Consider the following 70,092-nt stretch of genomic DNA (forward strand, 5'->3'; position numbering starts at 1 on the left):
ATCATACAAGCCAAAAAATCTTGTACCATAACAATTAAAGCATAATCAGGACAGGAGTGATTTATTTTCAGCAGAACATCAAGTAAACATCAACCAACACACTAAGTTAATGTTGTCATTTTGTGTTTTGTTGGGTTTGTAGTTTTGATTGAGTTTATTGACATATTTGTTGGATTTTACAATGAGATAAGCTTATGGAACTTAGGCCTTATTGTGTTTGTACATATTTAAGTTATACTACAATTAACATATTTTAAGTCCAACAGAAGTAGTATATTGGAATTTATCGATATTTGAAAAGATTTTAAGTAAAACAAGACTATTTCAATTATTCACATTTGAGACACAAAGGGTTGAGCAGACTAGTAGATAAAGGGACAAAATAGAAACACATCAACAGTGACATGACCAATAGTCAGAATGATGCAGAAATAAAACAAGGTGATTCACAAAATGCTGGAATAATTAGGGAATGGTAAATAGTTTTCATTCAAAAGTAATCTATTAAGGGCCTTCCGTGCCAGGAACTGTCCTGGGGACTCCTGGCCAAGAAGGAGGGAAAGAAGGAAAAGTGGAAATAATATATGAAGTTGAGTATGGCCTTGGGTCCTTCAAAACATTCTGTCCAAAGGGAAAGATTTGGTCTAGTAGGTAATAATGACCAAGCACTAATGAGGCTCACATAGACTGCCTCATTTAAGGCTCACAAAAACCATATGGGGTAGACAATAAACTCCCTCCATTTTACTGATGAGGACAGAGGAGCACATAGGATAAACACAGCTACATAGCTAGGTGTCTTTAGGAAATTACACATGTGAGTCAGGGAAACCTTTCAAAGTAGATGTGATTTCATTTGGGTCTTTAATAATGACTAACTCACTAGTCAGAACAAAGGGGAAAGGCATTCTTGTCAGAATGAATAGTTTGTGCAAAGATACAGGAGCATGGAAAGGCATAGCTTCTCTAAGGAATGGCACAAAGGTGCCGACTGGCCCAGCTGAGAACATGGCCAGAGTCAGCTGCTTTGAAGGGGTTCAGGCCCATTCCTCAACTCTGGTAATGGATCAAACCATGTCACTGGACCAATCCTTTCCACGCTAGTAGAAAAATAGTGTTTCCTGATGGCTCAACTTTTCCAACCAGGGCTACCACATACCATTGCATAGGTTGTGCACTGCACAATAAAGAACCCCATCTAAGTGGCACTATTCACATATCAGACATCATAGATAAGTACATTCATTATGACAATTTCCTGGAAGGGGGAGTAAAGTTTCTCATTCTAACAAAGTCTGTATTTCACAACAATTTTCTGACAAATAGATGTATCCTGAGGAAGAGTATCTTTTTCTAAATCACATAAATTTGCCCTATAGGCTGGTGGTGGTAAGCTAGCTCTTACGGTTTCTTTCCCTTTAATTGCAAAGGAACCTAGATTCCAACCATGCCCTGCAGTTTTATTTGGCCTTTTCATGGCTCAAATGCATCTGCTTCAAAAAGTTAACACACTCTCTGTCCTCCTGTCCCATGTGATTTCATCTTGCCTAACTCACCCACCCCTCTTCTTCCTAGATCTGAATCTACCAACACTGTTTTTTTTTTTTTTTAATCACAACAGATCACTCTTTATGGTTAATCTCATTTTTCCAAAATTGAAACGCAGCTCTAGGGCTGTCCATTGTACAAACATGTCAGACCCCGTGATCCAAGAAGTCCTCCAACCAGAAACTGGATTTATGGAGCCATCCCTATTCTGTCGTATCTCTCTGGAATGGTTCCAGAAGCCTTCTAAACATCAATTCTTAAAACTATGAACTTCTATCTTGCTCACATAGTCACTCTGAGTCACGGTTGGCTCCAGCTCCTTCAAAAGGAGCCTGGGGTCAACGCTGACTGTAGTTAAGTCGTCACCATAGCAGGCACCACTGCAGAATTAACTCCAAGGAGCTCGTGGCCTCACCCTCAAAATTGTCCTAATCCTGTTCTGTAAGAAACTTCTAGTAAAACCTAGAAAAACACTGTGCAAAAAGGATTCAAAGCTAGTTCAGACGAGTGCCTAGCTCTGCAGAGAAAAGAGGCAGGGGCGGGAGCAGGCAGTGAGCTGTTCTCTGCAACACTGTCTTTTTAACAAAGTCTCAAACCAGGATGGCAAAACTGTAACGTGTTCAGCCCGGTTGGTTAGTTAGTAAGGGGTATGTTCTACTATCTTCTGCTCTTTGAATGGCTGAAATATACCGTAATTAACACTTAAAAAAAATTTCGAGGACTTTTTTTATGCACTTTGGCTGAAGGTCATATTCTAATTATTCATCAGAGAAGCTTTAGGGCATTCTTTGATGAACCCAAAGTAATCAAGTTCTGACCTGGCCGAACCTGTCTCCAAGGTACAGTGATCACCAACGTAGCTGCTGGTGGGACTTGGAAGGTGTCCCACCTCCCCTGTGTCGGTGCTGTCGTGGCAAAGGGGCAGTGCCCAGGCTCCGGGGACGTACAGATGACCCACGGGGTGTGGCTGGGGCCCTCCACCGGTGCCTTTGCTACCCCCACCCCCCATCCCCGTGGCTAAAGACCTCCACCAGTGTCTGCTTCTTTCCCTTCCAGAAAGGAGGCGGGTGTGAAATGATGTATCCACTCTGCCACCTAGCCTCCAGCCCCATCACTACAACACAGCTGCCTTGAGCCATCCTGCACAGACCTCAATGTCGCTGAACTTCCCTCATCTGGGGAGGGACCTGAGCGACTGGGTACTTTATTTCCTAAAGGTCACCATACCTTAGTTTCAGGCTGAGATGAAGTGGCAGGACTAATATGCCTGCCGTGTGCTGGCCTCCGGAAAAGGGACTGGTGTCAATCTCATAGGATCTTTAAAATAGAGTAATTACTCACAGTAGGGAGTGGTTTAGGCAAGTCTGTCTGTCTAAGACAGTGAGGAGAGTAACGCAAAGGAAAGAATGAAGACAAGACCCTCCAGCTGACAGTTTTCCTTTCCAGCCGGGAGGAACCAATGATACTTTTGTTTTGTTTTGTTTTGTTTTCATATGAAATTTTTTGTCAAATTGGTTTCCAAACGACACCCAGGGCTCATCCCAACAGGTGCCCTCCTCAATGCCCATCACCCACCCCCCCCCTCCCACCCCCCATCAACCCTCAGTTTCTTCTGTTTTTAAGAGTCTCTTATGGTTTGGCTCCTTCCCTCTCTTTTTTTTTCCTTCCCCTCCCCCATTGTCTTCTTCTTTTTTTTTTTTTTAAATATGAAATTTATTGTCAAATTGGTTTCCAGGAACCAATGATACTTTATGTCTTATTAAAAGTCCAGCTTTCCCAACCATGTTAGCAGCTTCCACCGTGGCCTTGAAAACCACTTAGAAACTCACAGAAAATGATCAGAGGAAAAGATTCAAGCTTCATAAAACACAAATGTTAGGTGCCCTTTGAAAAGTTGTCCATATAAACACATAAATCTATGTTGTACTTCTTGGAGCCAGGTTTTGATAAGCAGTGAGTCTTTTAAAGGAATGGGGAGGAGTGAGCTCCAGGGGGATAAGACACAAGTGGATGATATTTAACTTCTTACTTCTCCAAGAAAAATGTGGTTGAAAGACATCAAAACTTGGACATGCCACGGTGGGAAGCTAATGGCAAGGAAAGCAAGTCAGCAAGAAAGGAGGGAAGGGAACCTGGCCTCTGACATTTGCATCTGGCAGGAATAAATGAGCCCCTCCCAACTAAAGTCATTGATGCAAATGATTTTTTTTTTTTTTTTTTGCTCCAAAAGCAATCTTCTAAAGGTGACTGTGAATAGATGTAGGTCTTCAGAGTGGAGGGGAAGGGGTAACAGAATCAAGAAAAGCTCATCGGGATGCCCCACAATCCAACATCATGCACCAGCCCTTCCCTTCCGCTGTCATATGTAAGTATGGAAGCAGACCCATCTGGCCAGTCCCGCCTTTGGACCTAACCACTACAGACAGCCCCAGGCTCCTGAGAATTCTTTCTCTGGAGCTCTCTAAAGAAGCCTACCTGAGGTTCCTGGGAGAGCAACTTAAACTCTTTTGAAGCCGAGACCCGTGATGATCACTTAATGTTAACAGAATCACTTAATGTTTACAGTGTATCCACTCTCCATGGCCCCTCTGTGCCCTACCCCAAGGACCAGCCCCAGCCACCTCCTTCTCCTCCTCCTCCTCTCCACAGGCTTTTCGTCCTCTCCATGAATCATTCCCCTCTTCCTTCTACCTGTCCTCACACATTTTCTTTTCCAGCCACTGGAAGTCGGCTAGACAAAAAGACGTGTCACCGGAGGCCGTCTCTCTCGGAATAGAGGGTGGCTGGAAGCAGCAACTCATGTTTCTCTGGAAAGAGCGCCACAGTTTCCCTGTTCATCTTAAATGCTACCAGTGTGCTTGGAGGATCTTTGCTGCGAGCTGGTGCAGACAGAGGAGCAGGGGTCAGAACGCACACCGCACCGCTGGGCCACCCTTCTAGTCTGAACTTGACACAAAAGGGAAAATAACACATGATCTCCCCAGTTCCTCAAATATTTCAACCAAATTTTTGGATATTAATTTTCCCCCTAACTTCCCAAGTCCCCAGATGGAGGGGGAAATGCAATGCAAACAGGTCTTGTAGTTGGAGGGTTTTTTTGTTTGCTTGTTTGGGATTTTTTTTTTTAACCTTGACACACAACTCCTCCCCCTCCTCCCAGCTAATACCCACACCCCCTCTGGCAATTCAAACAAAAGCACAACTTTAAACTTTAGCCTTGTTTTAAAATGTGCCTTTCAGCTAATAGATAATCAAGAAGAAAGATCAGGATCTGGGAAAGTTAATAGCATACCATGAGATGCTCCTGAACCACACCAGCAAAAGAAATCTTTTCTTAAGAGCAGTCCTAGGCAAAGAATTCTTATCACAGATAAGGGTGCAGTCTAGTGGCAAACTTCATGAAATGCAGCCCCTTTTCCAAAGGAAAGCGAGAGCACTTGGAAAGAGCTGAAGGAAATGTAAAAGGGATGAGTCCAACCCAGGACCGTCCTCTCAGATGGGGCAGCAATGACCGGCTGTGCGTTTTTCTCTGATCTGGTTGCGAAGTCTGCAGCCCAGCCGTGTCAATTTCAGAAGCAAAGTTGAAATCGCCACCTTCCTTCTTGGAAGAATTTAGCTTTCTTTCATTTTACTAAGGAAGGAAGGGATCCAGTAGTGTCTGAATAGATTGCCTGAGGTTGCAGATAGAATAGTAATATTCCTGGTCAGGATCTCTTCAGAGCAGGTCCTACGGCTGTCAGCTCACAGTCCTGAGATGTGCCTGTGCATGGCAGTTAACCTTATAACAAGGTGTTCCTCTGGTCCGTCCGTCACCCATCCCCTCCGGAGATGTGGCCCTATCCCATAGAAATGCCCCCTGTGAAAGAACGTGGAGGGAAAGTATCTCTCCAATCTGCCTTCTTCCATCTGAAAACTCCACACCAGGACACATTAGATCACCAGCAAGATTTTCAGACTTAGCATCTTCTGGAAAGTGCCAGTCTCTGTAACTCACTGCTCCCCACAATGCCGTTGTATGAATGTCCCTTCCTGCACGTACACACAGCACAGATACCCACAAGCATGTGTGCACGTGCATGCATACACATACACACACACACACACACACACACAGCTTCCCTGGGCCAACAATGGAGCTGAAGGAAAGTGGCCACCTCTTGATCATATGACCAAAGACAGTCAGTCTACCAGCAAGAGAAATGCTCTTAATTAAATCCCCTTGCCCAGACTTTTAAGGGGGGAAATCCAGTTTTTCTTTTCTTTTTCTTTCTTTTTCATTCAGCTCACTACCCTCTCAGCTGGCCATCCTACACTAACACTCCCCCATCAAACACACACTCAAACACACACACACACACACACACACACACACACACACAGTAACTTAAACACTAGCAGACAGCCATTTCCCAAAGCCTGGGAAGAATTTCTTGGGCACTGTATATATCCACTTGGCTAATAAGAAAATGCTTCTCCAGGCAGCCGGAGCCTTGGCTAGTTGAGGGGTGGGAGGGAGGGGGAGACCGGGTTACTCTTCATTGTGTCCACCACCTCCTTGAATTCTCTCTTCCACTCGCCCCCCCCCCCACCTCCTCCCCCTGTAGGCAGCCCAGCCCTGTCCCCCATGCCCCTTTCTTACATTCCGGGGGGAGGAGGGCACTGTTCCGGGAGCTCAGGGGAGCCCCCGTGTGTCTAGAAGGCCTCTCCCCACCCCCACCCCGTGTGAGTTTGTACTGCAAAGCTCCTTGGCACCCTCGCCTGGGTTGGGTGTTGGGGAGCTCAAATAGCAGCTACAAACTGGCTGGCAGCCAGGGGCCGTCTATTTAAAAGCGCCTGCTCCACCGGAGCCCGTAGTCTCTTTGGAAACTTCTGCTGGGGGAAAGAGCTAGGAAAGAGCTGCAAATCGGTGTAGGGTTTTTTCTCCTTTTTTGCTCCTTTTAATTCCCCCCTCCTCCGTTTGCACCCTTCTCCGAGCTTCACGCGGAACCTGCGAATTTCGAAGAGGTGGTGGCAGAGTGGGAGCAAAGAGGTGTTAGGGTTTTGGATTGGGGGCTTTTTTTCTTTTAATTTCTTGATTTCAACATTTTCCCCCCACCCTCGCGGCCACAGCCGCCGCCTCTTACCTGTTCCGCGGCAGCCGCGCGCCGCAGGCAGCTGAAGGGTAGAGAGGAGCAGGGTATACTTCAGATTTTAAACAAAATTTTTGAAGGCAGACCCATTTTTCTCCCCCACCCCCACCCCCCTTCTCCTCCACAGCCTCCGAGCGCATTATTCCGGTGGTTGTTTTGGGGTGAACAATTTTTGGCTTTTTCCTCCCTGTAATTCTGACCGGGTCCCGCCGAGCGCGGGGGGGGGGTGTTGTTTCTCCGGCCTCCACTCCCTCCGCGTGCACCTGGCGCAGCTCTTCTCCCCCCAACCTGTTGCAAGTCCTTTAATCCTTGCATTTGGGACTTGATCGTGGGCGCCTCAGCCCTCCATCTCTCCCTACATTTTGCAATTGTCTGGGGGAGGGCACCTGCTCTACCTGCCAGAAAAAAAAAAATTTTTTTTTAATTTCTCCGGGCGCCCCCCTGGCCCCTTTCTCCCTACACTCTCGCTCTCGTGCCCCGCCCCAAGGTAAAGGGGAAGACACGGAGAAGATGGTGCTCACCGCGGTCCTCCTGCTGCTGGCCTCCTGTGCGGGGCTGGCCCAGGGCCTGGGCTCCTTCGTGCACTGCGAGCCCTGCGACGAGAAAGCCCTCTCCATGTGCCCCCCCAGCCCCCTGGGCTGCGAGCTGGTCAAAGAGCCGGGCTGCGGTTGCTGCACTACTTGCGCCCTGGCCGAGGGGCAGTCGTGCGGCGTCTACACTGAGCGCTGCGCCCAGGGGCTGCGCTGCCTCCCCCGGCAGGACGAGGAGAAGCCGCTGCACGCCCTGCTGCACGGCCGCGGGGTTTGCCTCAACGAAAAGAGCTACCGCGAGCAAGCCAAGATCGGTGAGCGCGCTCGGTGTGCCAGTCAGTTACACGGCGCACGGCCGGGGGACACGGGACAAGCTGGCCCCGCGCGCTTGGCCCAGCAAGTGGCTTAGAGCCGGGGTGTAGCCGGGGAGGAGGGTGGGGAGGGTCCGGGCACCTCGGAATTGGAGCCTGGCCGATCCAGCTACCCCAGGCTGCTTTCTAGCCGAGCTTCTCTCGCGGTTTTCGCTCCTTCTCCTCGCCCCTACCCCCACCCTTCTCACCCTCCCCCTTCTTCCCGAATACTGACTCTGAGCTGCTGTTCAGTCTCCCGGTCCAAACCGCCGGGTACTCAATCTCCAATCTGAGAGGGTGCATGTTACATTATCGATTCCCTCCTCCATCCCCCACCCCCACCCAATACGGTTTTTTCTGGACTTGATAAAGAAAATCTCTTTTGTTAAAATATTGCTTTGACTGGGGACCTGGAGAGAGAGGCGTTACGGGTCTGCTGTGGTAATTCCACCTTTGTGCCTCCCAGTCCCTGCCCTCCCCCCCCCCCTCCCCAGTCCGTCCTGACATTTCTATCCTCTACGCCTGCACACACTCGCGCGCACACACAACGCTCGCACGCTTGGAAGCTAACGTCTTTAGGGTGGGGGCTTTGATGCCCCTCCCACGTGCACACCATTGCTCTTGACTTGATTTGACTGTTTGTGGTAGATGGTGAAACATAGTACAATGCAAAATACCTTCTTTCCTCCTGGGAAAGGAAAAATTACAATAGCTCGCTCCGCGGCGGTGGGGGGGGGGGGGCGGGCGGGGGGCGGGGAGGAACGGGTAAGGTTTAGGTTCCTGTGCTGAGTATTCGTCCCCGAATCTAATTCCTTTTTCCCCGCCCAAATTCCGATTTCACCTAGGAAGAAAGGTGGGTAGAGGGACAAGAAGGGATGGAAAACTCAGACATCACAACTTGCCCGCCAGTGCTAATCTCCCCACCACCACCACCACCTCAATCTTTCAAATCGGATCGCAAGTGGGTGTGGTGTAAATGCAAGAGGGGCCCTGGAAACGCAGAATGCAAAATCAAGTGGGCGGAGACGGAAAAGCCGCGCTCAGGGAGCCTCGCCTCCGCCTCCAGTAGCCCCGCCCCCTGGTTGCCCCGCCCCCAAATTCTCTGTGTCTGGAGTCTAGGGTTTAAAAGGTTGACAGAGCTACTTGTTCAATCAGTTCAGTCAGAACAGTTCTGCCTCCTTATCCCCAGCCCCCACCACCAGACGGGGTTTCCGTTTGGACTTAGACCTGATTTTACTTTTTTTTTAAAGTCCAGTGAATTGGACACAAAAATCTGGGTTCTGAAACATCAACCTGGTTATTCTCTCCAAAAGGGGTTAAGACTTGGCTAAATAATTTTTTTTTCTGTGTAATTTCTTACTGAGACCATGCCCTTCCCTCCTATCTCGTCCATTAGGGCACCCAACATGAGTTTTCCTAACTGCAAACTACAGACATTATCATACAGGAAAGGAGTCCGCTCCTGAGAAGCGGCAGGAGAACTTTCCCGGGTTCTTCCTGGATCCCCGCAAACTTTGCAGGTTTCGCCTGTCGCCCGCGGCTGCCCCTCCACTTTGCGAGAGGCTGTCGTTCTCCGGATTGCAGCCTGCAAAAAGGAACAGAGGGCAACACGCAGGCCCCGGAGGCCCTAGAGGCCCGTTTGTGAAGTTATTTTTATTAGGAGCCACTTTCCAAGGCGGTCCTGGCCGCCTTCATCTTGGGGGATGTGGATTTGGAAAATCTTAGCACGGGGGAAGAAAAGGTATGAATCGATTTCCTGGCTTGGAAGCCAGCGCTCTGGGTAAAAATCCGGTCACATCGAAAGTATGCAAGGTATCACTCAGCCGCATTCTGGGCCCGCTTTTATTTGCCCAACCGTGTGGTTGGTGTGATGCGGTTGGTGTGAAAGTTGTGCGCGCAGGGCGCGCGCACACGCGCGCGCAATTGCTGGAAGAGCAAATTGGCTCATCAGCCAACTTTCCAGTTCAACGTAATACGCGCGCGCGCGCGCGCGCACACACACACACACACACACACACACACACACACACACACACACACACACTGGCTTTTGTCCCAAGCAAGATGCCCTTTAGAATTCTCTGCAGCCCATTCCTCAACCCCCACCCAAAAGGTGCCTCTCGGCGAACACGTAGCACCCTCCACGCCCCACCCTAGACTTTGCGACTCCACCCCGCCTTCGGCAGGTGCCTGACCCACCTCAGTTTCCGAACGGCTACAGGAGCTGACCCCCTTCCTTCCGGAAGATAGTACGCTAGTGGGCGCTCCTGGCTAGCGCCTTTCAACTCGAAAATCGCTGAGTGGGTCCCCAAAAAGTTGGAGATAGGACAGAGACGGTTCATAAAAAGATGGAAAAGAACAGAGAGCGGGAGGAGAGTGTCGGCTCCTTTGGCCAAAAATCTTGTTCCCCAACACCCCACCGCCATGTCCCCCTCCCAAAATCAGCAATGAGAACTTGGATTTGCCTCTCCCTCCTGCGGTTGCCATACAGATATAGATTATGCGCGCACACACACACACACACATACACACACACCCATAAATCAAAAGATACATGCGCATGTAAAGAAAGATACAGATATAGATACATATATATTTTTTTTCACCAAAAGAAAAAGTGCATCTCTAGAATCCGAAATGGAGAGCTGAGGAGAGCGAGGTGGCAGGCAGCCAAAGCTGCTGGGAGGAAGAGCCGAGGGCGGGCGGGCGGAGACTGGTGTTTTGCTGGGCGCGTTGCTGGGCAACCGGAGAGCCGAGTCCGCCCGCGAACTGGGTGCTGGGAGCGCGCCGGGCCCTACATTTTATTTTGGCCAGTTCTGGGGCAAAGATAGATACAGAAACAGAGGGCAGTGTGTGTGAAGGCTGGAGGGAGGCGGGAGACGAGCTATTTATTGAGCCAGGCTCAATAAATATCGGTGAGCTGGGTCGAGTCAAGGAAGCACCGGGCTTTTGCTTGGGCATTGTTTGGAGAAGGAGCCCTGTGGCTTTCTGGGAGGGAGGGCAGCCCACATATTTGCCCGGGTCTGGGAGATCTTTCTTGAGCCTGTGGGACATTAAGCTTGGGATACAGGGAGAAATGGGTTTTGAGTTTCAGTTCTGTCATTGAGAAATAAGAGAGGACAGAAAGTATGCTCTGGGAAAGAAAAAATAAAATTACCTAAATAAAAATAAATTCGACCTTTGCTGCTTTGAGGGGTTTGGCCTCCATCACCCTGGCTTCCACTCCAAACCTGGTCCGAATGCCATGTTGAAATCAAGTTCCAGAGTTAGGTTTATTGGCCAAATTTGTGTCTGGGTTGAACAAGATCATGGAAAACTGAAGGAGCCAGATTCCTTTCCCACCCGCATCCCCTCCCTTTGAAACAAGTCTTTGAGAGGCTGGCTATGCCCTGAGACAACCAAAATGGGAGTCAGGAAGACAGGAGATGGTGCTTTTAACTGGACTTTTCTTACCTCCCGCCACCTGTTTCTGCTGTGTCAGCTCACACTGGAAGAGTATGGACAGTTGGCCACTGTGAGAGCTCATTTTCTTTCCATATTTTTTTTTCTCTCTTCTTACCGCTCCTTCCCACTCCGCCCCCACCCCCAGCCCCTAGCTCCCGGCAATCCCTGAGGGCTTCCCTGAGGGCTCCAGTTTTAAGTCCACGCAGCTGCGAATTAGCCTGGGGCTTGGGTGGTTGGTTTTGAGCAGCAAGTGGGCTTAAAGCTGCAGAGGGAGGACTGGGCTGACCTAGGAGGCAGAGGTCACCTCGAGGGTTCCAGCAAAGGGCAGGAGAGCAGGATTCCCAGCAGAAGTCCGGGTCCCCTTAATGGGGGATGGGGGAAAGGGAGATAGGGGGAGGTGGCTAGCGGGGTAAAGAAGGTCATTTTTGTCTAAAGTTTTTGCTTTGTACCTGAGCAATGCCTTTGCAACCTTGGGCTATTGAATGTGTAAGAACGTAGAACTTGAGAAAAGGGATCTGCACACTCCGAGCCCACTGCATCCAGAAACTGGAAGAATGCCATAAACAGAGCAGGTACCAGTGAGGGACCAACACGGGGTACAAGTGAAGAGGGCCGGAGAATGGACTCGGTGAGAGACAAGGAGGCAGTTCAGAGGGGTTTTGTTAGGGTTTTTGTTTTGCGTTTTGCAGTTGGTCTAAAAGTTGCAGTCCCCAGAGACCATCCTTAAATTGCCATCTGGATATGTTTTCCAAAACAATAAGATTTGTTACCTATTTGCAAAAACTAATAAGCAAATCTACAAGGAGGCCAGTTCTAAGCTTCTCCTCCCCACTGCCCCATATACAGAGGTTCCTCCACTTTTGTTTCCTGTTCCATTTCTTTTCATGATTTCTGTTATGATGTCCTTTTTTTTTCTTTTCTTTTTTGTTTAATATAAATCCAGAGAGACAAAGTGGCTCTTCCTGTCTGGCCACTCGGCTTAGCTCGGTCCCAGTGTGCCCCCAGGAATTGTCTGGGTATTGGCCAAAGAGTGCTGATGCTGGAAGGAACCCACAGATCCCAGCAATCAAAGCAATGGTTTTACAGATGAGACGCTGAGGCTGAAGGTGTTGAGTCACTTGCCCAAAATTAGGCGCGGAGTTGGCAGCAGAGTCGGGTGGATAGAACTCAGTCTTACAGTCCTGTTGATTCTATACTCCATTCTGCCATTCCGGGCTCTTCACTAGTCCCTGGGGCCTGGCCCAAGCTGCAGCGAGGCTGTGGCAAGTACAGCCCAATGGTGGGGGGTGTGAAGGTGAATGGAGGGCTCAGAACTTGGGGGTGCTCTGTTTTATGGGAAGTGAAGTAGCCCCAAAGCGGAGAATGCAACACCCCTTTTATTTGCAATCCCACTCGGTCGCATTCCTTTCTCTACCTGGTCTTGGGAACAAGGCTGGCTTAGGACAGTGGTTTGGTGAGGGACAGGCAGGGGCAAGGAGAGTGGAAAGGGGCAGTGCTGAGCCCAGACTTCGGATCCATGTACCAAACCTCATTTCCTGAACTGCAGGGCGCTCTCCGGGCGCGGGAAGCCAGGCAGGCAGGCCCTCGCTTCCCCTTGGCTGTGCCTTGGCCCACAGGGTCCAAGGAGAATGTGGCCAGAAGCAGCCGGCTTCCTGTGGCCACCAGCCTCCGCCAGCACAGGCCTTTTGTGGAGTCAGGCAAGCAGGATGGGGAGACCAGAGCTGGCAAGCTGTGCGGGGCAGGATGGGAGGAGGGAGAGAAAACCACAAGCCACAAGAGTTGATAAGGAGGAGAACAAGTCACCAGATTTTGAGCGTATACAAGTATGTCAGACGATCTTTCCCAATGAGAAGAGAGAGAGAGAGAGAGGCCTCCTGATTACAGCTGGGGGCCTCAGATTGATCTGAGGAGTTGCCAAAGGCCATGCTAATACATCCTGGAGCTGTGGCATCCTGTCCCATGTCTCTTGGGGGATTGATTCTTGAGGACCAGACGGATAAGTTAAAGCCCTCTTCCCGGTAGGTTACACCTGCCAGGTGCACCCTAGGGGACTTTTAATACAAATAGGTTACCTCATTTTCCATCCCTCAACCTCAACCATCAGATGTGGGCCTTCCCTTGCTAAATCCTGAAGCTGAATTTGCACTCAAAACCTGGGCTCCTTTGACCTTTGCTGGTTTGCAACGATGTCTTGCAACGATGCTCCAGTTATCCCAAACCATTCAGATTGTTCCATCCCAGCTGAACTGAGCGTATATGTTCCACAGTCTGTTTGTCACCCACTGAAGATGACTGTCCTTCCAGACCCTTTAGGACAACACTGGCCAATTGAAATATAATACAAGCCACCCATGTCAGTTCAAATTTTCTACTAACCACATTTTTTAAAAAGGCAAAAGAAATGGGCGAAATTAATTTTAACCATATATTTTAATTCAGTATGTCCAAAATATTATCATTTCAACATACACCCAAACAGTTATAATGAGGGATTTTACGTTCCTTCTTTCACATTAAATCTTTGAAATCTGAGGTGCAGTTGACATCTACAGCCCATCTCAGTTGGGACACTACATTTTCACTGGAAATACTTGATCTGTAGTTTTAAGTTTCATAAAAGTTACAGTTGAAAAACTGGATTCACATACCCGAGTTGTTCCAAACATGCTCAAAAATTGTCCAATAACAGTATTCGTTTGTATATTTAAATTAATGTAGGGGTAAGGGCGCCTCGGTGACTCAGTCGGTTAGGCGTCTGACTTCAGCTCAGGTCATGATCTCACGGCTTGTGAGTTCGAGCCCCATATTGGACTCGGTGCTGACAGCTCGGAGCCTGGAGCCTGCTTCGGATTCTGTGTCTCCCTCTCTCTCTCTGCCCCTCCCCTGCTCACGCTATGTCTCTTGCTCTCAAAAACAAAAATTAAAAAAATTTTTAATTTAATTTAAATGAAATACATTCTTGAATTCAGCCCCACTAGCCACATTTCAACCTTCAGTAGCCACATGTGGCTAGCGGCCCTGTAACTGGACAGCGTAGAGGCCACCACAAGCCCCTCCCCAACCTGAGGAAGGAAATAACGTCCCTACTCTCCTCCGGCATCCAAGGAGTCCAAAAGGAAGAGTCTTGAGTCTGGATTGCCAGACACAACAGGACTCTTCTCTGACCCCTAGCCACTCTATTCGTAGGGGGACCAGAGAGAATTCTCGCTGTCTGTTTGCTCCCTGCCACCCCCTTCTGGCCATCCAGGACCATTTTGAGGGAATGTTGCTGCCTAATTGTAAGGTTCTGAATGGACTGTGATGAGTCATGAGTGGAAGTGTAGCCAGGTCAGAGAAATGGCCAAGTGTCTCCTCCCCGCCTCCCCCCTTTTCCATTCAGAGGCTGCTTTCCACCTGGCCCCTCCTCTCCCTTCTGGTTTGGGATGTCTGTAGGGAACAGACATTTCTACTGAGCATTCTCCACCTTCGCCAGCTCCAGAGAAACCTGGCAAGGGATCTTGACGTTGTGCGTAAGTGTGTATTTCTTCTTTTTTTTTAAATTTTTTTAAATCTTTATTTGTTTTTGAAAGAGAGACAGAGCGTGAGCAGGGGAGGAGCAGAGAGAGGGGGAGACACAGAATCCGAAGCAGGCTCCAGGCCCCGAGCTGTCAGCACAGAGCCCGACGCGGGGTTCAAACTCATGAACCATGAGATCGTGACCTGAGCTGAAGTCGGACGCTCAACTAACTGAGCCACCCAGGCGCCCCAAGGCTCAGTGTGCATAAGTGTGTGTTTCTTATATGTAAAGTTACTGCCAGCTGCCTTCCAGGGATCAAGAAATGTGTACCGGAGCTGCAGCCCTGAATCCTCCTTGGGCCATAGAGGAAGTAAAATGAGGGGCGTTTTTTCTTTACCTCTGATCCCAGGACGGTGGAAGGTGTGTGAGGGAGACCTTGGCCTTTCATTCTGGGGAGTGTTACCAACTTGACACCAGCCACATCTGTGCCATCTAGGCAACCTCGGTGCAATTAGGAATTGCAATTAGGAATTAGGAATGCAATTAGACAAGGGGAAACTTCTGGAGGGAGTTCTCGAGGTAGGGACTGGTTCCTCTTACCTGGGCTTGGTGATCAGACTTTCTGGCAGTCTGACTCTTGTTCTGACTGCTTACCCGCTATGCTAGATGCTGTCTTTATTTCTCTGCTTAGGAGAGAGATGTCACATATCCCTGTTGACCAACTTGGCCATTGGCTTAGAGCACCTGAGTACTTTAGTTTTCCTGGCCTGAAATGGGGCAGGGGCTGTCAAGGAGCTCAGCAGGGTAAGCCTAATGGCCTCCCTGTCTATTCACAGATTCTCTGAACCTCCTCCCCGCCTCTGTCACTCACCCCAGGTCAAAGTTCCCCTCCAGTGTCTTCTGCAACTGTCCCTTAGGATGACGGTTGTTTGGGTTTGTTTTCCTCTTGAAAAGACAGTGCTTTTGTCCTTCTCAGACCATAAGTCAGGTTAAAAAGAGCCCAGAACACGCACGTCTGTTGCTGACCACAGAGGAAAAGAAAACAGTGTCTTCCAGGAGAGACTAGGGCAAGGCAGACACGGGCCAGGGATGGAATGGGTAGGAGGAGGGACACTGCAATTCCCCAGGAAGGTTCAGCAGCCTCTCCCTACCGCCCTGTCCCCTTTCTGTTTACGCAAGGGCATGCGCACACAGTGTGATTGATTCATATGGCATCCACAGCTGGGAAACGGTCAGACTTCAGGAGACTGAAACGTGTCTCACGGTTTTTTAAACAGTGAGCCGCCAATCCGTCATTTCCCCGTAAGCCTCCTGTCCTCACAAAAAGCAGGAGGATGCAGGTTGGCTGCGAAACAGGGCAAGGTTGGGAGGCGGCTCAAAGCATCTAGCCACACCCAGGCACGGGTCAGTGCCCTCAGACCAGATGTCCAGTAGAACTGTCTGCGATGATGAAAATGCTCTATACGTGCACTGTCCAACACAGTAGCCATTCACCGCTGTGGCCACTGAGTCCTTGAAACGTGGATAGAGTGACTGAGGAGCTGAATTCGTGATTTGATTTAATATTTATCCATTTAAGTAGCCACATGTGGCTAGTGAGTACTGTATTGGAGAGCACAACCTTAGATCAAAGAAGCCCAGTAAATCCGGGGATCCCTCCTTGTTCCTGTTCCTCTAAGACTAATTCCTCGGCTTTCTGGCTCCCTCTGCAGCAGCTTCAATGCTTTAAGGCAAGGGCCTGAGTGATGTGACCTCTCAAGGCATCCAAGGAACCCTAACATGCCTGAGTTTATGTTACAGAAACGCTTCTAGACCCACTTCTCTTTAACTCTTGGGGAAATCTGTGTCTGTCTCTATTTAAACATTATATACTGGTTACCATATAATCGAGAGAAAAAGATAAATGACAAAGCTGTGTGCTTAAGAAATGTACTGCTTAAATTCCAAAGAAGGAGTTAGAATGAGGGCCAGAGGAAACCCAGCTCCCCTTTTCATTCCTTGTAGAGATTCTGGGCAAACCCATCTTGTCTCCTGGCTAGAAAAAGAGACTTTCCCTTCCCCAGGTCCAGGTGGCCTGGCAAAGCCCTACATTCTTCCGGAGCTGTGAATTCCAAATACGCCTCGGTTTCTTCAATTTCCACAAGCAAAGTCGCAATATCAGGGCCACCCCATTTTCTCTTAAGGTCGATTATGAGGTTAAGATAGATTGGGAAACTACCACCGGCCCAGGAGCAGGGAGCTAATGATGCCAGGGCAGGACTAGGAGCCCCAGGATGGAGGGTTAGATTGCAGGGAGCAGCGGGTCCCCGACACCTCCGTCACGGGGCTGGGGAGAAGGATGGAATCAGAATGCACCTACTGGTGCACCATCCGGCCCCTGCGAGAGAGCAGAGGCAGCCAGAGGTTGGATGTGGACAGCACGGTGGCATTTGGGTAGGAAGCATGCATCGTATACTCCGCTGTGAGTAGACCTGCCCACCCTAGGGTGCCTCCGGGTGCATAGCAGCTGGGCCTACAGCCAGACACCCTCTGTGACTGCTGGGTCATGGAAATGGCACAGCCCTCCAGGAGGTGTTCCTGTCGGTGCAGGAACGGCCGTGTTGTGTCCCTGGATGCTGGGGCAATGCTCTGAACCGGGAGCGCCTTATGAACGGAAAAGGAACGGAGTTGGCCACCCTGACGTGGCAGGGGCTGGGGCCATCAGGGAGCTGGTTGGAATGACTGAGCTTGGAAGGCAGACCAGACTCAGAACCCACCTGAAAGGCAACCATCAGGATGACGGGATAGCCCTCACTCCCTCAGTCGTTGGGTGAGATTGCGGGATCAAAGGGCCCTGCCTCCACCATCCCGTGGAGGAGCGAACAATAACCAAACATGCCGCTTTTCCATCTGCTGCAGAATCCTTTCAAAATGACATCCAGAGATGGGAAGGGAGGCCCTGGGCATGTCTCGCTTCCACCCCAGATCACTTGTCAGCTGCAGATTAGAGAAGCAACACGGGCTTATGCACAGGTCAGCCTTGTCCGTCCCCCCCTCCCCAACAAGCCTCCCACTCTCCCACTGTGTCCACGCGTGGATTTTTTTTCCAGTTCTTCACTGGCCGTCCCCACGACTCCTCAAATGCATGCTGCAGACACACAGAGAGAAGGAGAGGACTTGGGTAGCTGTCACAGAAGTAGAGGAGGAAAGCACCCAAATCCCAGATTTTAAAATTGCTTGCAATCCTTGGAAGCACTGGAAACAGGTTGTGTGGCCGTCAGTCTCCTCCGCCATCTACTGGCCATGCGGGGGTATTGACCTGTTTTTGGACCAGCTTCCAGAACCCCCTGCCCCTTGAAGTTCCCTTGCCTTTCAGGGGCCCGGGCAACTCACCAGGAAGTCTTCCCCTAAATCCCCTCTGCAGCTTTGGTCCATATCCTCTGGATGAAAAAGTGCAGGAGCAGCCAGCTACCTGTGCCTGCCTGTCTCACCCAAAACTTAAACCCTTCCCAAATTGAAAGCCTGTTTATGGCTTGGCCGGGAAGCAGCTGAGTAGGGCTAGCCGGCTCTGCCATTCCAGCTCTGGTCTTACTTTCCAGCTTTTTAATCTTCGTAGCTCTGCGCTGGCTTGGTGCCACGTTTCCACTGTCTCTGGAGACTGCAGGTGACCACAAGACCCTGATTAGTATCTTTGATACTCGACTGTCCTGCTGCCTAAGAGGTCCCGTGGGGTTAAGTGGCACCAAAAACCAGGAGGCACATCAAAACTTAAAGTTCAGAAGCAGCCAAAGAGCCTGTGCACTGGGGAGGGTGTGCCCTCAGGAACCCCGCCTTGGTGAGCCCGGGGAAGGAGAGAGGGCTTGCGGGAGTGTTTTGAGTTCCTCAGAGAACTTACAGGGATCTGCATCATTTTCCGATATCAACATGTGCCTAGCCCCGAGGCCGTATTTGAACACCTTCAGAGAAAGGACTAAGGTGAAGGAAAATTTGCTCCCGAGTTTATGGAACCACTGCTAACAGCCCCGTCCTCCCGCCAGGAAGAGTGAGTCCAGGGTAAGGGTGGCCCATAGCACTTCCTAGAAAAAGTCCTAAGAGGCGAAGAGTCTTGAGAAAAGCTGTCGATATATGGAGTGCTGTGAGCCAACATGCTGCCAGGCCCACAAGGCAGAGAGAGGAGCTCCGTGAGAGGCGACACGAGATCTGGAGGATGGCAACCTCTGACCAAAGGGACGGAGGGGCCCCTGCAAAACAGGTGGCCAGAGGAGGATGGGTGGTGCTCCCGTCCCAGATGTCTTCAGGAAGTAGAAAGAGCACCCTGAGACAACGTGGATGTACTTGTTCCTGCTTGGACACAGGGACGTGGACCCGGGGGTCTACTGGAAGGGTTCCAGGAGCTGGTACAGCCAGCCCCTGGAGGTGAGCAGCTTCCTGGGGTCTCTCCCATGAAAGAGGTGACTCCTGGAGCCCGGCCCTGCAGGTGCCCCTGAGGACAAGTTGCTGGCCCTGCAGCCCAGGCTGGAGCAGTTTCTGAAGGAGACACTCAGCCCTCTGCCAGGTGCTGGTCGGCATCTGGCCCACCCACCCCCCACCCTCCCTCACTTCACGTGGTTATCATCTCGATTAGGGAAAGGGTGTGGCCATGCACCCCAGAACGCCCCCAACCTTTCAGTGGCAACCATCTCTTGTCCTCTCTCCTACCTCAGCTGTCAACTGCTTGTTAAAAGTCCGAATGCTTGGTGATGCCCAGAGAGATTGAGTGAAGTGTCTCAGATCACCCAGCAAGATGGGCTCAGCAACCCTCTGTGCCACAGTTGGCTTTTCGTTTCCACGCATCTCTCCCCAAGACCTGAGCCTCGGGTTTGGGACTAAGTTACTAGATAACAGAGCCCTAGCCTTTCAATTTGTACAGAGTCCCCCCCGCCCTCCACCCCAAGCCGGCTCTGCTCCTCCCTGTGCCGCACCCCATTCTAACTTGTCCTGCAACCAAGAAAAGTTGGTTGGCTCCAAACCCCACTCCTTAGCCATCCTCCATCTGCCAGGCACATCACCATGCCAGTTAGTCATCACAGCAGGTTTGCTTGACTCCACTGAGTCAAGCCGAGGTGGGAAGAGGGAGGGAAAGACCAAAAGTGGGGGATGGGGACCTGGCACTGAGTTTTCTGCTCAGAGAAAGCCCGCCTGATGCTCCGCCATTTGCTCTCTTCCTGTCCTCTTCCCCTCCGGTGACTACTTCCCTGCCTATGGATAAATACCCAAATCAGCTAACCCCCACCCAAAACACTGCAAACCTGTGGAGGCTTCTTCGGGGCGGGGAACTTCCCTGCCAGGGCCTTAAAGACCGGATACCTATTCACTTAAGTTTGACAAATCCCAAGCCAAGAGACAAACAGGTGCCCAGGTGCTTCCTGCCACCTGCCATCCCGACCGGGTTAGGCCGGGTCCCCAAACGCCTTCCTTACCCCACACCTGGAACTCCCCCTGGGAAGAGGGCCTCTGCCCGGGGGACACAAAACAGTGTCTTCCCACCAAGGTTCTCCTTCCCAGTGCATCCCTTCATCCGCACCTCCTTGGAGTCCTCTCCCTCCATTTCCCATCCCGATGCCTTGTCCTCATGGCTCCTGGGGAGCCCAGTGACGGTGGAGTGGGCAGGGGACCGGATCTTCCCTCTCCTCATTTGAGTCAGTCGGGGTCACTCCAGAGCCCTGTCTTCTCTTTCTAAAATTTGAAAAGAAAAGAGGTGTTGTAGACGGGGCCTCCCTGCCCCCACCCGCCCCACCTTGTACCTGGTCTTGCTCTGGGCATCCTGGCCACGCCCTGACCGGCTGGGAAGAGCGGCTCTGTGTCTGCCGAGGCTGGTGGGGTCAAAGAGCTGAGAGGACACGTGGGGACCCAGAGAAGGGTGCCTAGGAGAGAGGAATGTACTGGAAGTCTGTGGAGGGAGAAAAGGCTAGGGGTAGAATTAACAGATCAACAAATAAATGAACAAAGTCCTGCTTCTTTAAAGGTCATAAGTCAGCTAAGTATAGACTGTCACCAAGTCTCTCCTATATATAACCGCTCCAGCCCCAGCCAGCTGTCAGCCTCTCTTGGCCTGGAGCTGAGTTATGTTCCAGCCTCCCAGGGCCCGGAGCACAGAGCCAGCTCAAGGGTTCCAGGTCCCCCCACCCCGCCACCAGCACTGCTCCCCTCCAAGCCCCACACGTCTGGCTCTCTCAAATCTTCTCCTCTTCATGATCGTCCCCACCACCACCCTGCTAGCCTAGATCCTGAGGACCGTCCTACTCCCATCCCGGTTGCCCAAGTCAGAATCCATCCCAGCTCCAACAGTCCTGGAGGCACAAAGACCCCACATAAGATAGACTTGGCCTTTCCTGTCCATGCTGGGCTGTCACCTATTTTCCCCCAACAGCCTGCATCTCACCCCTGAGGCTGATCCTCTGCCTCCATCTCCTGCAGAGAGAGACTCCCGTGAGCACGAGGAACCAACCACCTCCGAGATGGCTGAGGAGACCTACTCGCCCAAGATCTTCCGGCCCAAGCACACCCGCATCTCCGAGCTGAAGGCCGAGGCCGTGAAGAAGGACCGCAGAAAGAAGCTGACCCAGTCCAAGTTTGTGGGGGGCGCTGAGAACACTGCCCACCCCCGGGTCATCTCTGCACCTGAGATGAGACAGGAATCCGAGCAGGTGAGTCTCGAGGATTCTCTCCTCATCTCCGTCGGCATCCGCACCTGGCCACCTCTGCCACTCCCCTGACTTTTGACCTTCCCCTGATTCTAAATAAGCATCCGTGGGCAGCAGGTGCTTTGGCTGGGCCTAGCTGAGGGCCTACCGCTTAGATCAGCTTGGGATTCAGGAGGATTTTCAGAGCCTACGTTTATCAGGCCTTGGTGCTTGACCGAGGGACCCCGGGAGTAGAGGCGGTGCTCATTCAAGGAAGGTGCTGGGCTGCCACAGCAAACACACCAGGAGCTGCGACGTCACCTGGGCAGAGGCTGCACGTTCCCCTAGGGCATCTGCCGACGACCACCCCGGATGTAATCAGGGCAGAGCGGAAGAGCTGAGGGTGGGTGTTGTGGGAGGTAAGTGGGACCATGTGTCTTCCTGTCTAGTCACACGCAGGCTCCTCCCAGAGGAGGAAAGATCTTAGGTAGCAAGTAATTGGAGCGACAGTCTCGACAGACCCTTCAGCCCCCGTGCCCTCGGCCACGCGCTCTGCGTATACAGGTGGTTTCTCCATTTGGGTGCCGCCGTGTCCCTCACCCCTGCTGTCCTCACACAGGGCCCCTGCCGCAGACACATGGAAGCTTCCCTGCAGGAGCTCAAAAGTAGCCCACGCATGGTGCCCCGCGCCGTCTACCTGCCCAATTGTGACCGCAAAGGATTCTACAAGAGGAAGCAGGTACGCCACCCGCCCCGCCCCTGCCCCCAGGTTCAGAGGGCTCCTGAAATGGCACTTGCCAGAAATTTTTTTTACCTCTGAATGCTTAAGATTTCCGTCATTAACAATAGTGTTTCCTGAGCCTCCGGTCTCCGTGCAGGTACCCCGGTCGCCGGGCTCCCGGTTCCCTCCTGTGCTATGATCTACTTAAGTTTTAATGATCCACCTTGTTTCCATGAATCCATTGAAAAAGGAAGCTTTATATCACTATGTCATATCGCACGTTGTACCTACTATTTTCTGACAACCCCACACACAGAAATACATACATCCGCAGATGATGACTTCAAAACCTATTTCAGCAGGTACCCACCCCCCCCCCCAGATCATTTACATCCCATTCGCAGCCAGCCTGCCCTTTGGGCAACACGGAATATTGAGCCTATTCAAGTGGTACCCATTACCTCAGGCCGGTGGTTCTCACACTTCCTGGGAAGTGGCTTATTAAAACACCAATTGCTGGCCAGAGTTTTCCGGGATGGAACTCTGGGAATTTCGCATTTCTAACACGTTCCCTCCCAGGTGACACTGATGGTCCACAAGGGTCAGGGGTCAAGAGCCAGGTGGCCTTGGGTCAATTCTTGGCTCTCCCACTTACGAGCTGTGTCCCCCTTACCTAGTCATTTAATGTCTCTGCCTCCAGCTTCTCATGCAAAATGATGACTGCACCCATTGTCCTTACGCAGTTATGAGGGATAATGGACTCTTCTTTGTAAAACCCTTAGAACAGTACCTTCTATGTAGTAAGTGTTCAGCAGTGTCTGCTACATGATGAAGCTGTGCCAGTGATGCCCGATACCATCACCACCACCGCCTTCATCATCATGTAGCCGCCTGGAGAACACCACGGCAGAGGACCCTGAACGGGTGACATAAAAAAGAGCTTGTAAGAGCTAATCAGGGGCCGACTGTCTAAGTTAGCATCTTCCGTGGGGCCATCCCCGTGCAGGGGGTTTACTGGAACCCCGTGGCTGAGGTCGGGGTTGAGAATCTGTCTGGGGGCAGGGAAGACAAAGGCCAGACAGGAGCAGAGCCTCCGGGACAGCCACCCTCACTGCCTGTCGCTCTCCCCACCCCAGTGCAAGCCTTCCCGCGGCCGCAAACGTGGCATCTGCTGGTGCGTGGACAAGTACGGGATGAAGCTGCCAGGCATGGAGTATGTCGATGGGGACTTTCAGTGCCACACCTTCGACAGCAGCAACGTTGAGTGATGCGTCCCCTCCCCATCCTTCCCTCGCCCCGTCCCACCCCCAGCCCCGACTCAAGCCAGCACCTCCCTCCACCCCAGGACGCCACTCATTTCATCTCATTTAAGGGAAAAAAAAATACATATATCTATCTATTTGAGGAAACTGAGGACCTCGGAATCTCTAGCAAGGTCTCAACTTTCAAACCGGCAACAGCGGAGATGCAAAAAGCTAAGAAGACCCCCCCCCCTTTGAAAATGGTTTTCTTTTTGAAGCAAGTTGAATGGACAGGGAGGGGAAGGGAGGAGGAACATGAGAGAGAAAGGAATAAAGTGCACGTGTAGAAGAGAGGGGGAGACAAACCGAGTTTCGAAAAAGGAAAGAAGAATGTGGGCAGGAAGGAAAGATCACCGGGACCATGGCTGGATCCACCTGTCGTGTCCAGCCCTGGCCTGAGTTGGGAGACGTTTGGGCACTAGAAGGTATGGCCCAAGGTGTGGCATTCGATGACACCCTTGGGGGTTTTCCCGACTGGATTGGATACAGGGGGAGAAAGGAAAAGACAGAAGGGGTCAGTGCCTCTCCTGGATCTGTCTCCACCTCCAGCCAGCGAGCTGCATGGCTCCCACCCACCCCTCCTCCCCTCTCACCCGGCAGAGGGTTCTCCCTCCCCAAAACTTCTAAAAACTAAAATGCATTCCATTCTTCTCCAAACAGAGCAAATGAATAACCGAGTGTCATTAGAGAGATAGATTTTTCCTAAGCAGATACATAAAGATTGTGTGTACGTCTTTCACTCCCCGTGCAGACGTTTAGAACCCAGTACACACGCCCAGAGTGGACAGACTTGCCCTTCCAGGGTGACTAGATCATGCCAACACGCACGGTGATTTCAGCCCCTCATTGCACTCAATTCACCATTAGCACGGCCTCTGTGGGGGAGGATAGGCTGAAAACAATGTGGCCTCGTATTTATCTACGAGGCTCCATGTAGTGATCTATAAGGCATATAAATCTATTTTCTTTCTTTTTTTTCTTCTTTCCTTTCTTTCAAAGGTTTGCATTAACTTTTCAAAGGAGTTCCTCTGGGGGCACTGAGGAACTTCCTCATTTGGGGAAAAACCAGGAAAACCCAAATTCTTCTAACACAACCCTTAACTCTGGTTTGGCCAGCCTCCCTCGAGGGGCAAACGCAACCTTGGGCAGGCCACGGTGTTGGATTTTTTCACGATTCTCCGTACGCGTGTGTGTGTCCATAGGTACCACCGAGCCAGGTAGATGAGGGCTCTTGATGGTGCATTGCCCCTGCGTGCACCGTCCCCCCCTCCCCCTCCCCCTCCCCCCCCCTCCCCAGCATATCCTTTAGACCCTCCAGAAGTAACCGGCTCTGGGCCCTGCACCAGTCGCGCACACCAGCTCCAAGTTGGACCCCCTGGTCCTGCCCAGCCTTTTCATTTCATCCGGGCAGAGCCTGCATTTTGAAAGCCTCTCTGGGCCTTCACGCTGGCAGAGCAGGAGAGAGACTGAAGTGAGAGGTGGCAGCAGGGGTGATGGAAGTGAACCGGTTTAAATACAGGGAAACAGTAAAAGTGATTGCATTGCGCAGGCCCACGTAGAGGGCGTATGGAGGGACGGGGGCTGGAGGGACGGGGGTAGTGGGCAGGGGGACTGCCCTGTTTTAGCTTTGGAGCAAAACAACAGAAAGGAGGACAGAGCCAAGAGAAGCCTCCCTGGCTCCCCACCCCCTACACCCTTTGGGATTCGAGAGGAAAGAAAGAGGAAGATGGGGGCATGGTTTCTCAGAAATGAGCTTAATCCAGGCCTGAGGGCCAGTAAGGTGGGCAACTTTAGGCAGGTTCTAGACCCTCACTGCTGGACAGGAGCAAGGATCGGCAGAGACTGGCTGTGCTTTTGAAGGGACAAGACCGTGCGCTCAGGTGGCTACCTTCAACCCGCAAGGAGGGACTGAGGCCAGAGTCTTTCGAGCTCTCCACCCACACGGGCCGGTGCAGGCTTTGTCCTCGGTGTGGAGGATGGACGAGAGGCCAGGACGACCAGGAAATGGATGCTCCAAGGGTGCTGTCATTTGGCAGCCAGATTTGGAACCAGGAAAATTCCCATTCCTGCTGACTTCCTCCACGGATTGGCAGCTGTGGGCTGTCCTCTGAGGCTCGAGAAGACCTGCCAGGAAAGGGCAGGAAACTGGCAAAGGAGACCCCTTCTTGCCATGAACACAGCTCTCTCCACTCTCTCCCAATGGCGTGGCACCATGGAGGCCACCCCAACACCGAACTTGGGGCAGTGAAGAGGGACAGCAGAGAAGCAGATAGATTTCAGCTGGTGGGAAACTTGTAGCTATGGAACTCGGGGAGGGGGGGGTCTCCTGCCCCCCCCAACTGGACAGTTGGCTGGGACAGGAAAGATGGTCGATTGTCATAGGACAGAGGGCCCTATGGGGATGGCAGCCATGAGGACTCACTTGACCTGCTGCGTCCGTGCGCCCCATCTCTCTGCACAACTGTCCCCAAACCCCCGACTCACGTTTCTGTGTCTTAGGCCAGTATTGTAAACCTTTCCCACCTCACTCTTCTGTCTGCCCTTTCTTTCTGTGGATCTTGAGCAGTCTTCTAACTGGGATCTGCCAAGTGGATACTGGGGTGCCGTTGCCCCTAAGAAAAGACTGAGCCAGGGATTGCATACCCCTTCCCACACCCCTCCCAAGACCTGGACCTGGTTCCTGAGAGGGGCCCCCTCTTTTCCCCCTGCTGTTTACTGGACTCTGAACGGGCGTCTGCCCCTGATCTCGGCTCTTTGCTGTCGGCCACGAGGTGGGGGAGGATGGTCTGGTTTAACTCCACCAGCGCCTTCGGGTTTCTGCCGTTCAGGCCGCCTCACCCGAACCTGTGAGGCCAGTGCTTCTGCAGAGGGTGACTCTGATCAGCTGGCCACTCCCCGGAGGATGCTGGACCTTCGTGACGGATGAGAGTGACCTCCCAGGATGAGAGGGAGGCCTGGCCTGCAAAGGCAGTCATCGAGGAAGATGTCCCCATCGAGGAGCGTGCCCGGGACAGGGCAGGAGGAGAGGCAGGTGGGCAACGCCACCAGCTGGGATCCTGAGCAGGAATCTTCTTGACTCCAGGCTGCCTGACGGCTGCTGTTTATCCACCTAGAGGCCTTAGGCTCCGGGTTTTCTGTGGCCTCAAGACTCAGTGTTGCCCCCGCTCCACTCACCCACCCAACAGCGGGCCTCTTCCCATCCCCCTCTGACTCATGCCTCACTCTAGCAGCGAGAGGATATCCGTCATTTCCACTGGTTCCCGCTGACTGAGGGAGGCCTCGCCAGGACTGAGCCTCCTTCCCCCAGAGCTTCCCCACCCACCTGAGCAAAGCAGGGCATCTGGGACGGAAGAGACTCGAAAGTTTCTCAGACAGCCAGGCCTGGACAGGCAGGCCTGGAGACATTCAACTCCCCACAGGGGAGGACGGGAGGCCCAGGAGGCCGTGGGGTCTACCTCCTGTCTCCTCACCCATTTCCCACCCCCCCCACCCCCCCGCCCTGCTGTCACCACCTCATTGGTCTCCATGGTAACCGCAGGGTCAGCCTCCCCTGGGGGAGGGGGGCCTGACCTCTGCTCTCCCACCACCCAGCCTGGTGGCAGCCACACGGCTACCCCACTCAACTGCCAAGCCCCCCCGCAAGGTGGCCCACGGCTGCCCCTCTCCCTCTGCTCGGCCCCCCGAGAGGGCTGCCGTGCCCGTGGAACTCTAGAGGGGAGTGGGCCAAGGAGAAGCAATCCTTGGGCTCAAAGAGGACATTTTTGGCTTCTGAGAGAAAGGAGGCTGGGTTTAGAGAAGTGGTGGCACGAGGGGACGGGGACCTGCCAGCCGGCCACCTGGGTGTTGTACTGTCTTTATTTTTAAAACCACTAAGTGCAAGACTTATTTTTGCACTTTTCTCCACTTTTTTTTTCCTCCTAGGTTTTTGTTTCTTTTTTTAAACATACTTTCTTGGTTTTCTAATGGAGTATATAGGTTAGCCATTTTCACAGACTCTGGCCCCCTCTCCAATGGGGGGAGGGAAGGTGGGGAGCACCGGCCACCTGTGCCCGTCCCCCCCCACTCCCTGGTCCCCGGCCACCAGCCTGAGTCCCCAATCTCCCACCACCACCACCACCACCGCATAGTAGCCCACATGGATAGACAGTTGTCAGACAAGATTCCTTCAGATTCCGAGTTGCCTACCGGTTTTTTTTTCTTCTTTTAAGACAGCAATAACCACAGCACATATTACTGTAGCTCTTTGTAGTTTTACATACGTACATACCATAACTCTCTCTCTCCCCTTGTTTTGTTTTCAACTTTTTTTTTTTTTAAATAAATGCTCATAATCTTTACTGGTGAAAAGGATGAAAAAATAAATCGGCAAATAAAACCAGGCTGAGGGGCTCGCCTCCTGTTTAAGCATTTTGTACCTGAGGAAATAAAACAAACAAAAACAAAAACAAAAAGCCAGAGGATCTCACGTTTTATTAAAAAAGTGAAGATTGCTGTATACTATTTATTCAACTTATAATTTATGTTACTCCTTGATCTTTGTCTTTTGTCATGACAAAGCATTTATTTAATAAAGTTATGCATTCAGTTAGCCTGCGTCAGCGTCCTCCGAGGGCCCAGGGAGGCAGGTGAAGGGTGAGAGGCACACAGGGGTCCCCTCAGGCCACATTCCAGAGGGCGAGGAGAAAGGGCCAGGCAGAGGAAAGGCTGACGGGCCTGCTCCCTCCACAGAGGAGCCCCCAGACCCAGCCTCCCATCCAAACCTGAGCGCCCCCTTCTCCATCCGTTCAAAACATTTCAGTGAGTTAACGGACACAGCGTGCTTAGAGCAATTAGGCAATGTGCGCTCAGCTACTGTTTTTACCGTTATTATCATCATTTAATCTCAGCCCCTGCTATTACGTAAAGTGGCCTTAATCTAGCCTTTAGCAAATGACGGGTCCCTTTTCCTTGGAGAGGATTTTCAGGAAGGCATTTCTAGAATGTTCCTCAGTCGCTGATTCTGGTGCCTCGTATAAACTCTTAACTCCTGGGAACCTCTGGCCAACGTGAATCCTACCTCCCACTCCTGCCCAGCCCCCAGCTGTCTCCGCCCAGTGAAGAAGAAAGCCATAAAATGGCTAATGACTCAGATTTTAACCTTACAGCCATTGAAAGAGCACAATTCCTACATTGCCCCACTATCTGTCTTTCCTTCCTCCTGGGTCCCTTCTTCCTAATGTCCATGCCCCCCCCTTCACGTGTGGGGTGCACAGGAGTTCACTGCCCTTCGTGCATCCCACTGACGGCACCCGATGGCTGCCCAGTCCTCGGGCACAGCACATAGACAGAGTTGGTGGCATCCCCACTCTGCCCAGCCCAAACCCTGGTACCTCCGCCCCATCCGAGTCATGTGGCCGATGGAGTGATTAGGAGCATCCTGCCTGGTGAAGAAGTTGGCCTGTCACTGGCCATGCATCCTTCTGAAGGTCGCTGAAACTCTCTTCCCTGGGACCCTTCAGACATGTGGTCATTCAGACAGCGCCCAGCAGCAAAGGCAAAGATAGAGCAGGCCCCTCGGCCTTGCCTCTGCCTAGATGCACGAGGAGGTACAGAGAGCGATGGGGTATCTACTCACCTCCTTTTGCAGGGGGGTTGATGAGGGAGCCCAGGGAAGGTAGTGCTTGGGAAGGCTGTGCTGGTCCAGCCACATGGTACCCCTGCCCTGGGACTGTCTCCTGGCGTCTCCATTGGCAGCCGCTCACCCTGCTGTCACCCCCATGCTGCTGGGGGTGGGGGTATGTGAACCCGGAGTCTTCTCCCCACTGCTCCTCCCTCCACCAGGCTCCGCTGCTGCCCGTGGGCCTTCCCCCTGCCCTGACAACCCTCTTCTGCGAACTTCCTGCTCACCCACGAGGTCACCTAGGATTCTGGCTCCCGGCTGCTCCAGACCTGGCCCTGCCCCACCCCGCCCTGCATGATTCAGGGGTCATCGGGACAACCCCCACAGCACCCCAGTGATCAGACACTCACGGGGTCCTTGTGACCCAGTAGGACTGGGCTGGCGCCTCCCTCACCGCCAGCCGGCCGCGCTGGTCCATGGCCACACTTCCAGAGACACTGCTCGCTGTGCTGTCGACTTCAACAGTCTCGCCTCTAAACACTCAAAGCTCAGAAGGCATGCTCTGAGCCTCAGGACCCCGAAGGGCTCCACACGGAGAATCCCAATACCCCGCTCCCCACTCCACTCGTACTCTGTATCTCAGTGAGGAAACAGGTGGGGGCTGCAAGGCCGGCATCTTACTCGGGGGAGAGTGAGTCTTTGGTCTCCCCATTCTATTTTCCAAGCCGTCGAGCCTCTCCGGCTTTGCCTCCTTCCCTGAGGAGACTAGACGCACGGGTCCACTGTTACCTCTGCTTTTCTGGGTCCCACCTGCCCTGCAGCACCTCAGCCCTGGAGAAGCCTCACCAGCCAACAGTGGCACTCCCGTTCAGCCCTGCTGAGCCCTGATGGAGAAAGTCCCTCCGCGGTGTGGGCTGGCATCATCACAGAATCCCCAAGCTCCAAATCCTGCTAGCCTTGCCTCCCTCCCACGCTCCCCCGTGTCTACAACACCCTTTCGTGCTCCTCTCCGTACCCCCTGCTCCCCATCAGAGAAAAGCAAGACCGGCCTGTGAGAATGTCCTACCTTCGCATCCAAACCCCTGTGGAGTTAGCCAGAAAGCCACCGCCCCGTTCCCCTCCCTCCTGAACCCTTCTTCTTGCTTCCAAAGGACAGCCGCCTTCCTGTGCCCTGCACACCTGCGGCTCCCACCCTTCGCCATTAACCACCCCTCTCCTGCCGTGGAGGTGACGGTGGAGAAGGAGCAAAAGGGGCACATATGAACAGTGTCTTGTGGATAGAACCCAATGGGTCTTGTTCATGAATTGGATGTCAAGATGAGGGTGATGGGAAAGTCAAGAGTGTCTTCTTGGCACTCCGGGCAGCTCCAATACAGTGTGCCCAAAATCGAATTCATCCTGTACGCTCAGGTACCTTGCCCATCTTATTTTATCTTACACGTTACACACTGCAAGTTCAAGAACAAGAACGCCATTTGAACTCATCACCTTCCCTCCTAAGCCACCCTCTCCTCCTCCCCAAATCCTTCCTCCCTTTCCGGCTGCTATCCCAGAGAATGGTACCGCCATCTACCCAGTTGCCTTAGCCTGACCCCCAGTGTCATTGCTGACTCCTCATTCACCTCCTACGTCCCCACGTCCCAGGAATTGGCTACCTCATCGAAAACTCTCAAATCTGGGGCGTCTGGGTGGCTCAGTCGGTTGAGCATCTGACTCTTGATTTCGGCTCAGGTTATGAGCCCAAGTTCATGAGATCAAGCCCCACGTCAAGCTCCACCCTGAGCCTGCTTGAGATTCTCTCTCTCTCTCCCTCTGCCCCTCTCCCCTGCACTCTCTTCTCTGTCTCTCTCTCAAATAAAAAATTTAAAAAAAAAAAAATCACACATCTAGTCATGCCCATCCTCTGCTTAAACGCTTTCCTTTCAGTCCAAAGCTGAAATCCCTCAGCAAGACCCCCAAAATCCTTCCTGACGAGCTCTCCTCTGACTTCCTCCCCAGCTGCTCCTGTATCTACACCCTCTCTCTACCACAGGGAGCCTCAAGCCTCCACGTAGCTCATGCTGTTCTCTCGGCCTGAACACCCCCCCACACACACCACATCTTCCTCTGAAATTCCTACCTCCTCCCTACAACTGTTCCTGTGGGACGTACATTCCTCCCAAGTGCACTCGGGAACACCTCTGTCCCTCCCATGGACGTCGCAGACTCCCGTGGCTGTTTCCATCCACTGCAGTGTCAACCCTTCGGGACAGGGGCCATAATCTGTCTCATCTTCACCTCCAAGAACCCTAACCCTGAGCCCAGGGTGCAGCACTAACTACACGTAAGCAGCACTTCCTATACAACAGAAATGATTTTATATTCTCAAAGCAATTCTTTGAAAAAGAAATCATCCCAGTATTTAAAAGGGAAATAAATAAAGCTCAGAGGTTAGGAATGTGTCCAAAGTCCCATATGTCATAAGTAGTAGAGTCCAAATTCCGTTCAAACACTGCCTCACCCCCGGGGGGCGCTCTCACCCACCACATCCTATGGAGCCGGTCCAGTCTCTACAGCAGTGGCCGTCCGGATTCAGAGGGCTTAACAACAAGGCCAGCTTCCCAGGCACGAAGCCTGTGTGGTCACACAGGGCCTGGGCCTGGCTTAATCCTCTGCCATAACTGTCTTGAAATTCTGTTTTTTCAAATGTTTATTTTTGAGAGAGACAGAGAGAGAGGGAGAGAGAGAACATGCAGGGGAGGGGCAGAGAGAGAGGGAGGCAGAGGACCCGAAAAGCGAGCTCTGTGTTGACAACAGAGAATCCGATGCAGGGCTCGAACTCACGAACCGCAAGATCATGACCCGAGCCCAAGGCAGACGCTTAACCAACTGAGCCACCCAGGCGCCCCTTGAAATTCTTAATAATTTCTAAACCAGGGGCTCTGAATCTGCCCCAAATTGTACAAATTAGGTCACCGAGAAACTAGGTGACTCTATGAATTAGAATCGCCCAGGGGGCGTGTTTCAATGCAGATTCCCAGATCCCTTCCCAGGCTTCTAGCTCAGGCGGTCTTCGACAATGGGTCCCCTGTTTCTGCGAGTTTACCAAGCACCCAAGCTCCCAAATGGACTCCTGGGACCACCGCTTAAGCAAAATCACCCTCCGAGACCCAGCAGCAGTTTCCCGTGCTGCCCCCACGGTGGCAGTATAGCCCCAGTGTTTGTCAACAGCCCAGCGGTTCCAGGAGGTGAGCAACCAGCTTGCAATCCTCAAGATCCCTCCCCCCCCCCAACTCCTCCCAGCCATCTTCCCACTTGGGAGCAATTATACTTTCCCTCAGCAAAGGTTTCTAGGGCATACTATCCATCCATCCATCAGGGGGTTCCTGTAGCTAGAGCCACAGTGGGGGTGCGGCTCACCCATAAAATCCTCTTCAGAGGGTTTAGAGCACAGGGAGGCTGTGAGCAAGTGACGTGGAAATGAGCACTCTGCAAAAATACTACAGAAAGGGCCCGAGTTGGCAGTCTTGGGGTACGGCGGGGGCGGGGGCGGGGGAGGGGGGTCTGGCGTGAGTGTTAACTCCAACGACGGCCCCTTCATAATCCACCCAATTTATATGGTTTTCACACCCATGGTCTCACATTGCTACCACCCTGTTATTTGAGGCTGAGATCATCCCCATGAGATGCAGAAAACTTGAGTCTCAAGAGAAGGCGGGTAGCTCCAGGGCAATAAAACAGTTAAGTGGTGGGACAGGATTCAAACCCAGGTGTCCTGACTCCAGCTTTCTTTTTGCCCAGCTCTGCATTAGAATCGCCTGGGAAAAAGAAGAAAAAGAAAAGAAAAGAAAAGAAGGAAGGAAGAGAGAGAGAAAAAGAAAAATAAAGAGAAAGAAAGGAAAGAGAAAGAAAGAGAGAAAGGAAAGAGAGAGAAAGAAAGAAAGAAAGAAAGAGGAAGGAAGGAAGGAAGGAAGGAAGGAATGAAAGCCCTACCTGGGCTCCACTCCAGGCCAATTAGATCAGAATCTCTGACGGTGGGATGCTGACATGCATGTTTTTTTAAGCGCCCCGGTCAATTCGAATGTTAGCCGGGGTCGAGACGGCCTGCACCTGCAGGGAGAGCCAGCACCCGCTGCCCCATCCCAGGACAGCAGCTGCAGCCGAGGGGTGGGCGGCAAGAGCACCCACCCGTGGATGAAGGAAAATCAGACCCCAAACCAGGATGGCTGGCCCACAGGGTACAGACCCAGCCCGCGCCAAGAGCGCCCTGGGGTCCCTCCAGGCAGCCCCGCCCTGCTTCCGCCCGGAGAGGGCAGCCTAACTCAGAGCTGAGCAGCCTCCGCACTCTGGAATTTGGAGCCCCAGCCTGGGCCGTGGAGGTTGGACACCTCTGTGGGTTTTTTCTTCATCTGTAGAGTGGGCCTAATAGTTCCTCGTTGATAGATTCATGAGGATTGACAGAATTAACTCAGTTTCGGAGCGGTAGAGCACGTGGCCTAAGTGACCAAACGGCCTGCAGGCCTTGGCCTTGGCCTGATGCAGCCTAGAGCACTCTGGCCAGGATTTATCTGCTTTGGGGGACCTCGTTTCCTTCTAAGGGGAGAAGCAAGTCTCACCCCCTTAAAGGTCCCAAGTGCCTTTTTGCCTCTCCTGAGTCGATAGAAGGAAGGACAGGAGGGAGATGGTCGAACAAAACCACCTTCCCTCACCTCCTGTGGCAGGGAAGTGTCTGACTCCAGACACAAAAGAGGGACTACCAGGAAAGGTGGGGCTCTGTGCCCGGTGCTAGGGAGGGGAGAGAGGGGGGCACTCCTTTCCCTGTGGCCCACTGCCAAGTGCGAAGGCCCCTGCAACTCGCCAGGGGTCAGGGGCCCCCAGAACAGTGGGTAGAACTCTCATAGAATTTTGCTTCAGAAACAGGTGCTCATCGGTGCATGTGTAGTCTTGTGAACACTGCTGTTCTGGAAGCCGAAGAGTTACTTGGGCCCCTTGGAGAACAGCACCTGAATTCCCAGAGGCAACACCTTGGTGAACACACTGGCATACAATAACCCGCTCCCTTTCCTTGGGGACCTGGGGGTCATCTCCCCCTGCCCAGAAGGGAGCTGTCCTTACTTCAGGGGCCAGAGGGCCTCAGATCCAGTGTCTCCCCGTTCTGTCGCCCTCTGCATCACCACCTGAACGTGAGACTGAACGTGGGAGAGAGAAAGACACTCGCTCGACCGCTCCTCCCTCACTGCCCACCCAGGGGCGGCTTGGGGGCCAGAGGCTGAGCTGGCAGTCCAGGGGAGACACCAGAGTCCTGTGGCCGCACTGGAAGGGTCCACCTGGACTGAAGACTTTAAGTTTCCACAGGCCACTTGAGGGAGGAGATTCCCCTGCCTCCTGACCCATCCTTCTCATTCCCAGCCCAGCCAAGGCTGTGCCTGTCCCACTCACTCCCAGCCCCTACTCCCAGCAGTCGGGGACAGAGCTGGACAGATGAGGCCAGCCAGCGCCAGATCGCTTTCCCGGGGAAGCCCCCCAAAGACTCAGGCAAAAGACACACAACTTTATTTTTCCTTCCTTTAATCTTAAGCAAAAGAGACACGGGGGTTCAAAAATAAAAATTTCTTTCCCCCCCCCCCAAATCTTCACCCCAGCTCCACCACTGCAACTGCCCCTTCCTCCCCAGCAGGGACAGGAGAAGGGGGGGGTGGTGCAGGCATCTGGGGAGGGGGAAGGCGGGGGTGTGCCGAGCTCGGTGCTGGTCTCTTTCCAAATATAAATACACGTGTCAACACTCCTGGAAAACCCTCCCCGCCCACCACGCAAGGCTCTCCTCTCTCTGCCCGTGTTTGGAGAGGGGGCGGGAGCGGGGGGTGCCAGGCACCGGCTGGCTGTGGTTTACTGCATCCGCTGGGTATGTACCCCACGAGCCTCCTGCTGCTCATTGTAGAAGAGATGACACTCGGGGTCCCCCCGGATGGTGGGGGCTCCCTGGATCAGCTTCCCAGTGTTGGGGTTCACACACCAGCACTCCCCACGCTGCCCGTTCAGAGACATCTTGCACTGAGGAGGGAGAAGACAAGGGTATGGAGGACAGGCCTGAGGCCACCAGCTTTCCCTGCTTCCCTCAGCCCGAGGTTTGCCGAGCAGCTACGGGACGCCCGAGCTAGGGTGCCGCGAGGTGGTCTTCTCGGCCGTGAAGGGTGCCAGGGGACCTCCCTGAAATGCAGATTCCCCTTCAGGAGGCCCGAAGCGGGGCTAAGACTCTGTCTGGCTCCCGCGTGATGCTGGTGCTCTGGCCCAGGGACCACGCTAGTAGGGGATGCCCCACATCGCAACGACTCAGTGCCCGCCGGCAGGAGGGGGGACCATCCAGTGGGGGCCCAGCAGACTGGAGTTCAGTCATAGCGTGAAGGGAAAACAGCACGTGACAGCAGAAGTCAGCACTAGCACAGGCCCTAGCAGGTGCTTTGCACCGTGAGAACAGTCTACACACTGCTCATTTACAGTTTACAACGCTTTTTTTAAAAGCGTATTTATTTAAGTGATCTCTACCCCCATCGTGGGGCTCGAACTCATGATCCTCAGATCAGGAGTCGCTCACTCCTCACACCGAGCCAGCACAGCCACCTTGTGAGTTAGGTGCCATTATTTCACCACTTTACAGATGATCAGAAGGAAGCACAGATAGGTTAAGTAACTTGCCCAACGTCACACAGCTAGTAAGAGGCGTGGCTGAGATAAGAACCCAGGCATTCTCGTCCTACGGTCCCTGCTCTTACCCATAAACTAATTACCATTGAAAACCCCTTTAGTTACCCATAGGGACCGGCCACAGCCTGTCTTTCATTAGAAGAGATCACTATTTCCACTTTTGATCTCCAAATGAAGTAATAAGCTGACATTTCGAGGGCACGTGTACAAATAGCTCTGAACACTACACTGATATCTAGAGGGGGCAGGATGCCTGCCTGGGCTGTGAGGAAAGTGGGGGAGTGAGACCCCCTAGGGGTCAGCAGAGGCTACTTGTCAATGGTTTAAATCCATGATTCTGCAAGTATAGCCCATGGATCATCAGCAATCCCTGGGAGTTTATTAGAAATGCAAATCCTTGGCGCGCTTGGGTGGCTCAGTCAACTAAGCACCCAACTTTGACTCAGGGCATGATCTTGTGGTTCTCGGGGTTCAAGCCCCACGTCTGGCTCTGTGCTGACAACTTAGAGCCTGGAGCCTGCTTCAGATTCTCTGTCTCCCTCTCTCTCTGCCCCTCCCCTCTTCATGCTCTGTTTCTGTTTCTGTCTCTGTCTCTCTCTCTTAAAAATAAATAAACATAAAAAAAATTTTTTTTTGGTCCCCACCCAACCTTCCAGAATGGTAAGGCCCAGAAGTCACTGCCAGGCAATTCTAATGCTCAATAATAAGTTGACAGGCATTAGGGTAACCCGACATCTCCTTTCCCAGAGGCTCCCTCCCAACCTGGACCCCAAGTGCTGATGGCAGGTGGCTGGGTAGGTGGAGTCAGCCTCTGCGTCTGGAGGTGCAGAGGCCTGGCAGCTGACATCCCCACGCCCCCTCAGCATTCAGACCTCAGAGGATGACCGGTGGGTGGGGCAGGGACAAGCACACCCGGGGCCCAAGGCCAAGGAGATCCTCTCTCACCTGTTTGAGGTTATACAGGCCATGCTTGTCACAGTTGGGGATGTGCAAGGAGTAGAGGTGCTCCAGGGGGCCCCGCTCATCTGGAAGGTGCATGGTGGAGATCCGCTCCAGGACCTGGTCCAATTCCTGCTGGCAGGGGGTCTGCGGGCACAGACAGACACAGAGGGGCAAAGAGGGAGCTCGAAGTGAGACTGAGCTCACAAAACACCGGTCCTGGGAACAAGCTCAGAAAGAAGTTCATACACAGGGAAGGGATTTTCCCAAGGCCACCCAGCAAGTTGGTGGAACCAGGGACTTCCGACAGCGACCTCATGGATATGTCACTGTGCCCCACTCCACCCTCTGAAGAAAGTCACGTGGATAGGAGTTTTCACCCCTCTCTCGTGCTGTGTCAGTGGCTTACAGGGATCAAAATGGGATCTACTTGCAAAACGTGAATTCAAGTGGCTGTCTCTAGAGCATCTCTACCCCAAACCAGTGGGCCAACCCCCATTTCTTTCCATCAACCCAGCCAGGCCAAGACCCAAGACAACAGAGCTGAGCTGGGGAGAGGGAAGGGCATATCCCAGCGAGACTGAGCAAGTCTAAGGAGGTCCGGCCCCATCTCTAGCATCCACTTCCTTGCCAAACAGAAGTGTGGAGGTTTCAGAAGGAAGGGACTTCAAGAAACCCTATGCCCAGTCCCTTTCACAGCCAGAGATACTGAGGCCCCCAAAGGAGACAGTGATCAGTCTGAAGGTCACTGAATATGTTAGTGGCAGAACCAGAAGGAAAGTGCTTTGCCTTCCGGCAACACAGGACACAGATGGTAGTGGGTGCCCTCCCCCACCGCGAGACCCCTTTTACGTGTCCTCCCGCCCCTCCAGCCAGACCCGGCCCCTCTGACCCTGCCAGGTGGTGGCCGCAGCTTCTTGGGCTCATCCAGGCCAAGGTGATGTTTGCCACCCTTCCCCATCTGCCGGTGCTGCTCGGTGACCTTCTCCCGGAACACGGCCAGCTCCTTCATGCCTGACTTGAGGGGCTTCCTACCAGCACTGCCTCCACTGCCCAACAGGTTCACGGTCCCATCCACGTGGTTCTCAACCAGACCTCCCTCAGCGTGCTCATCTCCGTTGTCTGCAGAGAGAGGAAGGGAAGACCAGCTCAGGGTGCTGTTTCTAGAGCAGCGGGCCCCCCAGCAACTGTCTGAACCCCTGGAGATGGAGAGGACTGATATCCTTGCAGTTGAGCTAAGCAATTTACATGGACTGTCAATTTCAGTTTCGCAGCAACTCTTGGGCGGGGTGGGGGCATTACCCCAACTTTGGCAGACAGACAGGTCAAGACGCACGAGAAAGACCAAGACCACAAATCCGGGATCCGAACGCAGGCCGTCCGACCCCAGCAAAATGCCTGGGAGGCCTGGCCGGTTCTGCCTCCATCCAAGGCACAGCAAAGGAGCACGGAAGGATGAACGTGTCTGCAAGGCTTTCACCATGGAATGGGATTGAGTCCTTCTGGATCCATCATTCTCCTCTAGAAAGACCTCCCAGATTCACCTGCCATAACCTGCAGTTTAAGATCTTCATCATCTGTGACCTAAAAGGGCACATGCCATGTCTGGCAAGGGAGAAAGTGGAGAATCACCACCAGAACCCACGGTTTCCATCACCCCTGCTGCTACTTGTCATTTGCCCAACGGTCCCCTTCTCACGTGCCCCCATGACTCAGTCCCACGACCGCTCCAGCACGGCCCAGGCGGCCCTGGATTGTTCCCATGTCTGTCCACACATGGCACCGCCAGCCCCAGGCACAGGAACCCGTCCAGCTCTGTAGTTTCGGCTTATCACAAGGCACGTAGCCTCACCCAGATGCTTGTCCAAGGAGCATGTTAAGTCTCTTTCAACTTTCTTCAACCACCAGTCAACAACAGGGAAAGGCTCCTACTAAGTGCACAGCTCAGGGTGGAGGGGGCCCTGAGAACAGCCCCCGGCAACCCCAGTCTCACGCTGGCTCAGGTGTATACACCCAACAGCCAGGCCAGAGGAACAGGATGGTACACGGAAGAGTCATAACGAGGGGGCCAAATCCCCAAGGGCCCTAGGACGGCTGGGACTCAAACAGCCCCTTGCACACAAGGCAGAGCAAACAGGGTCACAGACCATGCCCCCCCGAGTGGTCCCCCTTCAGGTCCCAACAAGACCTACAGATGTGGAGGGGATGTTTCTAAACCAATTTGGCCCATTTTTTCTTCCCCTCTTTCGTGCCTTCAAAAACTTACAGCCCTGATAACATGACTGCATGGCTCCTAAAATATTTCTACCCAAGAGTTTCAGGTGAGGCACTTAGAACCTGGTTGTCCTCTCAGAATTCAGTGTGGCGGGTTCAGATGGCCCCTGTCCTGACCAGTGTTCACGGTAGAAAGAGCAGACGCTGCCCTGTGCGAAAGCTGTGGCATTCACTCTCACTTGCCAACTAAGGGATGGGGACAGTCATGAGTGCCATGGGGAACTGGCACCTGCTTTCACGGAGCGTGCTCCAGAAGGCTCCAGGAGACCAGGCACCTGCCACCTGGCCCAGGTGTCCCCATCAGCTACAGTGGTTTCCTTCAGAAACTCTGCACGTTATCTCCAGACTGAGGGAGCACTACTTGGTAGGGTCGAGTCCCAGCTCCCCCACTTTTTATGCCAGCTGTATTTCTCCTGCACACATAACCTCTCTGCGCCTCCGTTTTCTTAACTCAATTGTCGGATCCTAACAGCTCCCGCCTCACAAGACTGTTGAGACCATGTCAGAGGCCAAGCAGTTAAGATAAGGCCTGGAACACAGAAACCCAGGCCCTGCTTGTGATAGTTATTACTCTGACAGTGATGAAATGGCCTCAGTCATCTGTTATCTCGGCAATGCGGAACCCGACCAAGGACCAGGAAGCAGAGGAACAGAAGCCCCCGAACATCAGAACAGCTGTCACTGTATCCATGCGTGGTCAAATTCGAGCGCTTTCCTCACAAGGCGCGGGGACATTCGGCACAGGAAGAACACGGACGGTTCACGGCAGCATGGCTCCAGCAAGCCCGGTTTCTGGATGTCTGGTTCCCAAGGCCACCACAGAATAAAATCAACAAAATTAAAAGGAGAAAGAAAAAAGGCATGTGGATAGTGGCAAGAAGCATCAAATGGCAGGGAGAGAAGAGGACGCTAAAAAAAAACAAACATAAGAACTTAGGGGATATTTAGTGCAGAGCTTACAACTCCATACCCATCGATGACCCCTGAGGACTTCCACATTCTGTAGCCCAAAACAAGAGTTGTCTTGACTAATGACAATGACCCTGAGACATCCAAAAGGGGATGGGATTAATGTCTGAGTAGCCTGCGTGTTACCCTAAGTAAACTGACCACGGATTAAATCCTGTTCCAGAAGCCCCAACACCACCTGCAGGGGAAGAGCTATTTGAAGCGTTGACCATCAAGCTGGGTGGGAGTCCTGTCCCATCGTGTATGAGTGGACCCATCAACCCACCCCAAATTTTCATCACCGACCCTGATTCCCGACCCGGCACCACCTACACTGGGACGAGAGGATTCACTGGAGAGCTGTTCTGTGCATTATAGGATGCCAAGCAGCATCCTGGGCCCCTCCCTACCGGATGGCAAAGATACCTCCACAAATTGCCAAAAGGCCCCGGGAGGCGAAAGCGCCCCCCACTGAAAACTGCCCTTCAGAAGTTAGGCTTTATCCAGAGGCCTGGAAGTTGCCCAGCCCAGCACCGATGACCCCAGGACCCGCGTAAGGTCGATCTGAGTTCTACCACATTCCCCTCCCTCAGCTAAGACCATCCACCACTCTCCCATCTCCAACACACTTCTGGCCCACTAGTCTCCCTTCCGGCAGAGGGGGGTCTTCCCTAGGCATCCAGAGGACTCCCAGGCTGCTGGTCCCCCTTCCCTGAGCTCTCCCCGCCCTCAGACCACTGAGAGGGGCCAAAGCAGCATCCCCTGGCTGAGTCCCAGAGGTCAGCCCACCTTTACTGCTCACAACAAACTCTGGAAACATGTTAGATGGGGGTGCCTGGGGGGCTCAGTCGGTTAAGCGTCCAACTTCGGCTCAAGTCATGATCTCACGGTTCGTGGGTTCGAGCCCCACAAGGGGCTCTGCGCGGATAGCTCAGAGCCTGGAGCCTGCGTCGGATTCTGTGTCTCCCTCTCTCCTCTCTCTCTCTGTCCCTCCCCGGCTTATTTTCTCTCTCTCTGTCTCAAAAATAAATAAATAAACTTAAAAAAAAAAAAAAAGTTACCAGCCTCACTTAAAGAAAAAGAAAGAGAAAGAAAGAAACAGGCTGGATGAAAGAGAGGCTCATAGGTAAGTACGCATCAAGCCTACCGGCTCTAGGCAGGGCTGACCCGTCATTAGGTGCAACACGCACAGGCATCCAGGGGCCTAGGAAATGTATCCACTTTAAAATCAAAAGGAAAAATAAGCTTTTACATTAAAAAAAAAAAAGCAAAGGTCTTAATATACAATACTTTCAGTTATTAGACCCGGTTACCAAATATCATTTTGGAACTTTTTCTCACAGAGGAAAAGCCACAAACGCAAAGGCGTCCAGGGTCCACAGAGTCCCTAACACAGCCCTGCACCAGGTCCCAGGAGATGGGGGCCGACTGGACAGTCTTCTCCAAGGACGGACTCGGCTTCCTGTCCTGAGACAGCCCCGATCTCTCTAGAGTCAAGGTCAGTTTGTCCACCCTCGCAGAGGCCACTTGGATTCAAGGCTATGTTTTGTCCCATTCCGTTATTGATCTCAATGCTGCCAAAGAACATGCCAATAAGATGAAGAAATCCACGGGTCCGGGTCCGATTTGCTGACGCACATGCTGACACTCCACACCTTGAAATGGAAGCCGAGGGAAGGAGATCAGCGAGCTGACGGGGTGGGGCTCAGAAAAGACTGTAGGCTGAGGAAAGCCTCGATTCCTTGGCGGTTACATTCCCAGCCAAGGAGGTTCAAGAATTCAGGCTTCAAAGTCTAATCGCCGGACTGAATTCCAGGTCTACCACTTAGCTGTGCAGCCCCAGACAAGTTACTTAAGCTCTCTGTGGCTGCAAGGCTCATCTGTAAACTGTGGACAAACAGCACCTGCCTCCAGCGGGCAGCCAGATTCCAGAAGCTGCACATACACGCAGTGCCAGGCACACAGCAGGAGCACACGGAGTCAGCTCTCAGCTGCTCCCATTTCCCGCCCCCCCCCCACCCCCGGCTCGAGGAAGTGCTCACGTGGCATCCCCTACGCTCAGTAGGACAAGAGCATCGTCACGTTATTACCCAGTTCTTCCCATATGTTCTCTTATAGGTGACAGAAGCAATCCGCAGGAGAACATTCCAGATGCAGAACTCCAGCTAGAGATGGAATCTGCCCTCGGAACAAAAATACTAGGCTGCACTTTTTTTTTCGGCCTGAGAGTGAGGTTCAGAATAATATTTATTATGCAACTACTTATGTATGCAGCTCCGTGGGCTGCAGTGCAAAGGTCAGTCTAAGAAATGGTTCTTAGCAGCCCAGATCACATAACTGGAAAAGGCTTCAGGCTCAGAGGCTCCCGGAGACTTTCCCCTAAGGATTAGCCACTCTCTATGTAGCATCCCGGGCAATGGTTCAACACCGAAACAGGGAATTCACCCATTATACATGGAAAGGAAAGCTTTTCCAAAGTGGGGGAGACACCGGAGGACCTGAAGCGTGAGAACTCCCATCCCGCGTAGTGGACTGCCACACCGCTCGACCTCATGCACCTGGAGGGGGGCTGGAGAGGAGAAAGGCAAGTAGAATGAGAGGCAACGGACGAGCTGCCCCGTTTTACAGACACCAAACTCGAGGCCCAGCTGGACTACCATGTGGTCTACAGGAGCACACACAACCTCCGTGCCATCATCAGAGACGCTTCACAATTGGCATGGGGTCCCCACGCTGTTCTTTGACCCAGCCTTACTGAGTGGCCCAGGAGGGCAGCTGGAAGCAGACATTCCAGAAGATAGGGCTTTACTTACACCTGCATTCCGCATTCTAGACTACGCATTAATACCCTAGTTTTAAATTTTAATTCTGGCCTAGACTTTTTTCCCCCAGTGTAATCTCATTGGATTGTAGCACTGATGACCTTACTCCATGAAGGTCACGGACCCTTGGGTCCGACGGATCAGATCCTTACTCTCACGAAACCCCATCTTCCCCTAGCGCGATGCTCTGACCTCAGTGCTCCAAAGGACAGTTGGTGATTCCTGATCTATGGAAGACCTTAAAGCATTCAAGAAAATAGGCCCCCCAGATCCAAAAGCAACCCCCTACTCCCTCTTGCTTAGAATATGAGGCTCTGTCCTTAACGCAGGCCTGGTGAGAAAAGGGAATTTCCCCCAGAAATACACCACATCTTCACAACAGATTAAGGTCTCCTTCCTTTCTTCTTGTCTTTCCCCCACCCCCTGCCCTGAAGAAAACCTAGCCATTTTCCAACCTTCTCTTTAGTCTACCTCCTGACTATTTGGAAATCTAAGAGCTGGGAACACCACAGGGAATCATCCAATCTGACCCTAAATCTATCACTCCCTCCAGTGGATTCACCTCCTTCAAACAGGTGATAGCATTCCAGGCCCCGTAGGACTGGATTCTGAGTAATGGGCCGGGGTGACGCGGGCTGCTTTCCTGGTTCCATTCTAGCTGGGCACAGACCTCACATGGCTCCCTTTGTTGGTCTCTCCCCAAAGGCACTTAATCTTGACACGTGTTGGGCAAAAGAATAAACACTAACTTACCATCTTCCTCTTTCCTCCTGGACAGCTTCTCCATGAACATCCAGGACAGAGGACAATTCACTAACAAGCTCAAATGGGCAAAGAATTGCAGGAGTCAAGAGACCTGAATGCCAGGCCTGGCTTTGCTGTTTATGATTCACCCATGACTGTAGCCAAACCCTCTAACCTCTCTGAGCTCCAACTCCTCAAGAGTGACAGATGCAAATAATAATCCTACTAAAGTGAAGGTTGCTACCGGATACAGGATGATCGCTACTTAAACTGGATACAGTGTTGTTAGCATTTGCCCAACATGGGAGAAGCAAGCTCCAGAAGAAATGTGCAGATGATCTAACGGGTAAATGAAAGATGTATGTGCTAGGCAGAGGGGAAGGGTGGGTGATAGCTGATCTGTAGAATGGCCACGCACATGGGGGGAAAATGAGTTACAAGAAAGTTCTAGAATACTATTTGCATGTTTCTTCTAAAGCCTGATTTTGTTGATTATATGAATTCTGTATGTCGCTAAACAGCATAGCTGTCCACCATTTGATGGAAGTCCTTGGGCAAGTGTGGATTTGCCTAAATTACTTTAACTTTACAGAATCTATGGGAAGGAAGAAAAGGGAGGGAGCAAGGGAAGGAGAGAGAGAGGGAGAGAAGAAGGCATGGAAGGAGGGAGGGGAGGTGGCTCATAACTGCCTTGCATGCACAGGGCAGACAGGGCTCACAGGCAAATTCACCAACATACAGGGGAAACAGCTTTTGTTTCAGAGAATTTGAAGCCAGTCCCTTTGGATGGCTGATTGTGGCCACTATGTGTAATAATGCAGGCCACCAAGGCTGGCGTAGATAATCCAGGCCATGCTGGGAGGTGGGGAGAGAGGCAGAAGTTAACAATGGTACAGAAGAAAGGGGAGCTTGTTATTTTTCAGCTGAGGTCCTTTGTCTCTCTGGGTAAGTGACACTGTTTATGTGTTTCCCTCCACCCTTTTGCCTAAAGGTCAGAGGCAGCAGGCAGCAGCCGTGTGTGCATGGATAGCTGCTGTGTGCGGGGCACATTCCAGCTTCGCGAATGATGTTCTCCTGGTCAGCCCATCTACCTCCTGCTGACACCCAGCTTCCTTCCAAACTCCCTTCCCATTCTCTCCCCACCCTCTAAGGCCCTGCTCCCCGCATGGCTGCCTGCAAAGCAAATCTGAGGTCTCAGACACTACCACCTTCTGGGAGAAACCCCTTTGGCAACAGACCGGTAGCAACTCAGCACGATTTAGAACAAAAGGAACTCCCTTGTGGTAGAAAACAGCTCCGAGCAGACTCTTCGGATGTTCTAGATCCACAGGTCATCCAGGTTATGGCACACAAGTGCAGGACCTGGCCATTCTCAGCTGGGGATCATCTCCCTGCACCCGCAACTGCCTCAGGCTTACTGCCCAGCCAACTGTTGCTGAGCTCATAAGCTCTGGGGAGGGGAATGGCCGGTACCCACGTTCACACAGGGAAGGAGTCGCCTGCTACTGGTGACAGTGTACGAAAGCAGGGCAGAGGGCCCACTGCTTGCCAAACCACCCTAAACTTTCTGGATTCCCTTTGGAACAATAGCTCTTGGGTTCAAAGCTCTGGCCAAAGCTTTGGCCATAGTAGGAAGAGAAGTGCTGGTGTGAAAGCTGGGGGTGGGGGGTGGTGTCCAAAGTTCTGCTCCCCTGCTACCATCATGCCTGGGACTCTGAATGATGCTCGACAGGGTGTTTAAGAGGTGTAGGCTTCAAGGGACACCTGGGTGGCTCAGACAGTTAGGCGCCTGACTTCTGCTCAGGTCATGGTCTCGTGGCTCGTGAGTTCGAGCGCCACGTTGGGCTCTGTGCTGACAGCTCAGAGCTTGGAGCCTGAAGCCCACTTCAGATTCTGTGTCTCCCTCTCTCTCTGCCTCTCTCTTTCTCTCAAAAATAAGTATTAAAAAAATATTTTTTAAAAGATGTGTAGGCTTCAATATATGGGAAACCTGGCTGGCTCAGTCGGTAGAACATGGGGCTCTTGATCTCTGGGTCAGAGTTTGAGCCCCACGTTGGATGTTCATTAAGATGTGCAAGGTTCAGTGTGTTCATTTACAAATTCAGGGAGTTAGGTTACGGGAATGGCTCCCAGTCATGGGTGTTTGTCAGAAACCATCTGAAGATGGCAATGCAAGCTGGTGCAGCCACTCTGGAAAACAGTATGGAGGTTCCTCAAAAAACTAAAAATAGAACTACCCCATGACCCAGCAATTGCACTACTAGGCATTTATCCACGGGATACGGGTGTGCTCTTTCGAAGGGACACATGCACCCCCATGTTTATAGCAGCACTGTCGACAATAGCCAAAGTATGGAAAGAGCCGAAATATCCATCGATGGATGAATGGATAAAGAAGAGGTGGTTTATATATACAATGGAGTATTACTCAGCAATCAAAAAGAATGAAATCTTGCCATTTGCAACAACGTGGATGGAACCAGAGGGTACTGTGCTAAGTGAAACAAGTCAGTCATAGAAAGACAAATATATCGCTCATATGTGGAATTTAAGATACAAAACAGATGAACATAAGGGAAGGAAAGCAAAAATAATATAAAAACAGGGAGGGGACAAAACATAAGAGACTCTTAAATATGGAGAACAAACTGAGGGCTGCTGGAGGGGTTGTGGGAGGGGTGGATGGGCTAAATGGATAAAGGGCATTAAGGAATCTACTCCTGAAATCATTGTTGCACTATACGCTAACTAATTTGGATGTATATTTAAAAAAATTAAAAATAAAACAAGTTAAAAAAACTATAAAAAGTAAAATATAAAGAAATTTCCCATTAAAAAAAAAAAAAAAGAAAGAAAGAAAGAAAAAGAGAAATCATCCAAAGAGCTTGCTAAAAATGGTCCCAGACTTCACCTGTCTGTGAACTAGCAAGCCTGGGCAAGGGTCAGGGACTCTGTATTTTTAACAACCTCCTTCAAGCTCTGGCATTTCCAAGGCCCCCTTCCTTTGTGCTTCTCTCTCTCTGGCCTCAGATTCCTGAAGAACTTCCTAGTGATGGGAAAGAGGCCTCCTCTTTTCAAAAGATATGACTTCACAGACACACTCTGCGAAGACACAGCCCCATAAGCTCTTTCCGCCCCTAGACTCACGGGTTCAGAAACAGACACACACGCATGCCTGGGTGCACACAGGGGGTCCTTCTTGGCCAGGCATCATGGAGATTTCTAGAGCATGCCCTCACGCTGCTGCAGAAATAGCACGGCCTCTACAGAACTTCCCTGCCTACGCACTCCCTAATGGGCTGCTTTATAAACACCAGGGTCATTCCTGGAATGGCAAAGACCTGGGGAGGGTCAGCGCTGAGGCAGAACGTTTGAGAAAACAAAAACATGCTCAAATTCAGCCAAGGTCCTCTGGGATTCAGTGAGCCAGGCTGTCCTTGAAGAGCCAGAGAAACTGATATCAAGATGGCAAACAGCACTCTCAGCTTTCACTCCTTTCCGTGGGTCCCAAACATTTCTCCTCCGGTTCAACTAAAGTCATCCAACAACCCAGCAAGGTGACCTGTCTGCCGAAAGCCCATGGGAGCAGACGGTGTACTTTGGTGCAAACTTGGACCAGGGACTATGGGAACGGGAAGAATGAACCTGACCCAGTGATTCAACATCTCTCAGATACGCGTGTAGTGGGCACACGGGCAACAATGTTCATTACGGCATCATCTGTAGTTGCAAAAAACACCATCGGCAATGCGATCCAAACAGGAGAATGGATGAATAAAATCAGCAGGGTAATAACAATGGAATAATACCCAACAGCTGGCAACAATCACTCTGACCCGTGATCGCTCAGAGATCTACCCAACATGAACAGATCTCAAAAACCTAATATTGACAGAGCAAAAAAGTGGCAGAAGGACACCTCTTGGGCACATTTAACTTATCTTCAGAGAACATTTCCAGATGCTGGCTATCCATTAGCAAATTTGTTTAGCCGAGGAAAAGAAACACTAAGTAATGCATGCCGGTGGCTGCCTCTGGGGACAAGGGACAGCAACAAGAGGCTGGTGGAAGGCCATCAGGAAAAGATTTTTAAAGAGACATAAAGCAAAAATGACAAAATATCAACCGCTCCCAATTCTGGGTGGTAGACTGGAGTTACTGCGTTATTCTTATTATTGGCTGCAGTGTTACCATTTTAAGATTTTATTTTTAAGTAATCAGTAATCTCTACATGCAATGTGGGGCTCAAGCCCACAACTCCAAGATCAAGAGTCACCCACTCCACCGACCAAGCCAGCCAGGCACTCCGCAACCATTTATCTTTTAAAAGTCACTTCCTAGGGCAGTTGGGGAGCTCCGTCGGTTGAGCAACCGACTAGGCTCAGGTCATGATCTCACGGTTTGTGAGTTCGAGCCCTGCACTGGGCTTTGCGAGGACAGCATGGAGCCTGCTTTGGATTCTCTGCCTCCCTCTCTCTCTGCTCCTCTCCCACTTGCGTGCATAGGCTCACACTCTCTCCCTCAAAAATAAACATTAAAAAAAAAGTCCCATCCCTCATGGGGTGCCTGGGTGGCTCAGGCCTCTTCAGGCCTTCTCCAGCTCTTGATTTTGGCTCAGGTCATGATCTCATGGTTCATGAGTTTGAGCCCCAAGCTGGGATTCTCTCTCTCTCTCTCTCTGCCCCCCTCCGGCTCTCTCTCTCAAAATAAATAAATAAACTTTAAAAAGAAAAAGTCCCTTCCTTCACTGCATTCACTCTTCCAGGTCCTTGTCAAGAGGGGTATTTGTAAGTTGGGGTGCCTCTGAAAGCCCACTGGCTGGAAGAGGACCGAACATCAGTTACTTGGACAACTGCCCTGCCACTCTGAGGCCAGAGTAGTGTCACCACGGCCACCTATCACCAGGGGCTCCTGGCCAGGTCTCCGTGGCATGAAGAAGTGGGAAATGAGTGGCACCTGAGTGGCTCAGTCGGTTGAGCATCCGACTTCAGCTCAGGTCATGATCTCGCAGTTCATGAGTTCGAGCCCCACGTCGGGCTCTGTGCTGACAGCTCGGAGCCTGGTGCCTGCTTCGGATTCTGTGTCTCCCTCTCTGCCCTCCCCCTGCTCACACTCTGTCTCTCAAATATGAATAAACGTTAAAAAAAGAAAAAAGAAAAAAAAAAAAGAAGTAGGAAATGAGTCAGAGGAAAGACCCAAAGAGAGTGGAAGACAGTCATAGGGTCAAGGAGGGGACGACAAAGGAATCAAGACGGTGCAGGCCTGAGAACGGAAAGCCAAGGGACGAGCACATCCTAGTATAGCCCACAGGGCACTGGAGGTGTGCAGTGGGGGAGGTGCCCAAGGGCCAGTCATGCCCAGTGGAAGGGGTGCACCTGTTCCTCGAGGCCCAGAGAGATAGCAGCTTTAAACTGAAACAGGAGAGAGCCAGGGTAGAAGCCACTCAAGAGTTTCACAGGAAGGACTAAAACAGGTTACAAAACTGCAGATGGGAAAAACCACATGGTTTAGGGAAAGACTTTCAAGGAGGAGGGAGGATGGACAATATGGCTTCCAAAATGTCCAAAGGCCGCTTGACTGAGACTATGAAGGGCAACCCTGGGCAAGGCACTCTTGGAATTTGAGTGAACTTCCCTCCCGCCTCCCTAACCATACACAGAAAATGTGCCAGGGCGCACTGGCTAAAAGCCGTCGCTCCACGCTTTGCCCTCCTCCTCCAAAGGACAGAGCTTCTTGAAGACACAAACTTGGACTTCACTTCCATAGTGCTTTAAAGAAAAGTAGAAACAAAAGGGGCCACCTGGGTGGCTCAGACAGTTAAGCCTCCGACTTGATTTTGGTTCAGGTCATGATCTCACAGTTTGTGGGATCGAGCCCCACGTTGGGCTCTGCTCTGACAGTGCAGAGCCTGCTGGGGATTCTCTCTCTCTCTCTCCCTCTCTCTCCCTCAAAATAAATAATATAAACAAACAAATAAATAAATAAACAAACAAACAAACAAACATTTAAACTTCAGGAAAGCTAACTATTTGGAGAACATCCCACCTGGAGTCCTGGCCTAGAATATTATGTTGTATTACTTCTCCTCACTTCCTGGCCTCTCCCTCACCATCCAGGCCCCGGAGCAGCAAGGACGGTCAGGAGTTAAAAAAAAAAAAAAAGAAATCATTAAATGGAAGCACGAGATGGGAGAGAAAAGACACTTCCCTCCCAGGGGACCCATATACAAACAACTGTGCCTGTGCTCAGTTCCAAAGAGCTCAGTTCCCCACAGAGTAGCTCCCAGAGTGATAAAGACTGGGTTCTACCCACCTCTCTCCTCCCACCCTCCCCTTCGGCCTACCTCTTGTCCATCCCCATAAGACTGTTCCCAGAGACTGTAGGCCTGACAAATTGAACCCAGAGGGTGCAAACAGAAACTAAAAACCTGTAAGGATGTCCAGGATTGCCTGCCACACTCTCAAACCAGCACAAGAAGTGTCCTGAATATAAATAAGTGTCTTTAAATAGGTCACCATGCTTTTCTTTCTCTTCAACTAAAAGTTCACTAATTGTGTCTGATAGAATACTGCATCGCATCAGGGGTCTTCCTTGCTTATGCTCCCTTTAGAGGCAGCAAGCTGAACCAGAGACAAGCAAATGGGTTCAAATGGGAACCCTCACCTCTGGGACATAAACGGGCTGGGCCCTCCACCACTGGTAGAGCCGTAGTGAATGACAGTGGCATCAAAGGCCACGACTGTCCAGTGGAAAACCCTCCGCCACTAACCCCATTCTGGACTTTCCAAAGCAAAGGGCAGCTGTCCAGGTAAGCTACACCCCGTGGAAGAAGCCATGCCTGTGAAATGGATTCTTAAGTGCCTCTTCTTAATAAACTTGGCCCATCAGAGGACATGGAAAAAGAGGCATTTGCCTTCTCCTCTTTTCTGGGTGTTGAGATTAGAGGAAGAAGGAAGGAGGTTAAGGGTGGAGGGGCAGGGGGCGGTCAGAACCTGTATGACTTCACCCGATTATCTGAGTTTCTGTGCTAAGTGGCTTATGTACATAACTTTGTTTTATCATCAAGCAATCACATGAGGTTGATAATTTCTTATCTACACTCACCTTGACCCCCCCCCCCAAAAAAAAAAAACAAAACCATGGTGTTTGAGGCCAACGCACAAAGTCATGTAGACAATGGCAAAGCCAAAACCAAATCCAGGTTGTTCAGCTTTATAGCTCTTACACAACCAGAATGGCATCTAATCTGGCCATCGGCATCACCTACGGAAAGACGCCATTGAAGGCTTTTAACCCCAGGGCTTTGTTTCTTCTGTCCCCCACCACCTCGTCCTTTCTGCACCTCCATGGGACCCTCATCTTCCCAGGGAGGGAAGTCATCAGTCAGACACCAGCCAGCCCCACCCAAACTCAAAAGCCTTCTGATCCATACACCCACCCCCCTTTTATCCCTCCCAACACACCTCCTGCCACTGTTGCTACAGAAACTACCCAGGCAGCTGCAGAGTCAGGGCCCAAGGGAACCGCCATTTTCATTTTATCTTGGCCTCGGGCACTTTAGAAAGCAAGTTCACCATCCAGGGGCAACTTGGCACCCCCATCCAGAAGCCAAGACAATAGACCTGAAAGAAACTTCCTGGGGAGTTGCATAAAGGAACGTTTTTGAGAAGTTATGCCTTAATTACTGCCTCCCAGGGAAAAGGAGCTTTTCCGAGCAGCAATATATAATTCGCTGCTTCTTTGCATGCGTGAGTCTGATGGAATGGAGCCCCGGAACGAGAAGCTGGAGACCCAGACTCCATTCTGGTCTGTGCTCGCCTCGCCACTGGAACCTGAACGGAGCCTTGATTTCTTCATCTGTCAAGTGGGGAGAATCCTGAGGCTAAAACAGAGCTGGAAAACACAAAACAAAAAAAGCCCTACAGGCGCTTTGGTGAAAGTGGCCGATGTCTAGAGAAAAAGCAATTTTGATTACCGTCATTTTGTCATTTACCCTTTGGGGTAGACCCTTTGACTGCACTCTGCAATCCAGCTCCGATCCCTCCAGCTGGAAGCCTCCCACCTCCTTGACTTCTCAGGGGTTGAGTACGCTAAGTCTCCCCCAGTCCCACCTCCCCAGCTTGCTGAGGCCTTCCTGGGCTCTGCGCCCCTCCTGGCTTCCTGCCTCCCAGAACTCAGCTCCTTGAATGAAACACAGGCTGACACACCTATACCCATCCGCTAATTAGAAACCCCAGGCCTGGCTCCGCGCCGGCCGGCTGAACTGGAGCCTGGGGGCCAATTCTCCTGCCCCGCAGCTGGAGGCCGGCCAGCCCCTGCCCCTTCTCCCCAATCTCCGCTCCTGCTACCTCCCAACAGCCAGGAAGAGATGCGGGGCTGGCGGCCAGAAGGGGCCCCACAGGCTGCCAAATGCCCCCTCCCCCTGCTTAAAAAAAGGCGGCGGGGGGAGGAAAGAAACAATTCCTGACTACAGTCGACTCTGTATTTCTTTCCGGGGGAGGTGGCTGTCTGAGCAAGGTCTCCCTCTGCGTCCTGACTGACACCCAGGAGCTGAGCCAGAGCAGATCCTCCCTGGCTTTGTTAAAGGGCAGGAGTGGCCGAGCAGGGGGAGGGGCACAGGGGATGGTCCATTTTCCAGGAGAGAAAAAAAAATCTATAGCCCAGACACTCTACTCATTGTGGAGGTGGGGGTGAGGGTGGGGGCAGTTACCCTGGAACCAGAAAGCCAACGAGCTTCTCTGAATCTACTACCCCAGCTGTCCAGTGGGCTTTTCCTCCTGGTGCCCCCCCTCCCCACAATCACAAAGGCCCCCAGAGTCCAAGGAACTGGCCACCTCGGATTCCCAGTGGCAGATCCTGTGCTTTGTCACCACCATAAGCATATGCTGACCCCTGATGACTCGAGCAACCCCCGTTCTCTGCTTCCTGGGGCCTCCCCTCTACCAGAATGCTCAAGAACAGAGTCACTGTATCGTTATGCCCAGACAGGCGGTCACTCGGAGGGCTCTCTGGGACCACAGATGGAATGAGACATTAGGAAGGATCTCAGGGCCCAGAAAACAGTCCCCCGCCCAGCATTCCTGTCGAGAACCCATCAACCCCTTCAAAATGAGGCGCCACTCCCCGACTCGGGGGTGAGGTCAACTCTGGAGACAGCGTAGTAAGGAAACGTCACTTTTTGGATAGAACGTCCGGTTTCTTTGCCAGGATCACGTTCAACTTTCTGGCACCCTAGGCTCAGCCAGGATAGATGTGAAAGCCCATTTTCCTGGAGCAGGAAATCAGGGCCACAGAGTCCCTTCACTGGCTTTGTCAACTCAGTGAGCGTACACCCTCACACATGCCCAAAGCACTAAGGGGGCTGAGACGGGTCTGGTTCCTCCCCGACCCTATTATTCTGAAGCCTGGATCCCAGCAGGTTTCCTGTAGAGGGTTGTCCATGGAGGAAGCTGCGTCCCACCCCTGAAACGTGGCCTCAGAGATTCTCTGGTCCTCTGAGAACCTGCAGTTGGAGGGCTGGGTCCTAACGGTTGGCTGGCTGGATGAAGGCAGAACTCTGCCCTGTCACCTGCTTATGAGCAGCAAGCCAGCACAAGTACCCAGGGTCCAAACTCCAGAGCCACTTCTGTCCCCTCAGTCTCTCCACTCCCAACAGAGGCATTACACACAAATACACACACACACACCGCCAAAGTGCTCGGCTTTGTCTTATTATCTAGCTTTACACACCTGAGCACACACACACACACACAAATACACATGCATGCAAGCACCACCCCACGGAGTGGTACTATCTATATTTGGTTTACAGATAAGGAAACTCTTGCCTTGGGTGACACGTATGTGGCTGCAAACTGGGCTTTGAATTGGAACAACTTCACACCAAGATGAGGCCACTCAAGGCCATGGTAAAGCCTGCAGAGAGACGAGTGGCCTGCCTGGCACAGCCAGTTTGGCCTCCGTTCTAAAGGCCACCGAACTAAGCGTCAGAGAGGAGACGCAGCTTGCGGACATTAAGGCAGGTAATGTGTGAGAACCTACTATGTGCCAGACACTTGCCAGCCCCACACGCACCCCATGAAGAGATACAATCACTCCCATTTCACCAACAGGGAAACCGGTCTTTGAGGAAGGCCCTTGGGCATCAGCAATCAAGATCTCGAAGATGGGGCTGCAATGGAACCCGCTCATCCTGACGGCAGAGGCCAGGCTGCTTCCAGCATCATCTGCTGCCCACCAGCTCTTCTTGCCCCACCCTGGGACCCTTTGGTCTCTCCTGCCTGCCGCACACTGGCCACTTCCCCCTCTGAAGTCCCCAGGACTTGGGTCTCTCAGTGGACTGGAGGGAATGCACACGACCGAACCTGGCAGTAAGGAACCTGGCCCGTCCATCAGCTGCACACGGCAGGTGTCCAGGAACAAACTTTCTGGCTGACAGGGTCAAAGGCTTTTCCTGCCGACAGCCCCATCCCTTACTTGGCCATGGGGGCAGAGGGGTACAGAGGAAAGGTCAGCCTCTCGTCTCGTTACTTACTGCTAAGGCATCCATTGACGAGCTTCAGAGTCCACACCTGTGAAATGGGGGTAAAAAGCCTCCCCCTCTCCTTCACACGGATCTTGTAAGTGAGAAGACAAAGCAGGCGAAGAAATCAGTTCATAAAAGGATGAGCGCAGATGGGAAGGTGGCTGAACCCCTGGCAGCTGCCTGCCACCTCAGCAAAACGCTGGCCAGAGACCGCAAGAAGTGCTAGAGAGGCCTAGAACATCTGCCAAGCAGAACACCAGCTCCCCTGGCGACTAAAAAGCATAATCTCGCTCCTCTGTGCCTCGGTGTCGGCGGGAGCAGCCTTAGCGCAAACCCGCTCAGGGAACATGGCCACTTCCCCACCCACACAGCCTGGCCCCTGCACGGCTTCCAACCACCATCATTTCAGGATTAGACTGGTTGCCAGCATTCCAACCCCCAATCACTCCCTGGTCTCCATCTACCTGGACTCCCGTGGAAGGCTGGGGGCGATAGATTTTCCATGCCATTTTCTCGAGCCCTTCCCAGCTACTTAGCATCCAGCCAGGTGTTCAAGACCTAGCCACAATGGGAGATGCGTGGGAGACCAATGCTGGGGTGGGGGTGGGGGGGTGGTCAAGAAGGCAGAATGGAGAAAGCAGGGGAGGAAAAGGGCACTGGGAACACTAGGAAGGGACAGACTGAAACTAAATGTAGCCTCTAGTCATGGAGGCTCTTCAACAATAATAATAACCAATCCTCTCATTGTTGTTGTTGGTACCCTGTGGTAGGGTATGAGGAGGGTCAATGACAAAACCAAATGTGGGCACAGCCTGTGTATTTTCTGCTCATCTTCATTCCCTTCAGCACCCCCTGCTGTGCATGACCCCCCCCCCCCCCCACCCCACCACCCACCCACCCCGGCCAGGTACTGGCCTCCTGTTCTGCTTTTCATTGGACCCAAGGACTTTCGAAACTTCCCGGTACCAAAATTTAGCAATTGCACATCCAGTTTTCTACGGCAGGGAATAGCTAACCTGAGACCCAACTATATTCTGACCCGATAAATGGGCCACAGTACAGTGAGTCTCTCAAATTAAGCCCTCGAATGTTGGACAGTGGTGACTGAATGTGCGCCTGCTCTCGAATAACATGCAATTATTTTTCTAGGACTAACTTCCATGTCGTCCCCTAACCCAAAGGAATGATTTGCCTGAAATTTTCATTTTAAAGCTCAATGCTAAGGTAAGCTAACGGTGAAAACCACCTAAGCTTCCCTCTTCCCTCTGCCTACCAGGAAACTCAACGGTCTGACTTGACCAAGAACCAGTGCACAGATAGACCCCTGTGGTGGTCACGAACAGTTAGGTTCTTCTTTCCACCACCTCTTCTAATTCAGAGATTCCTGGCCCTGGATTTTGTTTTCCTAAGATTCTTTGACCTTGTATACGATTTTTTTTTTCTCGAAGCTTCTTCAAATACCTCTGTCAAAGGAATGGATGGGATCATGACTACCACACAAAGGGAACTATCTCAGTCAACAATCTGGACATAAGTGGAAGGTGAGTAAGGAGACTGCAGGCAAAAACCCAGATTCTATGACTTACTCAAATTCCAGCCCTCCATGCACAATGGCCGGAGGAGGCAGCTGGCCAAACACTGCCTGCCTTGCGGGTTCCGGACCTGTCAGAGCCACACCCTCCGGACCAGACCTGCCTCCAAGGCCAGAGTGCACCCAGCCACACCCCGCTGGGTCCTGTGGCCCAGGAACTACACAGCTCCCTCCCAGAGACCCAGGAGCAGTAGCCCTCAACTCCCCCATCTCCTCCTTCTAGTGGTGACTCAGAGCAGCTTAGCAGAGTTAGTTCTGGGTGTTCTGTCCAGAAGGGGGGAGGGTGGCGGAAGGTAGTGGTGTTAGCAATCGGTGACAGTGGGTCCCACTCATTCCCCAAGTCTATTTTACGACTTTGAACTCAGTATGCAAATTTATGCAAGACAAGATGCAAAACAGCGCTTTGAGCCAGAAGCCCCATTGCTTTTCTCCCCTTTTTTGAAGCTGCACGGAACCACTGTAAATCAGGGCTCGCCTCTGCCCCCCCCCCCTCCCGCTCCCGCTCCCCCAGCAACTGCAGATGCAAAAGCCTCCTCAGACCCGCCCGCCTGCCGGCCTGCCTGCCCCGGGACTTTGAATGACTGCACATTTCTATAGCACCTTTATATGTGCAGCGGGCCAGACGGCCACTTGGGCGGCTCCGCCCCTCGGCATAATCCCAGGCATTGTACCCGGCGGGGAAGGAGGCAGGGGAGATGCTGAAGGAGCCAGTCGCCCCGCCGGCCCAGAATTCTGAAAGGGCCCGGCCGGGCCCCAGCCCACTTCCTCTTCTTACCCCGACATTTCTAGGCACTTCTGCCCACTCCACCAGCAAACACACCCACGCGCTGTTAAGACCCAGACCTCACCACATCTCAGCCCCCCCCCCCATTTTTCTTCCAGGCTCACCTACTCCAACCCTCAGTCTCACTTCTGAGTGGCTCTGAACCAACCAGTCCCGACCCCTCGCCCCCAAGGGACGCAGGCTCAGCACCCGCAGATGTGCCCACCCCCACCCCCTGCATCCCAGCCATCCCCAGGAAGTCAGCAACACGGCCCCTGAGTCCTGGGAACAAAGACAAAAGAGCTAACAGCAAAGCCGGAACTGCTGGGGTTTTCTGCCTCAAAATAAGAGGGTGTGTTTAAAATTCTCAAAAGCAACCTGCTCAAAGAGGAATGCAGGCTGGGATGGGAGAGAGCCGGTTCTTCAGAGAGGGGAGAAAAGGGGATGGGAGAGGGAGAGGGGGAGGCAGCAGCACTCAGCGCTATGGTCCCCTCTGGGCCAGTGTCCGCCCCTGCACCCAGCCCGGACCCCGGCGCTCTCCAAGCAGGGCCGCAACCCTGCCCCAGCCCAAGACCCTCTCCTGCACAGAAGCCTCCAAACTTGCCCCTGTCTTCCCTGCATCCCTGCCAGCCCAGGCTTCTCCCCACCGTGCCCCCTTTCCCCCAGCCCTACTGACCCCTGAGCACCGTGCTCTGGGTCACTCCTTTCCAGGGTGCCCACTGGGCTTCTGCATCTAGCTCCCACCCCCGCCCCCAACCTGGTGTCCCCTCTTCCCAGTCTGGAACACAAGAGAAAAATGCGGAAGGCGTCTGTCTGGGCACTGGGAGGAGATGGCTGAGGAGGCAGCTGGGGCTAGCTGGCGGAAAGGAGTCCCATAACCAGGCAGAAAATCCAGAGTGACATTCTTCCCATGAACTCACCCCATTGTCCCTGGGCTCCCCTGACAACTCCCCCCTCTGGGGCTCTAGGGAGGAGTGAATGGAGAGAATCTCCTGCATCTGTTCTGGGGCTTGGAAGCAGGAGAGCCGGTTTTCGGGCTGCCAGCGAGAAGGATGAAGAATGAAAAAACAATTCTACGATGGTCAGGAAGGACCTGTACCACGCACTGTGTTAAGATGGTCAAAATCCAAGCGAGTCTATGAACTTGGAGGCCTTTGGAAAAGTTCATCCTGCTGAGGAAGATGTTTAGTTGGTCAGAGTTCAGCTCAGAAAGCACAGCACCTCCCTGGTGGGGGGTGGGGGTGGGGTGCGAAGGGGGGGGCGATGGAGGAGGAAGGCAGGACCAAGACTTTTCCTTTTATTACTTTCTAAGAGAACCAGGAGAGAAGGGTTAACTTGGAGGCGAGACATGCTGGGGAGGGAAGCAAGCAGAGGCAGAAGAAAGGACTCAGTGGTTCTTCTGGCTCCCTGGGAGGAAGCCCTAACTTGCTCTGCACTCAAGGTCAAAATGAGCCAGAGCAATAGAAGAAATATTTCAACTCTGACCCCCAATTTCATTCTCAAGGAGAACAGGGGAAAAACAATAGCTGGTTGGAGGAAGAGTAGGGGGGCTGGGGGTCTTGGGGAGGGGGGTGGGGAAAGTTGTACTAGGGCCGCAGAAGCTTACAAGCAAGAACGTGTTCACTTATTCTCTCTTCTTTCTTTTTCTAAAAAGCTTGAGGAACTTGGTCAGACTCGCTTGCTTTTTAAACAACAGCAGCAGGCAATGGACACCTTTCCCAACGGTGTCCAAGAAGAAAGAAAGTAATTACAGTTTCCTCCAGACCACGGGGGCGGGAGGTTTTTGTAATTTTAAAAGCGAACGGAAAACAAAAACAAGTGAGATTCTGACAGTCCGGTTTGGGGGGGTTGGGGAATGAGGATCCCTTACAAAGGCTCCCAGCCCCCCCCCCTCCCCCGCCCCGTTCTACCGGACAGGAAGAATCCCTCGGATTAGGACGGGGGTAACACCTCCCTGCGGTAAGAACGGCTGCGTCCAGCGCCCCGCATCCCCCCGCCGTCCGCCGCGGGGCCCAGATGCTCCAGTGAGCGGCACGGCGGTCCCAGGCTCACCCGGGGCTGCAGCCCGCCACCCGGCTTAAGTTACACAGACTGAACCGCTGGGCTGAGCCTCCCAAGCGCCCCTCTTGCATTGTTCCCCCTAAACGAGATGCACGAGTAGCGCTCGTTTTCCTTTCTCCCCACCCCACAAAGTGCCAGCAAGTCCTTTCTTCCCACCTTACAATCGCAGAAGGAAGGGTCCCTCGACGAGCCGCCGCCTCCTCCTAGCGCCCGTTCTCCCCAGACGTCCCCGAAGTCACCGGCACCCGCCAGCCTCCGCCCCCCAGCAGCGTCCTCCACCGGCACCTTTCCAGGAACCTCTGGTCGGCGGTCACCGACTCAAGCTGTGCTCCCCAGATAAGCCTCAAGCTCTCACTCCCCGGGGTCTGACCAACACCCTCCCCCCCCCCCACCACAGCAAATCCCCCCTCCAAAATAGAAGTCAAGGTACGTTCCAGCCGGGGAAGATTAGGGTAACCGGAGATGCCTTTCCGCTGCCCGTATATCCCGACCAAATCAGTAAGCAGCCAGGGCTCTCCCGCACGCTCTGACTCCAGCTCCCCTCCCCGGGCCGGACTTTCGGGTCCCCCCTCCCAGCAGCCGCCCCACTGCGGGTCGAGGACTCCGCTCTCTCGCCGCTCAAGCGGTCGCGGAGCCCCGGGCCCCACGCCTGTCCCCCGCGGCACGGCCGCCCCCAGCGCTCCGCTGCCCTCCAAGTTTCTCCGAACTAGCTGTCCCAGCCCCGCGTTACCTGCAACCTGCTCGGGGCTGGCGCCGTACTCGGCGTCCCGGCGCTTTTCGCAAGTGCCCTCGCCCAGGACCAGCGCCTGCAGGGGCAGCTCGGAGCCCGGGTGGGGATAGCAGCGCAGCCCCTGGGCGCAGCGCGGGGTGTAGACGCCGCACGCCTCGCCCTCCAGCCGGGCGCACACGGAGCAGCAGCCGCAGCCCGGCTCACGGACCAGCTCGGCGCAGGGCGCGCGGGCGTCGCCGGCCACCCCGGACGCTGCGGCGGAGGCGGCGGCGGGCGGCGCGGCCGGCGGGGGCCCGCAGGCGGCCAGGCGCTCGGGCGTGCAGGGCGGGCAGCGGAACAGCACCTCGGCGCGCACCCCGCGGCCGCCGCCGGCGCCCAGCAGCAGCGGCAGCAGCAGCAGCAGCAGCGAGGGCGGCAGGAGCAGCGGCAGCGCGGGGCCGCCCAGTCTCGGCAGCATGTTGGCGGTGGTGAGCGCGACGGCGGCGAGCGAGCGGGCAGGTGGCACGGCCCTGCGAGCGCGGGAGCCGCCTCCTCCGCTTCTTCCTCCTCCCCCGCAGCCGCAGCCGGGTCCTAAAGGGCCCTGCTTCTCCCCGCCCCCTGCCTTCTCCCCTCCCCCTTTTGGAGACCACCCCCTTCCCCCGACACTCCCGCGCGCCCGCCTGTGCGTGCGCGCACGCCCACTCGCCCACCCCCGCGCGTTTCTCTGCTCTGCGGGTCCCCTGCCCCCTTCTACCTCGGGCCCCCAGTGCCTCCACACCCTTCTACCTCGGGCTCCCTGACTCCCCGGGAGTGCGAGTAACTTGGGGGTTTGAATAGGACAGGCACGAGAGTGCAGAAAAGTGGGCGCTTTTGTCTCCTGTTTTCAGTTTGGAAGGACTTAGTTTGCGCGCTTCCCGTGTGGCGGGCACTGGGCTAACTGCTGGGGCAATGCAAAGGACGCGAGACAGTCCTGACCTTCATGTAGGTTTCAGTCCACCGTCTCCATCTCCCTCCAGCCTCTGGTTTCCACTCGGTGCTGGTATGTTGCTTGGGGCAACGACTTTGGTGTTCTGTGAGCCCATCAGAAGAAGGTTCACATCCTCTCAAGCAGCCCAGCCCCGAACAGCCCCTCTTAGTGACCACTGCAGTTTCCCAACCCTGCAAGCATCTGGTAACATATAATTACCAGAAATGCAATTTCTGGGCACTGAGAAACCTGCTCCCTTCCTCTCTGCCTACTCTGTCCCCCCTCCCCCAAGTAATCGCTTAGTTGCCTCCACTCTCCCATCTGGAGGCATTTGCTGCAGGAGAGATTCCCAAAACACCCTGCCTCAGGGGTCTTGGAGAGGTCAGATCAGCCTTCCAGGTGTAAGAGAAAGCCCAGGGGTAAGGGCATTCATAGCTCTCCAGCAGTGCAGATCCAGGAGGATGGCCTCCCTCCATTGTTCTGTTTGATTTACTGAGTCTTCTCTCCTTGCTGCCTCCAAGCCCCCGCATTCCAGGCTTGACCAGGCTTTAATTCTCACGCATGTCCCTGGGTTGTGACCCTAACAAAGGCCCTCGTCAGAGAGATTGTCTTGGCCCGGGATGGACCATTAAGCTGCCTCCAGCCCAGGTTTAATTTCCCCGATACCGCCGCCACCCCTTCCCCCTGCCGGAGCCCTCCACGCCAGCTCTAACTTTATGACTCAGAGCCATTTGACCGAACTCAAGAACTCCGCCGCTGCTTACCCAGTGGCCACCTGGCCCTGAAGGTGAGTGAGATGCCCCAGGGACGGCACGTTCTGGCTTAAGGAATTAACAGTGTTTGGGGGAAGATGAACAAATAACCAGTTTGTCAGAGGCTTGGAAGAGGAGAACTATATTTAGATGGAGAAGTGATGAGGGTGTGGGGGTCAGGGGTGAATCAGAATTGAAATTGAAACTTAGAATTCTACCAGGGGGAAGGCAGGGATAGCAAGGACAGCTGGAGCACAGGGACCAAAGCAAGGGCACGGAAGTGGGAAAGTGAGGTTGAAGAAAGGAAGTTCACTTTGGCCAGCAGCGTGCTAGGGGGTGGGGGGCACTGGCAGGAAATCCAGTGGACTTGGGAGGAGGTGTGGCTTCATTTAGCGGGCAGGGGATTCCGCCTCCATGTTTGAGCAGAGGAGTGAAACCCACATTGCTGAACTTCGGGAAATCACTAGCGCTGTATCTGATGCGGATCCGAAAGAAATGAGACAACAGTGGAAGGGAGGCTCCGGGTCCCTCCTCCTGGGTGTACCCTATGCCTGCCTGGTAACATTTGTTTCTGCTCTTCTCACCCACTAGGGTCTGCGTGCCTTCAGAGTAGGGAGAGTGTCCCGCGTGACACTGCCCAGTGGAAATCGAACGCACAGCACAAATGTGAGCCCCGCGTGCAATTTTCACATTTCTAGGAGCCACGTTAAAAATGTGGTAAAAAGAGACAGGTGAAACCCATTTTAATAAATACTTTAACTCATTGTATTCAAAATATTTTCAAGTGTAATCACTATTAAAAATTATTAAAGAAATACTTCACATTCCTTTTTTCATGCTAAATCCTCAAGCTCTGAGATGTATTTTACGCTTAGAGCACATTTCAGTTTGAACTCGCCAAAACTGAAATACTCACGTATGGCTAGCAGTTATCATTTGGACAGGGCACAGGTCTAAAATACAGCTCCTGGCACCTAGTGCGCACGAAGTATGTTGAATGAATAAATGAGTGAATGAATGACTAGTAGTGTTTCGGAAAGTACTCTGGGCAGGACTCCTCCTTCTCAGTCTTCATTGCTAGGTCTGGCAGCTGGGAAAGGTAGCAATGAACCTACTGAGGGGACAGGAGAGACATTCATTCACTCATTCATTCAGCTACTCCCTTACCATTTGAGATTCATTCTCTTTCCAGCTCTGTTTAGTTGTTTTTGGTTTTTTGTTTTAGAGAGAGAGAGCACGTGAGTGGGTGAGAAGGACAGAGGGAGTGAAGGAATCTTAAGCCGGCTCCACACTCAGCACGGAGCCTAACATGGGCCCGATCCCACGACCCTGGGGTTCATGACCCAAGGCGAAATCAAGAGTCGGAAGTTCAACCTACTGAGCCACCCAAGCACCCCCATTCCAGCCCTGCTTAAAGTTCTCGATCTCTTAGCCAACAACTGGGGAGATGAGCAAAGTGAGACTAACTTGACAAAAGCAAAAAACTCCCTGAGATTTCTCTTGAACGAGCCTGAAGACCAAAGCCCAATTCTTTTGTCCTAGTTTCCTGGTTAAGTGTCAGTTTTACGGGGCTCCTGGGTGGCTCAGTCGGTTGAGCATCCCGACTCTTGATTTCGGCTCCGGTCATGATCTCGAGGTTGGTGAGTTCAAGCCCCGCGTCGGGCTCCGTACGCGTCACCACTGAACCTATCTCCTTAAGTCCTTTCCACACCCCCCTGCGGTTCCGAGTTCTACTCCAGGCTGCTGCTGCTGCTACAGCTTCCATCACAGAACACCTGCCATCCACCGAAGCCTGGAGAAGCAGAGGAGCTTGACCAGGAAGCTCTACAAAGATTTGTGGAGCGAACCCAGGCTGTCTGTACTTGTCCCTGCTGTGCCCACTGTTCCTGGAGCACACCTTACTCTAAATCGCTCATGAGTCCTCGGCAAAGGATATGTCCTTAGTCCTGAGACACTGGCTGTGCCCGGCATCGGCATCGAGGACTTTTCCAGAGATGGGGACAGGCTGAAACTGGTTTTCTCCTCTCACCCTAATCCCTGCCTTTTTCCATTTGAAAAGTGTTTCACAAACTCCACCCCCATAAGGTTTACCTTCACCAAGTACCACCTGTACTTTTATTTACATAAGATTTTTTTTAACCTTAAGTCAATTCACTGGGTTTTTTTTTTGCAACTAAAAGCTATTTTTAAAATAAACTTTATATCACTACCATAAACGAAATACCAGGATTGATGGCCATAGATAGATAGCAACCATAAAAATAAACACAATGAAAACAAAACAATGCTATTCAATTCAAGCTGGATACAGTTGCCTGCTGAAGCCTGTGAGCCTGGCATACTCCTCTGGTTGACAAAAGATGAGCCAGTCTAAAGAGAAGAATTAAAGGCCAGCCAGACCCAAGTTGAGATTTATCTCCATTAAGTCATCAGAAGGAGGAGAATTTTTTTTTAAGCGTTTTATTGAGGGGGCTCCTGGCTGGCTCAGTCAGTGGAGTGTGCAACTCTTGATCTCGGGGTTGTGAGTTCAAGCCCTAGGCTGGGCATAGAGATTACTTAAAAATAAAATATTTAAGGGGCGCCTGGGTGGCTCAGTCGGTTAAGCATCCGACTTCGGCTCAGGTCATGATCTCATGGTCTGTGGGTTCGAGCCCCGCGTCGGGCTCTGTGCTGACAGCTCAGAGCCTGGAGCCTGTTTCGGATTCTGTGTCTCCCTCTCTCTGTGACCCTCCCCTGTTCATGCTCTGTCTCTCTCTGTCTCAAAAATAATAAATGTTAAAAAAATTTAAAAAAAAAAAAATAAAGAAAAAGAAAATATTTAAAAAAATAAACATTTCATTGAAATGTAATATACATACAAAAAAGTACACATATCACAAACTTGCTAAATGTTCACAAATGGACCATTCCTTATCACCAGTACCCAGGTGAAGAAAGAGAGCATTAACAGCACCCAAAAGCCTCCTTCATGCCCCTTCCAGTTATTACCTCCAGCACCCCATTATCCTGGATGAGTTTTGCCTGCTTTTGCATTTCACATAAATGAAAACATACAATATACAGTCTTTCTGTCTCTGGCTTATTTTTCTCAAAGCTAACACTGGTCAACTTTGTCCATATTCTCGTATGTAGCTATGGGTTCAATCTTGTTGGGTCGTGTTCCGTGCTGTGACTGCACCACAATTTATTCATCCTTTCTACTGTTGATGGACATTTGGATAGCGTCCAGTGTTTGACTCTTCTGAACGCAGCTGCTGTGAACCTCCCAGAACATGCTGTTTGTGGAGCATGTGCACACATTTCTGTTGTAACCACACTCGATATGGAATTTCTGGGTCATGGGGTATGCATGTGTTCAGCCTGAGGAGACACAGGACAGGCAGAAGGTTTTGTGAAGTCAGATATATATATATGTATATGCATCGGTATATCAGCAGTTTATTGCTTCCTATCCTTGCCAACACTTGACACATTCCATTTTTTCTCAATGTACGGGCTCTGGTGGATGTGTAATTGCAGCTCATTGTGGTTTTTACTTTGCAGTTCCCACATGACCCAGGAAGGTGAGCACCTTTTTAATGATAGGAGGGGATGCATTTTAAAAAGAGAATTATAGGGGAGTCTGGTGGTTCAGTCGTTTAAGCGTCCGACTCTTGATTTCAGCTCAAGTCATGATCTCATGGTTAGTGAGTTCAGTCCCTGCATCAGGCTCTGGGCTGACAGTGAGGAGCGTGCTTGGGATTCTCTCTCTCCCTCTCTCTCTCTCTCTCTCAAAATAAATAAATTAAACTTTAAAAAAGGGAGAGAATCATATTCCATAATATTATATAATGTCATGCCCACATATCATGATCAAATACCATGAGTAACACCTAAAGTCATCTTGGCCACGTGGGTTGCAGACGTTTTTATTATGGAAATTTTGTTTCAGTTTTACTTGTTTTGAGTGGAAGAGAAGCGGTGGAAAAGGGTGAGAGTGTTGCTTGAGCAGAAGAAATGGCCTCCACTCCATCCACACCCCTGGGAAAGGCCAGGGGCCCGTGCACCTCTTCCTGATGAGCCCTGAAGCCAAATAAACAAGCATGAGGACGTCTGGCTTTTCTGATCTGAGTCCTTGGTTGGAAACTCCATAGTGAAAATCTGAGGAGCACGACTGCGGAAAAGATGAGAAATGAAACACGTGCTCAGAGTTAAGTAAGCGGCCGGGTCTGCCTGCTTTGTGGTGATTTCCCGGACCAGCCACAGGTGCCGGGCCAACAATCAGGTCCCGTCACCATCATTGTCTCTGTCCTCAGAGCATCTTAACCACACACCTCTACCCTGACGCTGGCTTAAGTTTCTGGATGGCCCTGATTTCTAGAAGGCACTGAATTGGGTTGAGTGACTGTAAAGTGACCAAATGGAGAGGACGCAAAAGAAAATCGGAATGAGAACGTGAGCACTGAAGGCTGGCAGGAGAGTTAAGAGAGAGGGTTGGGGGCAGACTGGATTCGCGTCCAACCCCTTCACTCGCTGGCTGCGTCGTTTGGGGCAAGTTACTTTATCTGTCCGAGTCTCAGTTTCCTCATCTGTAATAAGGGGCTGAGATAAGAGCACCTATTTCAAAGGGCTGCTGCAGAGAGTAACTGAAACACTATGCCTGGCACACAGCCCTCTACAGGAGATAGTTGTGCTGTTATCACCTTATGCTCACAAGGAGGGGCCCATGTCTTTCGGCACAGTACAGGAATGGGGCATGAGCCTCACAGTTCCTCAGTGGGAGGCCAGGCAAGCACCAGGCCCCTTTGAATAAAGGTGGGCAGATGTTTGCAGGAGGAGGAACTCACCAAGCTTGGTGGGAAGGGGCGGGAGTAGTTCCCCCAGGGTGCAGGGTGGCAGGAAGGGGATAGTTGGATGCACGTGGCTTCCAGGAAGTACAATGAAGAGTAACAAGAAAGACGAAAAAAGTGGGGTGCCTGGGTGGCTCAGTCAGTTAAGCATCTGACTCTTGATTTCAGCTCAGGTCATGATCTCCCAGTTTGTGGGTTCGAACCCTGCGTCGGGCTCTGCACTGACAGCATGGAGCCTGCTTGGGATTCTCTCTCTCTCTCTCTCTCTTTTTCTATTTCTCTCTCTCTTTCTGCTCTTCCCCATGTGTGCATGCACAGTCTCTCTCTCTCAAAATAAATAAATAACCTAAAAAAAAAAAAAAAGAAAAGAGTACCAAGAAAGAAATATAAGTAGACATCAGAGCACAGTGAACCCTCAGAAGCCCGGAAGAAGGCAAGGAAGCGGTCTGGGATCCAGAACCTTATCTCTTCTGTAAGATGTGGCAAAACAGCATGACCATAGCCACAGGCAACAGAGGGCAGTGACGAAAGGAAGAAAGGAACGAAACTCCCAGCAGTGCCTCTGTGCAAACACTCCCACAGGTGCTATTTCATTTAATTCTCTTAAGTGCCAGATGAGGCCCAGAGAGGTGAAGTGACCTAGTGACCTGGTTATCCAGCTGCAGACGGTCCCTGACTCACGATGGTTCAACGTACAATTTTCGACTTTGCGATGGTTGAGGAAGTGATACGCCTTCGGTAGAAACCATACTTTGCATTTTGAATTTGGATCTTTTCCTGGGCTAGCGGTGTGTGGGGTGGTCCTCTCTCCACATGCTGGGCGGTGGCAGGGAGCCGGGGCTCCTAGTCAGCCAGCGATCGTGAAGGTCAACGACCAACACGCTCACAACCATCCCGGATCCCTATAAATGTTCTGGTTTTCACTGTCAGTACAGCAGTCAGTAATTTATAGGAGATACTCAACATTTGATTGAATAGGCTTTGTGCTGGATGGTTTTGCCCAACTGTAGGCTAACATAGGGTCCGGAGCATGTTTAAGTTGGGCGAGGCTAAGCTGTGATGTTCAGCAGGTTAGGGTATCACACGCGTTTTCAACTCTCGATGCTTTCAGCTTACAGTGGGTTTATCAGGATATAACCCCACTGGAAGTCAAGGAAGATCTATAGCATTTAATAGAGCCAGATGCCAAACCCTCACCTTTCCACTACCCTGGGGACCAAAACTCTAATCCAAGATCTGCTAAGATCGAGGGGTGTGGTCACAGTTGTCCCCCATGCCCCTCCTGGCCCACACTGCCATTGCCTTGTTCTGGTAAGTTACCTCTCGCTGTGTAACAAACCATCCCAAAACTTAAGCTTTGGAACAACCATTGGCATCATCTCTTGCGGTACTGTGGCTTAGCAGGGCTCAGCTGGGTGATTTGCACACAGGCTCTTTCATGGGGTTGTAATTCACAGTGTCTGCGACATGGGTCATCTGGAGGCCTGGCTGGGGTTGGACATCCAAGAGGGTAGTTCCTTCACCTGGCCAGAAGTTAGTGCTGGCTCCTGGTTCTCAGCTAAGCCAGGTGGTCAACCACAGCGCCCCCCTCTGGCTCCTCCATGGGTTTGGGTTTCTCAGGGTGACAAGGCTAGGTTTCTTGAGACAGTGTCCCAAGAGTGAGTGTTCCAAGAAACCAAGAGGAAGTTGCAAGGCTCCTTGATGTCCAGAAGTCCCACCACATCATGCCCCCTCATTCTGCTGGTCAGACAGCCGCCAGGCCATCTCGTCTTCAAGGGGGTGGAGAATTGGCATGTGGGACCAAAGAAATTGTTCAGGTCATCTCTGGAAAGCATAACGGGGCACAGCCCCCCACCCCTCCTCATTGATGAGAACACCTGCATGGAAGGCAGGCTGTCACTCTACCTCCCTCTGCTTCTCAAATTGCTGCTCCCTCCCTGGAGACGAGGACCCCCACCCACCCCCCCACCCCTCCCCCCACTGCTCTCCAGAGGCAATGATAGGAATAAAACCAATCACTGCCCTTCCCTCCACTGGGGCACCCACAGCTCCCCAGCTCCTGAAGCTCACACTTTCACAAAGACCGCTGCAGACCAAGCTTCGGGCAGAGGTCTGCCGTTAAACAAATCAAATTCTCCCCCTCTCCTTTTGTGAGGTTGTTGGGGTCCACATGTTGTGGAAAGTCTGGATGGGTTCAAGACCTTGGGGCCCATTGCATCTGAAGGAGGGGTGTTGAGCAAAGCATCCCTCAGCCTGAATTCTCTAGATCGGGGGTCGGCAAAAGTAAAAGACCCTCCAGTGAATATTCTAGGCCTTGCGGGCTTCAGATGGTCTCTGTCACAACTACTCAACTCCACCATTCCAGGCCCAAAGCAGCCAAAGACGACAGTCAAACACAGGAGCTATGTTCCAATAACATTTTATTCACAAGAACAAATGGAGGCCAGAACTGGCCCGAGGTCTGCAGTACGCCGACCCCTGCACGAAGGCCTCCTTATTTATAGGGAGCAGGCTTTCAAAGACTGTCAGGCCTAGGAGACAACGTAGACCCCGCAGAATCACTCCCAACCTGGATTCAAGTGACCAGCATGGTGGTGTCCCAACATGTGACCCCCGGGATGCCTGTTGGAAAGGCCAGCTGCAGACACATCACATTCTGGATTCTTTACAAGGGTCCCCACTCCCCCAGCTTTCCTCTCCATCCTCATTCCCTCCCAGAAGCCCACAGTGAGGTGCCCGGGTCCCCAGCGTCACCAGATGAGAGTCTCCCTCTGGCATTTGGCCCGGCCCCAGCGGACCCTCCTGGTCACCAGGACGAGACTCGGAGAGGACAGGGCTCTCCCCCTGACACTTCTTGGAGAAGGAAGGCAGGCCAGGAGGCACAGGGAGGCCAGGCAGATGTCACGGATCAGAATGGGGGAGAACTGGTAACTGGCTTCCCTGAAAAGGTTTCAAGCGGGGTGAGTGTCTCCAGAAAACGTGAGCGGGGCCGCTGCCTCCATCAGATGGGCCTGCCCCCTCCCCCCACCGGCGCAGCTCTTCTTTCGAGGAACAAGCGATACTCTATCTGGAATCGTTAAGTAAACCTTTCAGGCCCTGGCAAACAACAGCCCATCTTATTCCAATGGGGGAGCTTCTGAAACACAGCAGACTTCTTAATCCTAAATCTGTCTGCGGGCACCCCCTCCCCTCTCTGCAAATCCCTGCCACCCCCACTCCCCAGCCCTCGGCTGGGAGAAGGATTGCTCACTCTTGCTACCTCTGACCCCTCGACCCTTGGTTTTGAGTCTTCACGTTTACTCTCAGTGTTGTTATACTCGGTTTTTCTCCCACCCCCCCCCCCCACCTCCTTTCAGGGTCCTCTCTCTCTCTCTCTCTCTCATTCAGTGGATCTCAGCCACACAAAACTGTCTGAGCAAACTTGTTCAGGCCCCCACAATTATCTCATCTCCCCATTACCCCCACCCTCACCCCCTTGAGGCCACGGAGGAGCAAGCAAAGCTAAATAAATAAAGGCTGGGAGGGGACCCAGCCAGCTTTTCTGAGCCCTGGCGGTGTAAAATCACAAGCGCATAGGCTCAGCTTGCCTTCTACAACCCCCCACCCCCCAACCCAGGGCACCAGCCTCTCCCCCCGCCCCTCCCCCCGTAGTCAGATCAACAAAAAAGCTGAACCCCTCCTACAGATGAAACCCAAGTCCTCCGCAAAGGCGTGTCGCAACGCAGGCTGCAGAGTCTGTGTGTCCAGCTGAGCACACAGACCTCCCCCTCCCCAGTCCTCTCACTCCCTTCCTTCAACATCACACACACACTTCGTGGCCCTAACTCCCCTTTCCAGGAAATCTGTTGCCTCAGCAGAGAGGCAGGGAAAGCAAGAAGTTGCTGTAGGCACGTTTGGTCTCTTACAAAATTGCTGCCGAGCAGTGGTGAAAAATGGGTTGGAACAGCACCCCTCTGCCTCCCCACCTCTTTCCCGCCTGGGAGAAGGCTGTAGAGACTGCACACTGCAATTTTACAGGCAGGCCTTGGTTCTCCTTTGCTCTGTAATTAAGCTGCAGCCTCTCTCCTCCAATCAGAAGCCAGCCTGACTGCTCCACGGGGATTGAGGGGGAAGGGAGGGAGATTTGAGTGTGGGAGGGAATGATGAAATCATCCAGGTTGGAAACTAAACCCTTGGGGGTGGGGTGTGAGTGGAGGTAGCAAAGAATCATTCCCTCGGGGAAGAGAAAGACCCTCCCTCACCCCCCCCCCCCCACCCCAACAAGTTCCAAGATTCTTTACAGGGGAGGATGAAAGAAATCCCCTGAGAGAAGGAGGCTCTCTAGACTTCGGTTCTTGCTTCACTCCTGATAGAGCACCTTCCTGAAGGTGAGGCAGACCTCATCTGTCCCCGTCCCTTGCTCCTGACACCACCACTCAGGACTGGAGCCCCATCCAAGCTGTCCTAAGATCTTAGTTTATATTACTTTGTGTTTCTTTTTGGGTCTCCCATCAATCCTTCCCGTTTCCCAAGACACAAAAAGCTTGGTGAGGGCAGGGACTGGTCTTCTCTGATTCCTGGGCACCCCTCTCCCACCCCCCCACCGCCATACCCCTTCTGCTTGACTATGCCCACAGTAGATGGAGATTAATTACCCCATTCTCCCTACATGCCCTTCTATGGCGAGCCTTGGCGATGCCTCTGTGAATGGAAGAATTGCGACCTGAAGAAACAAAGCTCCTCTTCACA

General features: G+C 52.4%; 2 protein-coding genes across 2 annotated transcripts; one reads left to right on the top strand and one right to left on the bottom strand.

Annotated features, from left to right (window-relative positions):
- Window positions 1-6,386: 6,386 nt before the first annotated feature.
- On the top strand, window positions 6,387-27,748 carry IGFBP5 (insulin like growth factor binding protein 5). Its single transcript, XM_019446039.2, has 4 exons — window positions 6,387-7,521; window positions 20,933-21,162; window positions 21,758-21,877; window positions 22,996-27,748. Exons 1-4 carry the CDS (start codon window positions 7,188-7,190, stop codon window positions 23,125-23,127), a joined length of 816 nt encoding a protein of 271 aa, XP_019301584.1. The 5' UTR covers window positions 6,387-7,187; the 3' UTR covers window positions 23,128-27,748.
- Window positions 27,749-34,289: 6,541 nt separating this feature from the next.
- On the bottom strand, window positions 34,290-59,393 carry IGFBP2 (insulin like growth factor binding protein 2). Its single transcript, XM_019446040.2, has 4 exons — window positions 58,838-59,393; window positions 37,272-37,501; window positions 36,386-36,526; window positions 34,290-34,789 (listed from the first exon to the last, which is right to left on the bottom strand). Exons 1-4 carry the CDS (start codon window positions 59,292-59,294, stop codon window positions 34,625-34,627), a joined length of 993 nt encoding a protein of 330 aa, XP_019301585.1. The 5' UTR covers window positions 59,295-59,393; the 3' UTR covers window positions 34,290-34,624.
- Window positions 59,394-70,092: the final 10,699 nt, after the last annotated feature.

This window comes from Panthera pardus, unplaced genomic scaffold, assembly GCF_024362965.1.
Source record: "Panthera pardus isolate Hobbes unplaced genomic scaffold, ASM2436296v1 HiC_scaffold_10, whole genome shotgun sequence".
NCBI classification, from domain to species: Eukaryota; Metazoa; Chordata; class Mammalia; order Carnivora; family Felidae; genus Panthera; species Panthera pardus.

What these genes read in the sequence shown, in the direction of transcription:
- IGFBP2 (XM_019446040.2), bottom strand. Translation starts at nt 59,294, where the DNA reads ATGCTGCCGAGACTGGGCGGCCCCGCGCTGCCGCTGCTCCTGCCGCCC. An exon ending in CAGCCCCGAGCAGGTTGCAG is followed by an intron (nt 37,502 to 58,837) that starts GTAACGCGGGGC and finishes CTCTCTCTGCAG; the next exon opens with ACAACGGAGATGAGCACGCT. An exon ending in TGCGGCCACCACCTGGCAGG is followed by an intron (nt 36,527 to 37,271) that starts GTCAGAGGGGCC and finishes CTGTGCCCGCAG; the next exon opens with ACCCCCTGCCAGCAGGAATT.
- IGFBP5 (XM_019446039.2), top strand. Translation starts at nt 7,188, where the DNA reads ATGGTGCTCACCGCGGTCCTCCTGCTGCTGGCCTCCTGTGCGGGGCTG. An exon ending in TGAGACAGGAATCCGAGCAG is followed by an intron (nt 21,163 to 21,757) that starts GTGAGTCTCGAG and finishes GTCCTCACACAG; the next exon opens with GGCCCCTGCCGCAGACACAT. An exon ending in GATTCTACAAGAGGAAGCAG is followed by an intron (nt 21,878 to 22,995) that starts GTACGCCACCCG and finishes TCCCCACCCCAG; the next exon opens with TGCAAGCCTTCCCGCGGCCG.